Source organism: Capra hircus, chromosome 26 (assembly GCF_001704415.2).
Source record: "Capra hircus breed San Clemente chromosome 26, ASM170441v1, whole genome shotgun sequence".
Taxonomy (NCBI): Eukaryota; Metazoa; Chordata; class Mammalia; order Artiodactyla; family Bovidae; genus Capra; species Capra hircus.
In genome coordinates, this window is record NC_030833.1 from 26,843,563 (window position 1) to 26,909,740 (window position 66,178).

The following is a 66,178-nucleotide window of genomic DNA, read 5'->3' on the forward strand; positions in this document are numbered from 1 at the left end:
TGGGAAAGATCCCCTGGGTACGACCATGGCAACCCACTCCAGTATTTTTGCCTGGAGAATCCCATGGACAGAGGAGCCCAGCGGGCTACAGTCCATAGGGTCACAAAGAGTCGGGACAAGACTGAAGCGACTGAGCCTGCACATACATGCCTGGGTATATATTTTTGGAAAAAAGTAGAGCATTTTCATTAGTGCATGTTTTTAATTGTAACAATGGTATTGGACTTTAAGGATCATCCTATTTTGTAGTTTTCACTCAGCAATCTTTTAAAGGTTCTGTCTCTGCTTTGTCGGAGAAGGCAATGGCAGCCCACTCCAGTACTCTTGCCTGGAAAATCCCGTGGATGGAGGAGCCTGGTGGGCTGCAGTCCATGGGGTCGCTAAAAGTCAGACACGACTAGCAACTCTGTTTTGTAGGTGTTGCAATCCCAGTTTATTGCTTCTTATTGTAGCACTGGTTTCTGTGTTGGACATCCTTAGCTTTTATGTTCAGCCCCCCAGTGCTGGATACCAAGGCTGGCTCCACCTCTCCAATATAAACAGTGTAGCGATGATCATCCTTGTCAGTGGTCTTTAATGGACCTATGAACAAACTCCTCTGAAATATATGCCTAGGAGTGAAATTGTTAAAACCAAAGGGGATGCATGAGGCCATCATATTCAACTTGTCCTGCACAGACACATCCAGCCAGCCAGCCAGTGGGGGCTGAAAAACAGACCCCATCCTCTTGCCCATGTCATGTGCTTTGCTTGGGGGAAGATATGTCCTTTCCTTCCCACCAAAGTTTTGTTCCTTAGTCAAGCCACGAACCTACAGGCTGTGATTATCCAGAGGGTATGCCCTCTTCAAATTCATACTGTGGTGGACAGTATTTTCCAATGGCACAAAGGTGCCTAGTAGCCTGGTGGAAGCCCTGGGTACTTGACTTCATGAGTACTGCTAGATGGCACACCAGAACTGCTGCCCTACACCACACTCCAGGGTGCCCCCTACTCCCATCCTTACCAGCATGCAGTGGTTTATTTATTCATAGTCATATAGTGTTTACAAAGGGTCAGATACTATTCTCAGGGCCTTACAAATACTGATTCATCTAATTAGCCAGTTTCCTAATTTGTGTCAGTATCATGGAATTCATGTCAGCACATTGTTTTAATTTGCATTTCTCTATGAGTGAAATTGAGCAGTTCTTGGTACATTTATAAGCCACTTGGGGTCCCCTTCTGTGAATTGTCTATTTATAGCCCTTGCCTATTTTTCTATTGCTCTTTTTGATTTGCAAGAGGTCTTTGTAACATCTAGACATTAATCTACTTTCAAAGACTGGCCATGTTGCTTGTGATATCCTTTGTAGAAGAATAATCTTTAATTTTATAGCTCTTCATCCTCTGTATGCTTTTTAGTATAATTTAATAAATTCTTCTCAATCCCAAGGTTATAAACATATTCTCTATCATCCTCTTCTATTAGCTTACTAATTTTACTTTTACATGTCTAGTTCAATCCATCTGGAGCCTTTCCCTTCTCCAGGGGATTTTCCCAACCCAGGGATCGAACCCAGGTCTCCTACATTGCAGGAGGATTCTTTCCCAGCTGAGGAAAACCCAAGAATACTGGAGTGGGTAGCCTATCCCTTCTCCAGTGGACCTTCCCAGCCCAGGATCAAACCAGGGTCTCCTGCATTGCAGGTGAATTCTTTTACCAGCTGAGCTATCAGGGAAGCCCAATTAGCTTAATAATTTTCCTTTTACACATTTAGTTCTTTAATCCATCCATATATGGTGTGAGATAAGGATCCAGTTTTATTTTTCTCAATGGAGTGAGTCCTTTTTTCAACATCTTCCCCAAATATAGATGAGTCTGTTCTAAACTCTCTGGTTTATTCCTGTGTCGGCACCACAAGGTTTTATTACTATGATTTTGTAGCCAGTCATCATAGTTAAAGGACAGAACACGCCTCGCTGCTCTGTCAAAATTGCATTGCCTATTCATGAATCATATAAGTTTTCAGGATATTTTTCAAGTTCCTCGTGACAAGTGTTAATTGGAACTTCACTGAATTTATGAATTAATTTGAGGGAAATTAACATTTGTACAATGATATCTCATTCATGAACAGAGACTGTGTATCTGGTGGACGCATAGAACAAACTATGGCTGAGCCATAATGTGCAGGGAAATAGAGAAAGAGGTGGCACATGAAGCTAGAGAAGCAGGTTGAACCAAACTTTAAGCCAAGTTAATAGAAACGAGGTGGAGATGGAGAGTAAATATGACTCAGGCTGCTCTGTGTTTACAGAAAACTTGATTACAACACTGGGCCCAGCTCATGGGACCACCATAATCCAGAGAAACTCCATAATAACACTGTTAAAGGTCCACAGCCATAAAGAAAGACCTAGAGGGCCCTGGCCTCCTGTATCTTGTACTGGTGTCACTTGCAGAGCAATGTGTCTTCCCACTGCCTGGGAACTGCCTATGGGACAGTCTCACAAGCAGATGGCCTGCCAAGGTTGCAGCAGTTCAGTGCAGAAAACACTTTGTTTAAGCAACTACTACAGAACAACAGCTCCCAAGGCTGGCCATAGGAGCCACAGCAGGGAGTCAGACAAAGTCACTGCCCTTTGGCTTTGGGGGGAAGGAAGAAAGAAAAATCTACAATTGATTCTAACATGATGTGATGGTGTCATTTGCAACAGACTCTGTCAACAGCAAGCACTGTGAGTGCTCAGGGAATCTAGACACTGATACCTGAGAGTATTATTTATCATGTGGGGACAGAAAGACAGAACACAGACACTCCGGGAACCCCTGGAGGTGGACAGGAACATGACATCTTTAATTCGCAGGAAAGAAATGCAGGAGGACATCAAAAAGGATGGATGAGTGAATGAGAGGATGGGTGGCTTGACAAATCAATTTATGCTGATGAAAAAAAAAATGCTTTGTGTCCCAATTTTCCAGATTATAGTCGAAGACTACTCACTACCAGGCTCCCCTTTGTTGCTGTAATTAAAAGGAGCACTAGGTGGCATCGTACTACCAAAAGTCCTCACCTTCTAGAGCCTTTGGGAGAAACTCTCGCCAAACTGGGTCAAGCCCCTCATTGACACAAGAGTGTTTCGTCAATCTCAGTTCTCATTACACCCACTTAATTTGTTTACTGAGCACCTACTATATCCCTTCACACCATCAAGTCTCCTCTCCCTAAAGGAGCAGAAGGGGAAGCAAAACATGCAGTGCCCCCACCTCCTCCAAAGAAATCAGTCCAAGACACGATGCAGTAAGCACTGAAATGAGGGTGTCAGGACAGAACATCTTGTGTAATCTGGTCCCGTCAGCCGTCTGCTGCCTTCTCCCACCGCTCACTTCTTCCTGCAATGGCTTCCTTTGATTCCCGTATATGTCATGTTCCTCCCTGCTACCAGTATGGAATAATCGCCCTTCCTTCTTCAACCTGGCTGACTGCAGCCCATCCTTCCTTCAGATCTAACTAACCTAAAGGACATTCCTGACCTGCCACACTACCTTTTCAAGTACCTCCTTTTCTGCTTCTTGGACCATCCCATAATGGTAATTAACTATGGATTCATGGACACAGTTGCTTCATATCTGTCCTTGTTGCTGAACCCAAGTTCATGTCCCCAGTGCACAGTGAGGCCAAACAAACTGAAATATCAGAGTCTCCTTATTTAATGGTCAGACCACGCTCAGAAAGCCAGAACTCCCTGATGATCTGGGGCGCAGGGGCAGGCTACGAAGTGTGTGACCTTTTTTTTGATTGGTTGGTGATGAGGTAACAAAGGTGGTATTCCAGGAATCTCTGTCATCAACCTTCAGGTTCCAAACAGCCCTGGATTCCTCCTGTCTGTGTTTAGACAGAAGTTGCCATCCCCCACCCAGGTGGATGCCCAGGAAGAGATCAGTTCAGTTCAGTTCAGTCGCTCAGTCGTGTCCGACTCTTTGCGACCCCATGAATCGCAGCACGCCAGGCCTCCCTGTCCATCACCAACTCCTGGAGTTCACTCAAACTCACGTCCATCGAGTCAGTGATGCCATCCAGCCATCTCATCCTCTGTTGTCCCCTTCTCCTCCTGCCCCCAATCCCTCCGAGCATCAGGGTCTTTTCCAATGAGTCAACTCTTCGCATGAGGTGGCCAAAGTATTGGAGTTTCAGCTTCAGCATCAGTCCTTCCAATGAACATCCAGAACTGATCTGCTTTAGGATGGACTGGTTGGACCTCCTTGCAGTCCAAGGGACTCTCAAGAGGAGATACATTATATTATTTTGTATACCATTTGAGGAGGAACTAGGACCCTGCTTTATGGCTGTGATATTGTTTCTCTTTTGTTTCTGCATTCCCTCCACTCCCCAATTAGTAACTTTGAATCTGCCCTTTGGTACTCAGGGAGGGTCTAGGAGGCGTAAGCCTTTTTCCTACAATTAAGAAAGGAGTGATAGACTTTTGTACCCAGGAGGGTCCTGCTCAGTTTCATCTTTTCTACCAGGCTGTCAAACAACAAGAGAACAAGTATCACTTTCTTTCTTGTTCAGCCTGTCTCTATTGGTGTCATGGGCTAAACATATGAATCCTTAAAATTCATATGTTGAATCCCTAAGCCCCAGTACCTCGGAATGTGACTGTATTTGAGAAATACGGTCTTTGAAGAGGTGAATAAGTTAAAAATGAGGCCATTAGGGTGGGCCCTAATGGCCAAATCTGACTTCTGCTCTTACAAGAAAAGAAAGTCTGGGCACACAAAGAGACACACAGACGAAAGATACAGCAAGAAAGCGACCATCTGCAAGCCAAGCAGAAGGTCATAGGAGAAACCAAACCCTCAGACACCTTGATCTGGGATGTCCCGCCTCTAGAACTGTGAGCAAATGTCTATTGTTTAAGCCACCCAGTCTGTGGTTCTTTATTATGGCAGCCCCAGTAAACTAATACAAATGGCCATCACACCTCTCAATACCTAACTATTAAGTGAATGACTATTGAATGAGTTCTGAAATAAGGAAGACCTGTGAAGGATGGATGGTATTAGTAAGGAAAGGTACATGGTAGATGTGGTTCTTAAACTTGACTGTAAGTGATAAATGGAGACATGGAAAAGAGAAAGAATCCCAAGTGTGGAAAATAGCACCCGGCAGGCACCAAGGTAAAAATGCAAAAATCCTGCTCCAGGAAGGGTGGGGTCCATATCAGGGGCTCATGGACATTAATGTTGATATGAAGGTCTGGGTGAATATGGAGCCTTTGGAAGACTAGCAGAGTCATAGTTATAAACACAAGGACCAGGGACAGCAAAGAATGCACCCATTTGCTCTGCTAAGTAATTTAAATGTATGATCATGATCTGTAATACATAAGCAAAGCTCCTTGTTTAAACCTGGATATCGTTGTTGAGTCACTCAGTTGTGTCCAACTCTTTGTGACCCCATGGACTGCAGCCCTCCAGGCTCTTCTGTCCTCCATCGTCTCCTGGAGTTTGCTCAAATTCCTGTCCATTGAGTTGGTAATACTATCTAACCATCTCATCTTCTGCCACCCCCTTCTCCTTTTGCCTTCAGTCTTTGCCAGTATCAGGGTCTTTTCCAGTGAGTCAGCTCTTCTCATCAAGTGGCCAAAGTATTGGAGCTTCAGCTTCAGCATCAGACCTTCCAATGTATATTTAGGGTTGATTTCCTTTAGGATTGACAGGTTTGATCTCCTTATAGCCCAAGGGATTCTCAAGAGTCTTCTCTAGCACTAAAATTTGAAAGCATCAATTCTTTGGCACTCAGCCTTCTTTATGGTCCAACTCTCACATATGTACATGACTACGGGAAAACATAGCTTTGAAACTTGGATATAGCGCCTCTTGGTTAACTTCCTTAGGACTTGCTATGTGCTGTGACTCAGTAATAAAAGCAGCATTTTCTGTACACAGTGCTCACCTCTTCAACAGCATTCCATGAAGCTATGAAGCGAAACTCCAGAAAAGCAGAGAGAAACATGGTTATGCACCTCCACATGGAAATTCCAGCCTGCAATACAAAATGACTATGTCCTAAAAGAAACCTACTCCTCCAATGGATCAGAGAGCTCCAAGAAGCAATTTGGGGGGAGTCTGTGAAGCCTAGAATTCCCATCCAGAAATGTTCCTCCCACCTCCCCGCTCCACCTCTGGCCATAGCTGAAAGGGTCAGGAGTGGACCCTTTAACCCACGTGACCCATTATCTTTCCTGGGAATTTATAATTAGGACCAAAAGTTGCAAGTCGCTCATTATGGAGCCTGGAACTGAGTACATGCCACCCAAAAGAGGCAGAGAAGGCAGGCTGCAAAGAGGGAAGAATAAATGAACAAGAAGGGGATTCCACAGGCTCAAGAGAGGAAGGAAGAATCGGGGGAGGGGCTCCCTTGGTTGTTGATGCCGTTTCAGATGCTGGGTGCAGTCCCTGAGGGGGCCCAGCACACCTGCTCTCTTGGTTTCTGCCAGATATTTTGCATCCTCCTAACAAATTCATCTTATTTGTTTAAGCAGCAAGTTTCCACTATTTATCTCCCCACACCAACCCCACCAAAAGAAAAAGACAAAATAGGACCAACACAGGTCCTATTTGCACAGGCATTGTGATGTCGCTGGATTTAATGTCCATGAAATCTAAAACTGCATTTGGGGCTGCAAACAACACGGGAAAAACTGCTCCAGTCATCAGAGCTAACACTTTTCCTCCAGGCTTTTGGGAAGATTAAAAGCCCAAGTGTTACAGAAAATTGTCATCATTTATCAGATGACCCCATGCTCACCTTAAATGACAAAACAGAGTCTCAGCTGGCTAGTACTCTCCGAAACTGTTTAGGCCATTTTTTATTCCTTTAATCTGCTTCTTTTCCACACTGCTACAGACCTAACTTAACAGAACATTTGCTGAGCATTTGACATCGATTCCCAAAGGGTCTTCATACAAATGCCTCTCTTGATACCCTAGGAGGCAGCAAAGCTCAGGCAGATTTATTAGGAAGCTTGAAAGGTCGGGCACAAGGTGGAAGCAGTGTGCAATCTCCACTGCCTGGGATCATTTTTACAAGGAGACTGTGTCACAACCCAGTCATCTTAACTGCCCCTCTCCCACTGGGTCAAATTCCTTCTGGATGTGACTGGATAGGTAAGCTAGCTCACTCAGGGGGTGCTCCTTGCCCAAGAGGCCAGGCCAAGGTTGCAGTTTGATGTCCTACCTAAAACTAGTGACGATTTACACAGACCAACCAGCTAACCTAACCAACTTGCTGAAAAAGACTGAATCGATCCACACAACCTGTGCCCACTACAAATAAACAAATACACTAAATGAATGAAGAAGTAAAAAGTAAACAGAATTTTAAAAATCACCTTAAGAGAGAAAACTGTAAGCAAAGAAAAAAAAAAATCAAGGCACAAATCCCTTTGATGATGGGCCAGTGCTCTTGTTTTCTACTATCCCCTGAAAACATCGTATTTTCAAATACATCAAGTCTTAACGTGTGCTGATGCCTCGTCTAGAATATCCTATGTCTCCTTTGTCTAGCGAGTTTTTTCAAGAGTCAGTTCTGTGCCACCTCCCCGAGGAAGTCTTCCGCTGTTTGGCACACCTTCTCTGTATTACTAGAAAATCTGAGCATCCCTCTATTAATGCACTGTATTGTAATCATGTGTTTATATCTATGTCTGGAAAGACAGTCTTTTCTTTAATACATCTATGGTGCTGACCCATAAGGGACATTCAAAACAGAAAGTTTGTTAAAGGAAGGAAAAATGGGAAGGATGGAAGGGAGGGAGGGAGAGAGGAAGGAAGAAAGGAAAAATAGAATCAGCTTATGCACTCAGGCACACAGCAATCTCTCTTGGGAGTGATTGCTGCTACTGCTAAGTCACTTCAGTCATGTCCGACTCTGTGCGACCCCATAGACAGCAGCCCACCAGGCTCCCCCGTCCCTGGGATTCTCCAGGCAAGAACACTGGAGTGGGTTGCCATTTCCTTCTCCAGTGCATGGAAGTGAAAAGTGAAAGAGAAGTCGCTCAGTCGTGTCCGACTCTTGGCAACCCCATGGACTGCAGCCTACCAGGCTCCTCCATCCATGGGATTTTCCAGGCAAGAGTACTGGAGTGGGGTGCCATTGCCTTCTCCGTGATTAGTGACTAGCTAAAAGCTATTGGAACATAAACATTTAAGATTCTAAGGTAATTAAATAAAATCATCTCCAAGTATACACTAGGCCTTCAAATAGAAATATTAAGTATCTCATTTCTCTTCCCATCTTTGATGCAAGTGTCAAAGAACCAAGGCTTTTCTTTTTATCCACAGGGTTCGATGCACAGTAGGCACTCAACAAAAGTTACAATTTGCTTCTCTTAGAGAAGATAAGCATCTGTAAAGTGAAACTCTTTGCTATCTTAAAGGAATAAGTTCTTTCCACCCTGTAGATAGGTTGCTTTATTTCCAATATCTGCTGCCAAATCTACCTAACAGTTTCACTAACGAAAAATGCCTGCTGAGCATCTACCATGAGCAGGTGTTCTCTGAGGCAGTGCAAGGGAGGCAAAAAACCTCCACACCTCCCCCTCCAATGCTACCAAAGGAACTTGAAACACAGCATAAGCTAAATAGGACAATGCAAATATCCAGGATGGTAGAGACCAGCCTAGACACCATTGTGTTCTAGAATCTAGCACCATAATCTGCCAACTAGTTCTGTAAAGAACCAGATTAAGAAATATTTTGGCCTTCACCAGGCCACACATTTTCTGTAGCAGCTATTTTCACTCTGCCATAAGCACAGAAGCAGCCACAGACAATATATCAATGAATGGGCTTGGTTGTGATCCAAGAAAACCTTATTTACAGAAACAGGTGGCACTCTGGAGTTGGCCTGACAGCCAGAGTTTGCCACTCCTGATTTAGCACAACGCCTGGCATATAGTAGGTGCCCACATATTGAATGAACGAATGAATGAGGAAATGAAGATTTTTCTAAGGAGAGCAATGAATACCTCCTGACCAGAAATATGCTTGATGGAAATTATCTGACAGTCTTTCCCACTCCAAGTGGTGTGTGTGGATGGGAACTTAACAAGTAGAACCACTAACAGCTTTAGAGATGTGAACCAGAAGATCAGTTTAAAGAGGTATTTTTTCCAAACCATGGATCATGACTCTTGAGTAATTTGTAGCCTGCGTTTGTTTGTTTTTTTTTTTTTTTTCAAAAAAGGATAAGGGATGTAGGGAGAAAAAGACAAGGGAATACACCAGAGTCTATTACATGTAGTAAGCATAAGGATTGTTTCTAAGGTAACTGTCTTTCACTTGTAAAGTACTTGTATCTGAGAGTATTCACATTCTGGGGTAGAATGTATTTTCAAAAAAGATTGGGAAAATGTTCTATTATAATCTCATTCTATTATAATCCCATTCTTGGGGAAATTCAGTGTATTTGTACATTTGAAGGGGACTTATTTCTTCATAGCAAAGTAGTTGAAAGCAAGATTCTGGAGCAAATTTCCTGGTTCAAATCCTGACTCTCACTTGTTAGCTGTGTGATCTTGGATAAGTTAATTAGCTTCTCTGGGCCTCAGTTTCTTTACCTGTGAAATGGGAATGCAAATGATACCTATTGTTGTTGTTTAGTTGCTAAGTCATATCTGACTCTTTTGTGACACTATGGGCTATAGCCCAACCAGGCTTCTCTGTCCTTGGGATTTCCCAGGCAAGGATACTGGAGTGGGTTGCCATTTCCTTCTCCATGGGATCTTCTCAACCCAGGGATCAAACCTGAGTCCCCTGTGTTGCAGGTAGATTCTTTACCGCTGAACCACAAAGGCTTTCCAACAATACGTATTACGGTTATTATGAGAATTAAACAAGTTATCATATGTGAAGTATTTAGAGCAACATCTAACACAGAGTATAAATTTTAGCTATTATTATGCGGCCTTCCCAGGTGGCCCTAGTGGTCAATAACCTGCCTGCCAATGCAGGAGACATAAGAGACGCGGGTTCGATCACTGGGTTGGGAAGATCCCCTGGAGGAGGAAAATGGCAACCTCCTGGAGAATCCCATGGACTGAAGCGCCTGGAGGGCTACAGTGCATAGCGTCGCAAAGAGTCGGACACAACTGAAGCGACTTATCACGTATACACGCATGCTGTCACTAACCAATAATGTGACCTTGAGTACGTGACCTGAATTCTCTTGGTTTCATTTTTGTTGGTAAAAAGATCTCCAAAGGCCTTGCTGGCAGCAACATTCCAAGAAGGGATGGGAAGTGGTTTTCCAACACAAACCTTGAGGAAAGCAAATGTAAGTCATCTGTCCTGTACAACGACACCTTTGAGGTCTCAGCAAAGCAGCCTGTTTCAAAGAAAAAACCCTATAAGCCAATTTGTTATTATCTCTCAAAACTGCATGCACAGGTGAATTCAGGATGGTGAGAGACTGACCAAATCAAGGGAAAACTCTTCTTTCCATCCATCAGACCCTGCATGACTAGCATTGGCTTCCTGTCTCTTCCACTGTCAAGTATTTTATTCCATACACTGGGATAACCACAGCTGGGGGTGAACAGGAAATCTGTCCCCATGTTTGTTTGGTTTTTTTGTTTCCGACATTCCTGACTGTCAAGTATAGTGTGAGGCTGCCCTGCAGTTGTTCTGGGGTTGATCACAAGTCACCTTTCACTGTGGAATTTGAAGCCCCATTTAGCACCAAAGATCATAAAAAAAAAAAAAAAATCCATTTACTTTCACACACACAAAAGAAGTCAACAGAAAAACAGGTGAAGTTATTACTGATTACTCACAAACAAAATGGTCAGTAATAATGTTCTGTTTAGCCCCATCTATAATTAAAGAAATGCACAGCAAGACATTGAGATATTTTTTACCTATAAAAGAGGCAAACATCAAAAAACAGTCAATGCAGAAAAAGATGCAGGGACACAAACATTCTCACACTTTTATGAGAGTCTAAATTGGTGAAACTTCTTTGGAGGACAATTTTGCAATAAATAGCAAAACAGTAAATATTCATAACCTTCGACCAGCCCCGAAACTAGGAAGGTATTGAACAAAAGCAGCCTATATACAGACTTCTCCTTTGAGAAAAATAAAGCCCAATTTGTTTAATTTCTTGTCTTAGACACACATAAAATTAGAGTCAGGTAATCTATTCCTTGTAACCTAACACATCCCTAATTGACAAATCTAAAAAAGTGCAGGGGGGTGGTGAGAGGACATTCTCATCTTGTGCTAATTTTAACATTTCCCATTAAGCATAACATTGGCTTTGGAGAAGAATTTCACTCTCTGCTTTTATCATACCACAGAAATGTTTATCTGCATTTGGATGATGATTTTTTTCTAATGGCTTTTCAGATCTTAGTGATGGTCTTTCAGTTTTTCATTTTTGATCTATTTGTGATATAATATTCTTTTGATGTGCTATGGAATTCTGTGTTAATATTTTATTTAGAATTTATAAAACAGTATACACAAGTAAAATTAGTATGTTACTTTTCTTTATTTTCCCCTTTTAAATGAGTTATTTTCATTGGATTTTTGCTGGATATATTACCATTGACTTAAGAAAAAAAAAATTCTGTCCACTGAGGGTTTTTAAAATGTAAATGACTTAAATTTATTTCTAAATATTATATTTTTACTTTTTCAAATCTGCCCTATTTTTTCATAGTGGTATGTTCTATTCTTCTGTCTTTGTAATTATGTTGAACATAACTATTTTAGTCTTTTTCAAGTTGTTCTACTGCCTCAAGTTCTTAAGGAGCTAATTCTCCTGTTTATCACCGATCCAGTCCCTCATGTGGTTCATTTCCTAGTTGAGTTTATAATTTCTTATTATAAACTCATCTCCAATGGGAGTTTTTCATCTGTCAGAGATCAAGAAAAAACTAACTGTGTTTTGCATTTGCTTCTGACAGGATTGGGGGGATTCATCGCTTTGGAATCAGCTTCTATATTCTTTCTGGACTCCAGGGTTCTCTCAACACATGGGTAATATTGGGACCTCACAACTAATCATGGCAAAGGCAGGCTAGTGGTTTCAGTCTCTATCGCACATATTTTAAAATTTATCCAGAGGCCCCAGACAAACCACAAACTTCTTTGGCGTGGTCCTGGATCAGTGGGAGACATTTTTCTCCTAAGATCCTTCCCAGGCTGTCAGCTCTAGGCAGGAGTCTCAAGTCCAGATCTCTGATTTTCTAGAACCCAAGGTTTGTGTGGGTACCAACCCCAGTCCTTAGCCATTTGTGCTTATATTCATGTCAAATAACCCTATTTGCCTTTGAGTTCCTTCTTCCTGTCTCACACCTAGTAATCCCCCTTTCTTTTTTTCAATTATTGATTTTTGACCCAGCATTTCTGTATTCAGCAGAGGTTCCCTGAATTCTCAGCCCCTCACATTCCCAGAAGATGAATCTTTGCACATTCCTGTCTTTTTAAAATATGTATTTTTAAAACTTTACTTACTTGGCTGTGCCAGGTCTTAGTTGCAGCATGCAGGAATCTTCATTGCGACATGCAGGATCTTTTTTTTTTTTCACCTGTAGGATCTTTTTTTTTTAACTTGGGCTTTTCTGGTAGCTCAGTGGTAAAGAATCTGCCAGCCAATGCAGGAGACATGGGTTTGATCCTTGGGGTTGGGAAGATCTCCTGGGGAAGGAAATGGCAACCCACCCCATTCTTGCCTGGGAAATCCCTTGGACTGAGGGGCCTAGCAGCAGTCCATGGGGGTAGCAAAAGAGTTGGACCAATTTAGCAGCTAAACAACAACTCAGGATCTTTAGCCGTGGCATGCAAACTATTAGCTGTGGCATGTGGGATCTAGTTCCCTGAGGAGGGATCCAACCAGGGCCCCCTGCACCAGGAGCTTGGAGTCTTAGCCACTGGACCACCAGGGAAATCCCTGTACTTTCCTGATTTTAAAAAACCTTTCTAGAATAAGCACAAGGTGCTATGGAAACTACATGGGGAGAGTGTCTAACCCAGGCTTGGGGGTTCAAGGAAGACTTCCTAGAGAAGAAATCACCTATTCAGAGACCTTAAGACTAAGCACACATTCAGTTCAGTTCAGTCGCACAGCTGTGTCCGACTCTTCGCGACCCCATGAATCGCAGCACGCCAGGCCTCCCTGTCCATCACCAACTCCCGGACATTAGCCATGCAAAAAAAAAAAAAAAATGTGTGTGTACATCGGGGATGATAGGTTGGAGGAAAAGGTGGCAGGCGTGAAGGTTGCAGACAGAAGATAAGAGTCCATGTGAACATCCAAGGGGGGAAAACAAACCTCAGATCACATTCAGAGAAGCACAAGCTCCAAGAACTACAAGAATTTTGGTGTGGACAATGGAATGAGATATGTGCTTGGTAAGATAAGTATTAAGAGAGGCCAGTTCATGAACGACTCATGTGCATAGATAGGAAAGTGGACTTAACGCTGAGAACAGAGTGGTGCTGAAGGTGACCATGAGGTCTCGGAGAGTGAAATCAACAGGCCTGAAAGAAAAACAAATGTAATAGATTTGTTGCCCCTATCAGTAAATAGCAACCACCATTAGAAAACGCTGAAACAACTTTGCATATAGCACAATCCCAGAGGGCATTCAAGCACTGTTCTTGGCATTCTACCGTACATAATATAACCCTGATTTCTACCCCAAGGATTACAAGGCAGGGTAGTGCTGCTCAGTCCAGGGTCCCCACCTCCCAGGAATTTCCCCCCCTACTTGGGGGATGGGTGGGTGAATACCTCACCCATCCAACTGGCAGACATTTTCAAAATCACCACCCTTTCAGGAAGGTTTCCACAGATCATCCCATTCCTCACCTCTTCCCAACAGCCCTCCAAAACTCTACTATAACTGTCTCTGATATAAGGAAAGAACTGTGAACAGCAGCAGAAGCTTGAAAACAAGAGTAACCTGGGCCAAGGGCCAGGGGGTCTATTTTTAGAACTTGTTCTCATTGCCTGTTTATCTTTCAGACTCAGCCTAATGTCTTCCAGGCGACTGTGAAAGTTATTTGGCTGGCTTGCGGAGGAGAGGAAGAAGGTGATCTAAAACCAAACAGCAGTGGCGATGGTGATAATCATTCAGACAGTGTGTTCTCATAATTTCCCCCAATGTACCCTCAGTGGCCTTTAATTCCTGCAAAGCCACTTACCTAGGATTTATTCAAGCCCTTCCCAGCCACTTCTAATAGCTGTGGAATTTGGGCAAGTCACAAAGTGAAGACAGTTATGGATTTCATAACCCATCAAGTCTGACCAGGGTACTTACAGTCCGTCCTGGCCTCAGTTCCTCCTAAAATAGTGGTCTAACATCCCATCTGTAAACACGCTTTGGACACTAAAGCGCCCTCTACAGATGAAAGTATTTAGTAATGAAGCTCCTTTGTGCCTAGTTACTCAGGAAAAGGCAAAAATGCATTCAATTATCACAGAATTTGGTGAGCTATTTTAATCCACTTAGAAGTCGAAAAGAAGGACCAGCGTTGTGCTCGACTCATATTTCCTTCCAAAGGACAAAATAAGTGGCCCCTGGAATTCCACCGCTTGTAAAACGCGCCGCGGAAAACCCTGTGTAGGCGTGCAGGGACTTAACTCCTTCCTTTCCGCCCGCCCAGAAGGACTTTTAAGGGCGTCTTCTCTTGACTCCCTGTCCATTCGCTCCAGTTTAAATCCAGCAGCCAGATTCCGTCTTGCGCGATCACCCTCCAGTTCTGCTGGCCCCTATGGAGTTTCTGGGGTGGTCGATGGGCAGATTTCCGCGGCGGACCGTGGGTCAGCCGCCCCCTAACCCTCACGGTCCACCTTAAGGAGCCTCCGCGGCAGGGAGGAGAGGCGGGTGTTTTGTTCTTATAAGGAGGAAAAGTTTCTTTGACATCTAGGAAATGAGTAACTCTGCAATCCTCTAGAGCCCGGCGGATGGGGGCCAGAAGGCGGGATCCGGCCGAGGTATCGCCGCCCCCGTCCCTCTAATTGTCGGGCGGGAAGCTCAGCCGCAGCGGCGGCCAGCCAACGGATTCCGGGGCCCCCGAGACCCGCGAGCGCAGCCGGGACTCGCGCGATCCCTCCCGCCTCCGGGAGCGGGAACCGAAGCCGAAGGTAAGTACTGGGCCCGCGGCCGCGAGGCTCTGCGTCCTCCCGGAGCATCTCGTGGCCTGGAAGGGAAAAGAGGGACCAGGCGGAGCTGCGCCGGAGATGGAGGCGGATTGGAGGGGCGCGCCCGCTCTGCCCCCCGGGTTGGGACTGACTTGAGGGACTGGGATACGGCGCCCGAGCACAGGCGCGGGTTGGGGGGAGGCTGTCCTCTCCCTCTTCGCGCCGTGCGGGGTCCTGCATCCCAGCCTCTCCTCTCTGGCTTCTCCCCGGCCGCGGAGACCCCAGTGAGCGCTGCCCGTTGCAGCCCCGCGCGGCGGCAGCGCCTCCTCCCGGCCCACCGAACCGCGATGCCGGAAGCGGGACCACGTTGTTGTTTCTACCGCCCCGAAGATCCGTTACTTTGGACCGTGTGAGCAGAGCTCTGGAGCTGAAAGAGTAGTCGAGTCGCCCTGCTTCTTAGCCAGCTCCCTTCCATCCTTCCTTCCCCCTCCTGGAAGGAGAAAGTAGGTATGAAGTCTTTGTTGTCTAGTTTAACGTAGTGAAGCCATGAGGTTGCTGGAGGCAGGATGAAGCCCCCGCCGCTTCCTCTTTCTGGGCTATTAGTGGAGGAGACCCCACGCCGTGCAGAACTTTCTCTTGGGGCTGCTGCTAGTCTCCATCTGCCCTCTAGTAGCATCCCAGACCCTTTTCCAGAGTTTCCAACTTCCTGGCTGCGATTTGGAGGAACTCGGATGCCCCAGGACTGGGCTTCCCATCCAAAACGCTCTTTTTCTTTAAAAACAAAAGTGCTGTGTCCCAGGAAGGGCAAGTATTTTACTGAACCCCTCAGGGACCGCACTTTGCCTTTTGCTCCTCTGAAAGCTGTGAGAACCATCCCTCCTTACACTCCCCCTCCTCCCCAAAACTAGAAGAGTACCAAGTACTGGTGGATCCTGGACCCTGTCCTTTTGAATCTAAATCAGTTCAGAGTCCTAGTTTGGTAGGGAGGAGGGAGTGGGGAGGTTCTTCCTTTGGATTTGACCCAGGGTTCTTCCCTTTCATAAACTAGTTCTACTGCTGAGTGGCTGCCAGGTAAAGCAAACCTGTGCAGGGTGCAGTCCCAGGTCCAAGCCAGCCTTGCAAAAAGGCCTGGGCACAGGTAGAATTGCTGCCATCCACCCCTCCTTTATAGCATATTGGGCTGTGCTTTCGAGTCCTCTCTCCAGCCTACAAGCCTGAAGTGGCTTTCACTGTTTGCTGATTCCCTATGTGCTGCTGCTGCTCCAGGCTGTCCTGCTCTCACATTTTCCACTTGTGGGTAACCATAAAGTGGTTAGGCTGACTCTAATGGAAAGAGTTTTGTGCAAGTGCCATCCTCCAGCTCGGTAATTTTCAAAGATGCAGTTTCAGGCTCCAACTTTCGGGTGGCAAGGATTTGAACTTTTAACCTCATGCCATCAGCCCAGAAGCTGTCACCAAGAACGCCTCCCAGCTCCTGCACCACACATGAGAAGAACAAAGATGAGAGTTTGTGGGTGAACTTTTTATCTGAGGGCAAAAAAATGGAGGAACTTCTGGTAGAGGCTTCTAGCAAAATTGCCCACCTGAGAAGGTATTGTCTGGGAGGAACCTGGTCTTGTGTTTTTTTCTTCCTTGGACCCCCTTGGGATCAATAAAGGGAAGAAGATGGAGGATTGTCTGGAGGAGAAGTATCTCTGGGTGGAGGGCTGGAGTGCACAGCCCTGTTCTCACCTGTCCACAGGGGAGAGGTGGAATGCCTGAGAGTTGGGAGGGTGTTTCTTGTCGGGGAGAAGGGAATGACTGGCAGTATTTCCTCCAGAGATGAGAAACCTAGGGGAAGGTGGGTCTGGCCTTCAGGAGTTTCCAACTTTGTCACCCGAGAGAAGGAGGAGACTTGCTCTGTCTGGCCTCAGAGATTCACAGGGTGGGAGAAGCAGGAGATGGATTTTACTGACTCAGAAATCAGGAGGAACTTGCTGACAACTGGGGCACCTCAGTAGTTAAGGCGCTGCCGTCACTGTCAGGAGACAGGTGGCCATCGACAATAATGAAGGAGAGTGTCCCTCCAGAGTCCAAGACTCTGTGGCTCCATGTTTGGGGTGCAGAGTCCCCTCAATTGGAGGGCAGCCCTGGGGGGCCCTTGGGGAAAGCTTTACCCCACGAGCCTGCTAAGGGAGGGGTAAGTGCTCCAGATGTGCTGGACAGCTGAGGAGCAGGACCTTACTTGTGGCTGGGACTAATCTTGTCTTGCTAGGGAAAGGGATGTAGCCAGGAGAGTGCCAAGAGCTGACAATAGTAACCTCCAAGACTGCTGCTAGCCTGTTCCATCATCTGCATGAATTAGAATAAGGTGCTTCCTCTTAACAAGAAGATGGCACCTTGGTATCATTTAAAAACAGAGACCTCATCTGGGTGGACAGAGCCAAGGCACATAGCTGTGCAAGCTGGCATGTGAGCTTGATTCATCCTTTCCACTCTCCCAGCCAGGTGTTCTTGAGCAGTATACCACCCATACAACCGTACACAGCAGCCTGATAACCAATTATTGAGGGCTTAACATTTGCCAGGCTTTTTTTTTTTTTTCCCACCAAAATCACTTGGCCTGTATTAACTCATTTAATCTTCTCAGTAGCCCGGTGACATAGGTATTGGTATCCCCACTCTATAGCTGAGGAAACTCAGTCACAGAGAAGTATAGTGTTCAGAAGCCTGAAAGTCACTGAGCATTCACAGAACAAGAAGCAGGTGAAGTTTCAAAAGCTAGTTTGGTTGAGGCCCCTCGTGAGAAAGAGATAAGAGCGATTGCTCTTTATCAGAGGAAGGAAACCCACTGTCAGCTCAGATGGAGGAAGATGGAAAACTTACCTGGCAGCTGAAGGAAAGGAAAGAGAGGCAGGGCTGGCCCAAGCTTCCGATGTCTTTCCTTTTTAATCACTGGGCAGTGTGACATTGCACATCCAGTCTGGGGCCTGTCCTGAGGATGATGAGTAAGTGCTGCCTGGGTGTGGTGCAGAGGAAAGGGGCCATGCAGGGTCCCTGACCTGGGCAGAGAATGCCTGAGGGAATGGAGGATGGAAGAAGTATCTGAACACGCTGTCCTGACACTTGCAAGCTCTACAGCCCCTATCCCTGGCCAGTGCTGCTCGTCTGCCCTTCCCAAGCTCATCCAGAAAGACTTTCCAAAACTGCATTTCACAGCGCTGTGTGTATGATCACTTCTTTTTCACCCTAAGCATTATTACAGCACTTAATTAGCTGGAAAGGAGCATTTTACTATCTACTGTCTATGGTGCTGCTGCTGCTGCTAAGTCGCTTCAGTCGTGTCCAACTCTGTGCAACCCCATAGATGCCCATGAGGCTCCCCCGTCCCTGGGATTCTCCAGGCAAGAACACTGGAGTGGGTTGCCATTTCCTTCTCCAATGCATGAAAGTGAAAAGTGAAAGGGAAGTCGCTCAGTCGTGTCCAACTTTTAGCGACCCCATGGACTGCAGCCTACCAGGCTCCTCTATCCATGGGATTTTCCAGGCAAGAGTACTGGAGTGAGGTGCCATTGCCTTCTCTCTCCATCTACTGTCTATAGACAGTATTTTAAACAATATAGACTTCTCAGCTAATGGGAAATTCATCATGGCCTTGGAAAGGGTTGACTGGTGCCTAGCCGATTTCCCATGTCACGTGACCTTTCCCAGATTCTGGCTCTTAGCTGCACACATTCAGAAACCCTGTCTCCACAATTTTCAGAACAGTCTGGACTTGAGCTACTGAGTCATCTACAGAGAGCTCTTGTACACTACAAAGTATACAAATAAAATTGCTAGCGTATTTGCAAGAAGACTTTGTAACTGTTGTAGAGCCAGTGATACTGGCTTCTTGAGTCCTGGGCAAGCCACATGGGAAACTAAAAACCAGAAGGCAGCTTGTGCTTGGCAAAGCTGGATTCAGGTCAGGGGAGGCAGAGGGCAGGGGCAGCAGTGGTCCAATAGCGTGGACTCTGTTCACTTTTGTGGCCCCATCACCAGTTGAGAGATGCCTGCCAGGTAGACCAGCAGTCCTATATGTTATGTGTATCTCCTTAGCCAGTCCCTCAAGGGCAGTGTTTGCCAGTAGGATGTCCCCCTGTCCTCTTTCATAATTTAGCATTTTTTATTTTATTTACTTATTTCATTTAGTGCTTTCTAAGCAGTAGCTCCCAGCTACATTAAGTTGTATTTGCATAAGTTGAATAACTACTATAAAATTTCAGGGTTGTAAGTTCAGGCCACAGGGGTAAATGCAAACCAAGGAGATGGTCAGGTGGCCTGGATGGGTCGACAAGAAGTCAAGTATAGAGCAAAGAAACATGGTCCTTAGTCAACACAGATACTCAACGAACTGGAAGGGCCAGGACTGACCACTTACTGCAGCCCCGGTGTGAACATGAGGGTGATACAGTCCTAAGTCCTTGCTTCGGCTGTCTGAACCACCTGGCCTGCCCAGCTGGCCTCTGGATTTAAAGGGTTCTCCCTGGTCTCTGTCCAGGCTCCCTCATGGCTCTTCTTTAGAAAGCCACAAGCCTCCAGGTGCCCCAGAGCCAAGGAGGTATGACTCACATCGACCTTGACTTAGGGCAGGCTTGGGTTGAGTCCTGGCTCCAGAGCTCAGGAGTTGGGCAAGTGCTTTGACTGTTCCAAGCCTCGGCTCTGTCATTAGTAAAATGTGGACAACCCCTCACAGGGCCTGCTTATAAGCCACTGTGATGGTGCCTGGTGCAGACCAGTCTCTGGCTGGTATGAGCATTGAAAGACAGTGGAGGTCAATGGAGGATCAGCATTCTCTGCTAGATTGGGACCTCACTTCCCCACTGCTTCCTCCTCTTAGCTCTGGGCAAAGGGCAAGGCCATAGGGACCCAGACTCTCCCAGATGGTGAAAAGGAGATTGGTACCCTGGTGTGGGGTTCATTCAGAGCTGAGGGTAAAGCTACCCATCCAGACCTTTCCACCAACACTAGGAGAGGGAAAGCTGGGTTTGAGGCATGGCCTGAACAGGCACCCAGAGGGGAGAGAGGGTGAGGTTTTTCTGGGACAGGAAGAGGATTGTTTGGTTGTGCCCACGAGGTGTATAGGGTCCACCTGGGCAGTTTGGAACCTAGGATGTCTTCCTGTAGGAAGCTCAAGCCCCTTCATCCACGTGGCCCACCCCGTGACATCAGCAGAATGGAAGCACCTCACCAGTGACATCACTGTTGCCCAAGGCAACAGACACCTTCACCTTAAGTTATACTGGGAGGAACAAGAACCACCCAACTGTAACACACAAGTTGAAGGGAAGGAGCGCTGCAAGTGCTTCATCCACAGGTGTGTTCCTCGGGATGGGCTAGGGGAAGAGGGCAAGGCTGCAAGTCCGAGGTCTGGGCTATGAGCCTTTTGGTGGAGGGTCTTTGGGCCTTGGGTTTGCTCCAGGCCCGAAGTACTGACAGCTGCCTTCTTGTCTGGGTCTCTGAGCTGCAACTCAGACCAAGAAGGATGCCTCCTGAGGGGCTTCTTGTGGCTTCCATGGCTCTGAGCCTCCCTCGTACAACCTGAATCAGTCCGCAAAGGGAGTATGGTGAGAGAAGACAGGAGTAGCGATGGGGAGGTCAGAAAAGGGGCTTTCCCTTCTTCTTCACCTCCTCCCACTAAAGGAAAATAAGAAACATGGCCTCCTTCCTGGGGAGGCTGACCTAAGAGAGAACCTTCATTCATCGATGGAACAAGTATGCTCTTACTGTGCACCTACAAAGTGCCCGACACTGTGCTGGGGCTTCAGTAGCCTCACGGGGCCTTGTGATCAGATGCACACAGAGGAAGATTGTGCAGAATCCACTGCCCCAGGGGTGGCTACCAACTGGAAATAGAAACAAGGTCTCTGAGGCTGCCTCTCACCCAGCTCTGGCATGCCCCATGGAATTCTAAGTGGGTTACATGAGACCTGTGGAATCCTTTCCTCCCCAGCAGTTTATGTAGGAATCTGAGGGTGTCTGAGATATACTGGAGATTTGGTGAGTGGTGTTAGCGAGGACAGCCGTGGGTGTCCATGGTGTCCTGCCTAAGGACAGAATCTGACAAAGTCTGAGCGTCAATGGTGAGAGGACAACAGGCAGACCACCAACCCCAGATCCTCTCTTGCTCTGTGATATTGCCACATAGGACTCAGTTTCTCTGTCTGTTTAATGGGGACAGTAACAACCAGAAGCAGATAATATTCAGTGCACTTGAAATCCTCTGATGGAACTCCTAAGAAAAAAATTCAAAGCCCACAGTGTTTAACAGACTCACTGCCAGGTGAATAGCACAGCAGGACCCTTGCTGTGCCCAGGAGGAGGGGCTCCCCTTTGTAGCTCTCTTGGGCTTCCTCCCTCCAGGTCACTTCCCTGCACTGCGGATGCAGGAGGGTCTCCTACTCCTGCCTCAAACCTCAGGGAGGGCGTTGTCCTCATAATTGCCCAGCTGGTTGATGCAAAACCACGTGCTCATAACAAACAGTTCTCCTGGGAGCTTGTTTCAATAGCCTTCTTAGTAGCAGTCTGGGGACCCGCCTGGAGTTCCTGAAAAGGTCCTTTGTTTGCTGACTTTGTTTCAGAGTCACTGAGGAGGTAGGCATGCCTGGGCCGGAGGGGAAGAGAAGAGAGCGGGGATGCCTGGGCTCCACCCTTGTGTGCCTCCTCTGAATGCCCCCATGCATCCATTCCTCTTCCTCCTAATGCCTCACCCCTAAACACACTGCCCAGGGTCTCAAGAGACCTCACTCCTCTTTCCCCATGCACTGCAGAGGAGGCTTCCCCATCCTTTGAACTGAACAGCCATCTCAGATATCCAGGGTCACACACCCAGAATCTCTGGATGGAAGGAGCATCATAGCTTCATTAAGTCTGACTCCTTGCATCATGCCCACATTTCACCTAAATTGTCACCTGTTTTTCCAGAAGAGCCTGGTGGGCTACAGTCCATGGGGTCGCAAAGAGTTAGACACGACGGAGCACATTGAGCAAGAGAGTTTCCCTAGATGGCACAGGGAAGGAAAGCCCATAGGCGCGTGTCTGATGTTTCACAGGTCGCTGAGCAGCACAGTATGACGGAAGGACCAGGGGCTTGAAAGCTGGGCAGTCCTGGGTTCAAATCCCCGCTCCGCGATGTTGGTGTGGGTGGCCGCCCCTCTCTGTGCCTCCTTTTGAGGTTTGTTGTGAGGATGATATAGCAAAGTAAAGTGTTTTGCATCATGCTTGAATCTCAATAAGTGGAGCTCATCAGTCGCTGTGTACTAAGCCCTCCCCTGGGTGTCAGGGCCCTGCAGCTTGTCTGGTGTCCTCCAGGAAGACCAAGCTGCTTTTCACTCTACCAAGGATTGCTCTTCTGCTTCTTCCCTTGCCTGATTCGCATCTCACCCTGTCATCCTCCATTTGTCTTCCTTTTCTCCAAGGCTCTCCAGCGAGGAGGTGGGTGTCAAGGAGAGAGATAGCTGAGGGTCAGATAACTTGTGTCGGAGTTCATTCCTGGGACGTCATTGTGGTCGGTGGTGGTGGTTAGCCAGCCTGCAGTTAGCAGAAGGCTGTACAGACCTAAGTGGCTGTGGTCTGTCCCTAGGGGTGTGCTCACATTTCCCAAGGCACTGACCACTGTTAGGGCTTTACTTTGCTTTTCAGATGGCAGGGTGCCTCGCAGAGGGGAAAAAAAAAATTTAGAATTTACTTTATCCAGGATGCCCTGCTCCACTCCCATTTCAAATTCCTCCTCCAGGGCATACAGGCAGTGACGTTCTTTTCCTAGTCCTGACTTCATTCATTCATTCAGCAAGCATCCATGCAGCACCTTTAATCAGAGACCAGCATTGGTTTCTCCTAGGTGCTCAGAAATGGTGGAGGAGCTCTCATTGTTGCTGCCAGATGGGCAGGCAGGGAGCTGTGAATTTCCCAGGGGCCAAACTTCCTGCTCTCCCTTGGTGGCAGCCCCTGGGGCCTTTACAAGAAAGCAGGAGGTAGAGGTGACAACTTTCCCCTGACCCCGGGCTTCTGGGGATGCTGCAGGAACGTAGGCCATCTTACCTCTGCCCAGAGGAGTCCCTAAGATGCAGCCAGCAGGATTTAACAAATCAAAACGGAGACCTGGCCTCCTCACCAGTACCGATGCCAGAAACAATGTCCTTTACGGAGCACGACGTGTGGCTGCCATGCCATGAAGTAGGTGCAGTTGTTATAGCAAGTGGGAGAGCCAGGATTCAAATCCAGGCCTCTGATTCCAGAGTCTGGCCCTTCTCCAAGAAGCCTCTACAAAATATTAAGCCCTTCTGAGCTGAAGAGCTTTGGGCTGTTTCTTTCTGGGTGGCCTTGGGGTGGCAGGATGTCCGGTGAGCTTGGCAGTGGCAGTGGCAGTTGGCAGCGCAGCCCAGCCAGACCCGTGTGTATCTGAATTGGTTCTGGGACACCTACTGTGTGCCAGGTGTAGCCTGGGGTAGAAGCTAGGACAGAGCGTGGGCATCCTCACAACAATGTCATCGTTCCAACCCTGTGGCTGGAAAACTTTGTGGTTGTAGATGGTGGTTTTATGTAACTCACAGGGAGGGTGACTGTGTTCCTGGGTGATTCTGCGGGTCGTTCTTCTCACAGTTCCTAGGTCCCCCTGGAGGAGTAGGACTGGTCTGCTCTGACTGGTGTGGCCCTGGTGAGGGAGGTCCCTGCAGTGGAGAGCCCAGCCAAGAGGGCCAACCGCAGCTCTTATGTTTTTTACAGCTGGGTAGGCCTCCTTCTTGCCTTTGAGTCTCTTGCTGTTCCCCTTTATTAAGATGAAAGGGGTCTTTAGATCTTTGCAGTCACGAAGCAGCGTGACTCTGTGTGTGTGTGTGTGTGTGTATGATGTGTGTGTGTGTGTATGATGTGTGTGTGTGTGTATGATGTGTGTGTGTGTGTCTGTGTGTGTGGCCCAGAGCGCTTCCTTTCCTCCCCACCTCTCTCCCCCTCTCTCAGACCAGCTGGGGCCCAGACATTGTGTCAGGTACTCCCAAGCCTCAGGGGACCAGGGTGGGAACACAGCCTGGGCTTTCACTGTGGTGGGGGCCAGTACCCTCTTAAGCCTGAATGGAGTAAGAGGCAGTGGGGAGGGTGGGGAGAAGGAAGAGGCGGGGAGAGGGGGATCTGGCTGTTCTGTGGCCGCAGAAAAGCCCCTGGGGCCCATCTCTTGTGCCCAGAGAGGCCGCGGGTGTCTCCCTGAGCTGGGCTCTTTGTTCCAACCCAGGAAAGGCGGCTGCTGGGCACCGACAGTCTACTTAATCCCTCCATCCCCTGCTCAGCTCTGAGAGGGGCCTGTGGGTGCGGGGGAGGGGCTTCCCTTCCCTTCCCTTTGTTGTCCTTTGTATTTACACTCAGCTTCCTGCTCCACCCCCTTGAGTCCCTCCCCTAAGCCTGTGTGTTTGCTGTGGTCTGGAGCCTGCTTCCCACTGCCTACTGCAGACCACCCTCGGTGTCCCAAAAGCGGGGTCTGCCCTGAGCATTTGCTGCTGTGCTTGGAGGCCTGGGGTGTAGAAACCACAGGATGCAGGGAGAGAGCGGACAGTCTGGGGAGCCCTGGTGTGGCCACCCTACAGTGAGTGTTCATGTTCCCTCCGGGTAGCTGCTCTTGGGAGTGAGATGGGGCCCAGGGGCAGAGGAGACTTCCCAGAAACAGCAGTTTAAGCCAAGCCAATGTCTGACAGTCAGAAGGACTGCTTCGCTGTGGGACACGGTTAGTACTGCACTTCTGTTGTTACAACGCACCCTGTAACTTCAAGTTTAGAAACCTGGTGTGGGAATTGGGTTTCAAGGGAAGCCCTTGGGTACACACCCGCTGTAGGAAATGCATGGATGGTGTTTATAGACGCCTCTGGAAAGCTAATGTCTCCGTGTGCAGGGTGTAAGCCAGTGGGTCCCCAGGGTCACCATGTCCTTGGCACAGTGAGCAGGCGGCCCTGCATATGGTCTCTGCCAGGAGCTCTGCAGAATGTCAAGGCACACAGGCCCACCTTGACCCCAGAGGAACCCAACCACGGAGGGCGGTGGGATACGACCAGAGCTCAGGCCAGCAGCCCCTTGTGATGAAGCAGCAGCCTGGGTCCCCTGGGGAGACAGCAGGGTCCAGAACCGCAGGCCTGGCACAGGCCTCTGGCTCCTCTGCTCTCTTCCTATTGTGTGACCTTGAGCAATTGGTCAACCTCTCGTTGCCTTGGACTCCTGCCTGGGAAATGGGGCTGCTGCACAGGCAGATGAGCCAAGAGCAAAGCCTTGAGGAGCAGGGCTCTGTTGGGTCCCTACTTGGGTCACATTTCTGGAGACACCGTCTACACTAGTGCCAGATGCCCGCCTGCACTTGAGAGGTTTAGTAAATAGGCTGTCTGTTCCCCTAGTTCGTCCATCCCCTTCAAGAAAAGGATGTGTCTCGAGTTGGGGGAAGAGATGATCCAGAAGACTTTGGGAAGTAGTTTCTGGAATGGGCTGACTGTGAGGACCGGACGATGGCGTTAGGTGTGGACGTTGTAGGAAATGGTGGGAAAGTAATTCTAGGAGGTGTTCAGAGAACAGTAGATAATTTGAAGTGGCCCTCGCGGGAGGGAAGGGAACAAAGGGCGTCCCCTGACTGAACTAGAGCTCAGATCTGTGTCTCATGGACTCAGGATCTCCCTTAAGTGGGGCAGGGAGACCTCCAGGGCCTGGGCTACCTGAGGTGGCTGGAATTAGGGGAGAGCTCAGAGGAGCTGATTCCAAAGGACCACACCTGGCCAGGAGGGAGAGCCCTATAGCGTGGCGTCCTCTGCTTGGAATCCCAGGCAATGGCTGGTTTGCTGCTGGTGACCAGCAGAAATGGGAAGCTGGGTGGCCAAGCTGGGATGTGCTGTGAGACTGCACTGGCCACCTAAGGGCTGTTGTAACTGAAGATCACAAATGTGGTGGCTTGAAACAACAGAATTCTGCTCTCTCTTAGCTGTGGAGGCCAAAAGTCTGAAATCAAGGTACTCTGAGGACCACACTCCCTCCAAATGCTCTAAGGAAGAATCCTCTCTTGCCTCTTCCAGCTTCCCATGGCTCCAGACCTTTGTGGGCTATGGTGCATCACTCCAACCTCTGCCTCCATCTTCCATCACCTTCTCCTCCTTGTCTGTTTTCTCCTTTTCTGTCTCTTTAGAAGGACAGTTGTCTTTGCATTCAGGGTGATCGGGAAGTGTCTCGCCTCAAGATGCTTAATTAAATTACACGTGTAAAGACCCTTTGTGCAAATACAGCCCCATTCATAGGGTCTGGGTATGAGCACATGGACTTGTCCTGTTGAGGTGTGCCATTCAACAGCAGTAACTTATATTCCCGGAGCCTTGGGAAGGATGAATGAGAGAGGAGGGTGTAGGCCCCAACTCAGGACTGCCAGGGGAGCCCTTCCTTGTCTCTGTGACTGCAGTCTCCTTGTTATCCCTTAGCCTCTGAGACCCCAGGCCTTAGTCTGTCTGTCTGTCTCTCCATCCCAAGAATTTTACTGTGATTTTCCATGATGCCCTGTGGTTCAGGGCCTTGGTGGCGGGGAATTCAGGCAGCACGGCTGGACAGAAGGAGGCCCTGTCCTTCTTGGGAGACTGATGCCTTCCCTGCCTTGTCCATCGCTTGCCGCTGAGGGACGTGCATGGGATGCGGTGGAGGAGCAGGAACAGGAGGGATGTGGGCTGTCCCATCCATCTGGGCAGAGTCCAGGCCACTGTCCTTGCTGCACCCGGGCTGGCCAGCTGCTTGACCCCAGTCCAGAGGATGGGGTTGGCATCCTGGTGGCATTGTGGAAGCGCCTCCCTCTTCTGAGAGTGGGCCTGGTGGAAACTCCACACTCTGGCAGACGTGAGCGGGCTCCCTCAAGGAGTCTGGCCAGTGTGGCCACGTGTGGCCACAGCAGAGCTCCCATCAGTGGAAAGGCTGCTCCCCACAAGTGTACAGTTCCCATGGGCCCATCGGAGGTAGTCCACCTCCCTGGGTCAGGGGGGTGGGGGCTCTGCTCTCTCCTTGTTCTGCCCTGCTTTCCCACCCCTACCAGGGCCAGGGCCAGTCTTAACCCTGGTGTTTCCCTGGGGTAGGAAGGGGTGGTGAGGGTGCAGCTCTCAGTCCTGGGAACCACAGGCCTTGGACTGTAATCTGAGTGCTGCTCAGTGCCCGCACAACAGGCCACACGATCACTCTCTTTCCTTCTCATCCCTGGAGAGGCTGTGGGGAAGGCGCATGCAAGCCCCAGGCACCGGCTGGTTAGGATTAACTGAGAGTGGCTGCTGAGGCCGACTGGAAAACACTGGAATGGGGTCAGCACTGGATCAGGAGTGAAAAGTTGAGCGGGAGTGAGCGGTGGCGGGAGGTATTTCAGGGAGTCCCAGATGCAAAGGCGCTAGCTAGCAGGTGGCGGTGTGGCTGAGGGGGAAAGAGTGAGGAGAGTCCTGGGGTCACAGGCAGCCTTGAGTGGAATGCTGGGTGGGGAGTAGGGGGCAGCTGTGGGCAGGGAGAGGAGGCATGTGAGGGGTGACAGACTCAGGGTGGCCCGCTGATACAGTTTATTTGGCTCACATGGATTTCAAAGAATTTTTGAAAGAGTGGACAGCAGAGTAAAATTGAGATGTTGGTCAAAAGCAGATTTCTGGCTTCTCTGGGAGGAAACAGCAAAGATCATGCCATTTTGGGTGCATAGAACATGCAGTGTGGTGGCTTCCCCAGAGAAGGCCTGAGTGGCCCAGTTGTCCAGCACCTGCCCTGAGCCAGTTACGTAGGGAAGTGTCCCCTCCCCACTCCATCCCTACATCAACACCACTCCTGCACCCAGGAAGGCGAAAAAGAGGTAAAGGAAGGAGCCCAGTGGCCACAAAAGTGGCAAATCTGAGGAAGTGCCAGGCTGAGGCCAAGAAGGAGGTCCTCCCGCCAGTGGGAGGGGCTAAAGGTGATGCAGTGGAAGGTGGCGGTGCTGCAAAGACACTGAAAAGAGGAAGCCCTGGCGGCCCAAAACTGCACCCTTTCTACCCACTTTCTCAACTAATTTTGGTCCTCTTCCTTCCTCTTTCCCCCGCCCCTCCCTCTCTGCCCAGGCCTCAAGCTGGCCAGCACCCAGTTCCCACCCCTAGAGTTCACCCTCTCCCTGAAGTTCCCCTCCCCCGTCCGCTTGCAGGGTGCAGGTGAAGAGACCCCAGCCTGAAATGCACTGGTGGAGGCTGTCTGCCTTGCCCGGGCGGGACCTCTCTCCTCTCCAGCAGAGGAGTCCCGTCCTGAGAGGCGGCAGCCAGTGCCTGCAGTGCTGCCCTTTGTGGCACCATCTGTGCTGGGTCTGTCTGTCCCCTGGCCCAGAGTGAGGCGGCGAGGAAGGGATGTGTGGAGACCCATCACTCACAAGGCGGGCCATCCCTCCCAAGTAGGTGATAAGCCAACTCCCACTGACATGTTGGGCGCCTGCAGTCCAGCCCTGAGTGTGGTGCCTGGAGGAGGTAGGGGTGGGGATGGAGACGATGTTCAGCTTCGAGCCCTTGCTGGCACTGCAGGTAGAAAGGCAGGGACAAAGCATAAACCCACACAGTAAAGAGCAGGGATGTGGCCTGACCCACGGGGTTTGGAAAAGGGCAGGCTCCCCGGAGGTGGGACCCCTGAGCCGGCCCTGAATGGTGGGTGCTATTGAACAGCAGGGAAGCTGGTCAGACACCAGCATGGGATGTGGCCTCTGCCAAGAGAGAAGAGTGGAATCGGGCATGAGACAGACAGACCATACGTCACCAGGACTCAGACAGCCTGCTCCAGGGGCCCAAACTGCAAACGAAGACTCAGGGTCAAACTTGCACTCTGCATTCCACCTCTCTTGGCTTATAGTCCTGTTTCTCCAAGGCCTAGGAAGCTTGGGGTCAGCCAACCTGATGATTTTGGTGGTCGCCACTGGCAGGGAAAGCAGGGAGGTGTCACCAGGCGGGGGAGGTTTCCTATCAGCCCCTGGGGGGATGGAAGGAGTAAAGCAGAGAGAAGACAGGCTTCATCACAGACTGCAGTCCAGGAAATCTTAGAGGCCACCCAGTGAAGCTGGAGAAGGAAATGGCAACCCACTCCAGTGTTCTTGCCTGGAGAATCCCAGGGACGGGGGAGCCTGGTGGGCTGCCATCTGTGGGGTTGCACAGAGTCGGACACGACTGAAGTGACTTAGTAGTAGAAGCAGTGAAGCTCCCTGACCACCAGTCTCTTCACAAGATAGGGATGCCACAACCACCTATCTGGTGTTCTGGAAATTAAATGACAAAACACACACAGAGTAATTAGCTTCCTGTTAGCTGTTGGTGAAAACATCACCTTTCACTAATCCTCTTCTGCTTGTGAGGGGCCACAGTCTGCCTGGACCACTTCCACCTTCACCCACTCTCCCAGTCAGGTGTGTCTCCTCATTATGCCTCAATTTCCCCATCTGTAAAATGGGGCTTAGATGAGTTGCACTCTAAATTCTGACTTTCTTAAATTTGTGGATTTATTTCCCCCTAACAACATGTATCTCCTTGGCCAGGACTGTGAAACTCCAGCACAAGGCCAGGGACACAGGAGGGGTTCAGCCCAGACTTTGGACAGTTTGGGTCTCCTTTAGCCACTTCTTTCTTGGGAGGCCCAGAATCTAAGCAACAGGAAAGGGACTCCAGTAACCCCACAGGACCTGGGCTGTCAGTCGTCCCCCTGCCATCAGCCCACCTCCCTATTCCATTCTGTAAGGACACACAGGTTCTCCTTTCAGCTCTGAAGATGACGCCAGGGCCTGAGCTACATCTGCCGTGGTAATTAGCAGAGCTAATTGCATCTGAGAGGCTAGGCGTGAGGCAAACCCTTGGCGAGTGCCAGGATCTGGGCTGCAGGGACACTGTGGAGTCCCACCCTCCTCCTCCCTAGAAGCCTGCCTGGCTTGGGAAGGGGTGGGTCTCAGACTGGAGTCAGCATTAGAACTACCTAGAGGTGCTGGCCCCACCCCTGGAATTTCTGATCAGCAGGTCTGGAGCTGCACCTGAAAATTTGCTTTTCTAATACATCTCCAAGTGATGTTAGGGATGCTGAGCCACAACCACATTGGAACCACTGTCCTAGGGAGGTGGAGGGCCTGGCTGCTGGGCTGCTAAGAAAGGCACCCCCACTGCTGAGGCCACAGTCAGCCAGCCCCAGGTGAGGGCAGGTGGGTGACAGAGCCAGGCAGGTGTTGATGAACACATTTTTAGGGCTCGACACAGGCTCCTGCTGTTCTCGATTTGTTGTTGGAATTCTGCCTCGAAGGAAAGGGCCGTGGTGGATATGGAACCAGGTCGATGGGCGCGGAGAAGATATACAGATAAAGAAGTTCCCACAAAGAACAGCAGTGAAACTCCCTCTGAATGTTGTAGCCTAGTGTTCATTCTGTCTGCCTCTTGTGTGGATTGTAGTGTTTTCACTACTGAGGATCATGCCATCCTCATCTTTGTGGGCCCTGTAGCACCCAACATATTCCTTGCACACTATTAAGTTTGGGAAGATCCCCTGGAGGAGGGCACGGCACCATACTCCAGTATTCCTGCCTGGAGAATTCCAGCACTTTCACTTCACTAGGATGTGCTGAGCACTGCTCACAGCAACCCCTGTAACCTTCTAAGTGGTGGGTGTCACCCCTGTTTCACGGGTGGGTTAACCAAAGCCCAGGATGAGAAGTAATTTTCTAGCCACACAACTAGAAAAGGCACAGCTAGGCTGAGAAAGCCTGCTCTGACTGCTTCCACCAAAGCCCAAGTTACTTCCACTGTGTTATGTTTGTGCGTAAGCGCTAAGTTGCTTCAGTAGTGTCTGACTCTTTGCGCCCCAATGGACTGCAGCCCTCCAGGCTCCTCAGTCCATTGAATTCTCCAGGCAAGAATACTGGAGACGTTACCATGCCCTCCTCCAGGGGATCTTCCTGACCCAGGGATCGAACCCGGGTCTCCTGCATTTCAGGCAGATTCTTTACCATCTGAGCCACCAGGGAAGCCCCACATCCTAGTGAGGGCTTGATAAAATGAAGTGTATCACTATTTTTTTTGGCCGTGTGGCATGCAGAATCTTAGTTCCCTGACCAGGGATGGAGCTTATGCCCCTGCATTGAGAGTGCAGAGTCTGAACCACTAGATCGCTAGGGAAGTCCCACTATTAACCAACTCTTAGTGGCATTTATTGGATTAAGCTGTGGTGGGGGTGCCTCGGGGGCCTGGAGGATGTGGAAGTGAGGGACCCACAGAAGGAAGGGGAGGTCTTAGATTTCTCCCCCAGGGTCTGGGGCTTCCAGCCAGGCTCAGAGTAAGGGTTTGAGTAAACCATTGGTCTGGGCTGACCACACGCAGCGCTCCGCCCCAGCCCCGGTGACCCTGGACGTTTGCCAGGCTAAGTTTAGCCGTGACCTGCATGGGCTGCCACGCTCTGTGGGCAGGGGCGGGGGTGGAGAGGAACTCAGCAGGTTTCCTGCCTGCTTCCTGGCAAGCAGACCCACAAAAGCCCTCCAAGTGACCCAGGTTTATAGTCAAAACTGAACCCAGCTGGATGTCTCAGACTACATGTATGGGGCAGCCTTGCAGAGGTAAGAGATTTGGGCCAAGGCAGAGGTGGAATACTTAAGTCTGGGGGAAAGGGACCCTTTGGTGAGGAGTGTGTGTGTGTGTGTGTGTGTGTGTGTGTGTGTGTGCACTCGTGTGTGCATGCATATATCCACAGTTTTGTGAGAGGCTCTAGCTGCTTTCCTGCCCCTGCGGTCTCCAGAAGTCCCAACATCCAGATTCTCTCCCTCATTCTTCTTACCCCCAAGGACCCTGGGGCAGAGTTCTTCGGACTTGGCTTGGGGAGGGGAAGTAATGGAGGCTTCTAACCCAGCCCCACTTCGTGCAGACTCAGCATCTCCACCCTGTTCCCCATCATTTAGGCGCCGAGGGCAAAGCCAGCCTGCACAAAGGGTATCAGGAGCCAGACAACAACTGGGATCCCATCCCATCCCCAGGAGGGCGGAGGTGGTTTAAACTAGAAGTGAGTCAGAGGGAACTCCACCTCCAGGAGGATCCAAGGCTTCGCTGCCCCACCCCACCCCACCCCACCCCACCCCCCACCCTGTTACTGGGGGGAAGAGTGGATGGAGTGGTTTACTGAGGAACAGCAGGCTTAGGGGAGCATTTTGTGCTTTCAGAGCACTTTTGAGCGTGTGTTCCTCCACACCCCTGGGACTTGGGTAGGGTTGGTGTGCTTGACTGGTGAGATAATGAGCCCCTAGAGGCCAAGGAGGAAGGAGCTGGTGTTGTAATGTGCTTACCCCATGCTGGGCACTGTGCTCAGCACCTGAGTTGGATGGTCTTGCTTAACTTCCCCTCTCTATGAAGGAGGGCCTGCTGTTAGCTCCATCTCACAGGTAAAGCAGTGGAGCCCTAGAGAAGCCAAGTGACTCACCCACGACCCCTCGGCAAGGGACAGAGTCACGGTTCAAACCTGGGCCTGTTTCTACAGCCCAGGGTCCTTTGTGATTCCTGCTCCTTTTGCGTCTTGTTCATAACCTTACTATTGCTAGTGATCTGTGGCTGCCTGCATCCCCTGTAGGGGCATTTGTTTGGCCCACTGTATCTGCAGACCCCTGCAGGCAGGTTCATCTATTATTCCCATCCCATCACAGCTAACCTTTTATATGAAAACTTGCTCAGGGGCAAGCATTTTGGACTTTCCTAGTAGCTCAGATGTTAAACATCCACCTGCAATGCAGGAGACCTGGGGTCGATCCCTGGGTTGGGAAGATCCCTTGGAGAAGGAAATGGTAACCCACTCCTATATCCTTGCCTGGAAAATTCCATGGACAGAGAAGAGCCTGGCAGGCTGTAGCCCATGGGGTCGCAAAGAGTTGGACACAACTGAGTGACTAACACACAAGCATTTTGCTGAGTGCTTTCTGTGCATTATTTCCTTTACAACAGCAGGTATTATTATTCCCATTTTACAGATGAAAAGACAGAGATTCTGAAAAGTTGAATGGTTTGTCCAAGGTCACATATCTAGTAGTGCACATGCTGGGGCTAACCCAGTCTGTCCCCTCCAGAGTCCATCCTCTTAGCCTCTCATCACAGTGCTGATTGATCTAGTTGATTTGGAGTTTTGAAACTTGCCTGCAGCAGGCATGAGGACATACACAGGGGGCCCTGTGGAAGCTGTTGGAGAGAGAAGAGGAGGACTTCCCAGTTATAGGACTTAGCGATGGCACCCCACTGCCAGGCTGGTGGCATCCTACCCTGGAAACCGACCTCAAGAATCAGGTGTTGCCAAGACTTGGGCTGTGACTTGTCAGGGCCTGCTTGTGCCCAAGTGTGGCAGTCTGTAGTACAGGCCCTTTAGGGCCTCAAAACGCCCAAATTACCTCCTGACTGACTGCTGCCTGGCATTCTACCATTATGTATGTTGTATGTGTTAGTCGCCTGGTCGTGTCTCACTCTTTGCAACCCCATGGACTGTAGCCGGCCAAGCTACAGTGGGTTGTAGTGGGTTGTCATTTCTATTACTAGTACTGCTGCTGCTGCTGCTAAGTCACTTCAGTCGTGTCCGACTCTGTGCGACCCCATAGACGGCAGCCCACCAGGCTCCCCCGTCCCTGGGATTCTCCAGGCAAGAACACTGCCATTTCCTTCTCCAATGCATGAAAGTGAAAAGCGAAAGTGAAGTCACTGAGTCATGTCCAACTCTCAGCGACCCCGTGGACTACAGCCCACCAGGCTCCTCCATCCATGGGATTTTCCAGGCAAGAGTACTGGAGTGGGGTGCCACACCCCTTTATCCTAAAGTTCTGATCCATGTTTATCAGCCAGCCTTACAGTTTTATCCCGGACCACCCTGGTCAAATTTTCCACCGATGCTTCTCTAATGTGGAAACCAGAGCTGGCCTGTTCATGCAATTATCCTGCACGCTGCTCCTTGTCTTCGGGCAGAGAAACTGGCTGGCTGCCCCCTGCACTTTTTCCTCACCCTACCTCCCTCCCAGCCCAACTTCCTCCACTTTCTCCTGTCCTCCATTGACTTCTCAAGTGGAAATGCGGAAGCGTCTCAGTTCACCTCTTAGGCCTGAACGTAACTACACTGAATTCTGCTGCCGCTGGACCTCCCCACCCCCAACACTTTTGGTTCCTGCTAATGAAGAGGGGTCACCTGAGCAGCAGGTTTTGCCCAAGTATGAAAACTCAGGCTATCTACATCCTGGCACTGCCAGGTAGAACTTGCAGAGGTGTTGTTGTTCAGTCACACAGTCGTGTCCAACTCTTTAAAACCCCATGGACTGTAGTATGGCAGCCCTCCCTGTTCCTCATCATCTCCTGGAGTTTGCCCAAGTTCATATTCATTGCACTGTTGATGCCATCCAGAGGTGTCCTTAACCTGCTGATAGATACCTGCTTCTTGGTACCATTAGGGTAAGAACCAGAACATGTGACTTTCAGGGTGCAAATTCAAGGTCAGGGAATGGGGCTCCTATCAGGTCTGTTGGCATGCATTGGGGCAGAGGTGGGGGCTCTTAGTTCTCCAGCAATGACCTCCTTTGTCCGTTTGCTTTCCTAGCTGAGGTCCCCAACAGGAAGTGGGTGGGGCAAATGCCAAAAAGGCCAATTGTTACTTCCCAAGATTCCAGCCAGGGGAAAGAGAGGGCATAATATAAGGGTTACTATGTGAGATAGTCCTTCGAAGACTTTAATGTGGATGGTATTAAAATGCAGATTCTGGTTCCGTGGATCTGGGGTGGGGCCAAGATTCTGCATTTCTAACAAACTCCCAGGGGATGTTGCAGCTGCACAGTCTGAATAACAAGTATTGTAAGGGGTTAGTCCTTATCCCAAAGTCACTTGAGATCTAAAAATCCTGGAGGAATGTCACGTCTCCTTTCACAATTAAGAAGCCAGGTTAGAAGTTCAGATGACTAGTGAGAGGAAAGTCAATGACTTAGTCACTCTGGTTGTTCCCTAGATCATCCGGGAAAAGATTCAGGATCAGCCAGGAGAACAGTGTCTGAATTTGGGGTGGGGTCTTCCAATCAGAAGGAGAGGTTTTCATTGGGGGTATATAAGGGCTCAAGACTGTTTCAGCTGCTGCTCAGTAAACATGCTGTGCACCGTGCTGTGTAGGTAGTTTGCATGAACAGTGAATTCATTAATATGATGACCTCCTGGGTGCTCTGGCTCTCCTTTTGTACAGTAAGGAAAGTGAGGCTCAGAGGGGTGAGTTAACATACCCAAGGTCACACAGCTAATTCAGTGAGTGACAGGACTGGCTTTGGAACACAGCCCTTCTGTTCTTAACCACTGCTGCTGCTGCTAAGTCACTTCAGTCGTGTCCGACTCTGTGCAACCCCATAGACGGCAGCCCACCAAGCTCCCCCGTCCCTGGGATTCTCCAGGCAAGAACACTGGAGTGGGTTTCAATTCCCTTCTCCAATTCATGAAAGTGAAAAGTGAAAGTGAAGTCGTTCAGTCGTGTCCAACCCTCAGCAACCCCATGGACTGCAGCCTACCAGGCTCCTCCGTCCATGGGATTTTCCAGGCAAGAGTACTGGAGTGGGGTGCCATTGCCTTCTCTGCCTAACCACTAGGCTATACTATACCGAGGAATCAGCCATTCACTGAGGGGGAAGAAAGGATGTCTTATACACTATTATTTTGATTCAAGTGTTAGAAAAGAAACTGACTTAAACAAAAAGAGAGTATATTGAGAATTCCCTGGTTGCCTAGTGGTAAGGATTCTGGGCTTTCCCTGCCAGGCCCAGTTTCAATTCCTATTGATCTCAGGGAACTGAGATCCTGCAAGCTATGCGGTGCAGCCAAAATAGGAATGTATTGATTTATATGACTACAAAGTCCAGAGGTAATGGCTTCAGGCACTGCTGGGTCCATGTTGGCACCTCTCTCTGGCAGATCTCCCTTTGAGGTTGCTAGAGAGCCAATACCAGGTGTAACCCCTCAGGGTTGCCTGAGCAACCTTAGCCAACAGGGTAAGCCTTTCTCCCCATTGGTCCCAACAAATCCTACCTCTGTCTCCCATTGGCCAGAGCAGGTCATAAACTCATCCAGAATCAACCACTGCCAGGGTGAGGAGGAGTATGAAGTTGTCAGGCGGGGTTATATCCTCACCCCTTGACTGGGGGTGGGTTCATCCCCTCATCCCCTCGCAAATCATGAGGACTAGGAGTAGAAAAGATTTGGTTCCCAGGGGAAGTGGGTGCTGCTACCAGAAAGAGGACTGTTTGGGCAGACAGAAACAGGTCCACCACTGTGGTGGTTTAGCCAGGATGCTGGTGTGGGACTTCAGGGTTCTTGTTCCCAACAAGGCTGGGCTGTGGGTTGGGTGGGGCGGAGGTCAGTGGGAGGGAACGACAAGGGAGTGAGCGGTGTTGAGGAAAGCTAGGTGTGACCAGTCCTGTCTCTCTCTCTCTGTTCCCAGGAAAGCTACCGCCATGGCCCTGGGGCTTTTCCGGGTGTGCCTAGTTGTGGTGACGGCCATCATCAACCACCCGCTGCTGTTCCCGCGAGAGAACGCCACGGTCCCTGAGAACGAGGAGGAGATCATCCGTCAGATGCAGGCGCACCAGGAGAAGATGCAGCTGGAGCAGCTGCGCCTAGAGGAGGAGATGGCGCGGCTGGCGGCTGACAAGGAGGCCGAGGAGGCGGCACTGGAGCAGGTGGCAGAGGAGGGCCAGCAGCAGAATGAGAGCCGCACCGCCTGGGACCTGTGGAGTACTCTCTGCATGATCCTCTTCCTGGTGATCGAGGTGTGGCGGCAAGACCACCAGGACGCGCCCTCGCCCGAGTGCCTGGGTTCGGATGAGGACGAGCTGCCCGACCTGGAGGGCGCCCCGCTCCGGGGCCTCACCCTGCCCAACAGGGCCACGCTCGACCACTTCTACGAGCGCTGCATCCGGGGAGCCACAGCTGACGCCGCCCGCACCCGGGAGTTTGTGGAAGGCTTCGTGGATGACTTGCTGGAAGCCCTGAGGAGCCTGTGCAGCCGGGACTCGGACATGGAGGTGGAGGACTTCATCGGCGTGGACAGCATGTACGAGAACTGGCAGGTGAACAAGCCTCTGCTGTGCGACCTCTTCGTACCCTTCATGCCCCCGGAGCCCTACCACTTTCACCCAGAGCTCTGGTGCTCTAGCCGCTCTGTGCCTTTGGATCGCCAGGGCTATGGCCAGATCAAGGTGGTCCGGGCCGACGAGGACACGCTGGGCTGTATCTGCGGCAAGACCAAGCTTGGAGAAGACATGCTGTGTCTCCTCCACGGCAGGAACAACGTGGTGCACCACGGCAGCAAGGCGGCAGACCCGCTATGCGCCCCCAACTCCCCGTACCTGGACACCATGCGCGTCATGAAGTGGTTCCAGACCGCCCTAACCAGAGCCTGGCACCGCATCGAGCACAAGTATGAGTTCGACCTGGCCTTTGGCCAGCTGGACACCCCGGGGTCCCTCAAGATCAAGTTCCGCTCGGGGAAGTTCATGCCCTTCAACCTGATTCCCGTGATCCAGTGTGACGACTCCGATCTGTACTTCGTCTCCCACCTTGCCCGGGAGCCTGGCGGGGGTACCCGGGCATCCAGCACCGATTGGCTTCTCTCCTTCGCTGTCTATGAGCGCCACTTCCTCAGGGTAACCTCGAAGGCGCTGCCCGAGGGCGCCTGCCACCTCAGCTGCTTGCAGATCGCCTCCTTCCTGCTCTCCAAGCAGAACCGCCTGACCGGCCCCAGCGGGTTGGGCAACTACCACCTGAAGACCGCCCTTCTGCACCTCTTGCTCGCCCGGCGGCCTGCCGACTGGAAAGCCGAGCAGCTCGACGCTCGTCTCCACGAATTGCTCTGCTTCTTGGAGAAGAGCCTGCTGGAGAAGAAGCTCCAGCACTTTTTCATCGGCAACCGCAAGGTGCCAGAGGCGATGGGGCTCCCTGAGGCGGTGCGCAGGGCGGAGCCTCTTAACCTCTTCCGGCCCTTCGTCCTACAGCGAAGTCTCTACCGGAAGACAGTGGACTCCTTCTATGAGATGCTCAAGAACGCCCCAGCGCTCATTAGCGAGTACTCCCTCCATATTCCCTCAGACCATGCCAGCCTGCCCCCGAAAACTGTCATCTTGTAGAGCATCCACAACCCAGAGGGCCAGGACACAGGGCATCCTTTGCATTCACACCCCTGGGGGCATCTGCAGGCCCTGTCCTGGGAAGACGGCAGGCTTTATGGGGTGCCATGGCTCAGCCCGCCGGGAAAGCCAGACCCTATAGCACAGAGGAAATGGAATTCCAAGCCAAAGCTGGTTTGCGTTCATGCCGTTGGGACTTGCCAGTTGAAGCTATTGTCTGGGTTTAGGGGCTGATCCTTTGCAGCTGACTTTTGGATCACTACCAATGACAAAGATTATGATAGAATTCCATGGATTCTGAGTTACGGGACAATGCAAACAGCGATTTGGGTGTGATTCTTTTTATATCCCAGGTCCAGTCTTTACTTGAATATCAACAAAGGATCTATAGGAATGTCAACAGGAACCCAGTTAAGACCCTGCACCCTGATTTTCCGGTAACCCTTGGCCGCAGGCATCTGCAGCCAAACAGTGGGCATCAGTATGGGTATTTGCAGCATTCAATCCATAGCCTGCACTATAGGGATCCCCACTGTGGCTGCCATTTTTATACTGTTTGGAGAAAAGACTTAGATTCGCAGCCCAAGTGGCTAACGTCTCTGTTGTACAGAAGTGGGTACCTGGCAGAGAGAAGTTGAAGTTGGCCGTTGTTTCAGCTCCACGTCTCACTCAGGACTCAGGGTGCACCCATTTCTCTCTGCCCCTTCCCCTTGGATGCTGCGTTTTGAACCCTGTAGGGGCCAAGCTCAGTGGCTCTTCACCCTCATTTATCTCCACAGCTGGTCTCTCCAGCCACCAGTATGTTGGGAGGTGGAGGCACTGAAGGTGGAAGATGAGAGAGAAAGAAGGGCACTCACAGAGTGACTGGGACGAAGGACAGAGCCTGGTACCTGGGGTGCTGGGGTCTGGCCTTCAGAGAAGATGCCCAGTTCAGAGAAGATCATAGAGATGAAGGATGCCATCATCCTGGGTTTCTCTCAGGGTTCCATTCTTAGGGCAAAGGGTGCCTGGAAGCAAGATCTGTTGTGGACTCCCAGCTCCCCGTGCAGACCCCCACATTCCCTTGGTTGTTCATTCCAGTGGGGTTCTCTCACTGCACAGAACCCCCCTTTCTGGATGGGTTTTGCTGCCCACACAGATGACCAGCACCCGCAGAGCCTGACAGAGGCTTGGCTGATGGACACACGAAAACAGACTAGAGGTGCAGCCCACAGACCTCAGAGAGGGCGCCTTGGCCCTACTGGGCCGCGGCCCCCGGGCAGGCACAGCCTGCGGTCGGCGCTGGCCTCCGCCTCCAGGCCTGGCTCAGGGGGCTCGAAGCCGCTCCCTCCTCCGTTTGTGGCTTCGCTAGCCCTCTGGGAGCTCCTGTCTTGGCATCGCTTCAGTCACCCTGCAGAGGGCCAGGCAGGAAGCAAGGATGAGTGCTCCTTCCCCAGCACTCTCCCTCCAGTGCTGAAGCTGCCCATACCTCCCAGACTCATGCCTGATGCCTTAGGGGTGTCGGGCTTACCATGAACGAAGAAAAGATCCTGTCTCTGCCCCAGGAGTGCTCTCAGCTAGCCTTGGAAATTTCCAGAAGATGGACAGTTTGCCTGACAGGGTTAATTCACAGTGGTTGGCTCAGCTGTGATGAAGCATTACAGACTGTAGGAAGCTGTAGGAAGCTTTCCATGTGAGCTGGGGTTAGAGTGAGCAGCGCCTGGGCTTGCCCCTCCCCAGGCCCACATGGTCTCCAGCAATAACCCTAAGCACCCATTCTGTGGGGATTCATTTCCAGAGTTGGGGTGAATTTCCTTATTTATTGTCACCCATGCCTTTTCTTTCTGATCTTCATCCTCATCTGATGTACTTTGAAGAGACCCCAGTGACCAAGAACCAGTCTCCTTAAGCCAAGATCAAGCCTCAGTCTCCCCCAGCTTCCCCTTTGCTTCCAGAAGAAAATTCACCGAAAAATTACCTTCTGGCCTCTTGTTTATACAGAGACAACAACTCAGTGGGGAAATGGGGATCTTTTATGTACCAAAGCTGCTTCTGAAGCAGGAAGCAGCGGGACTCTTGGTGTTTCATGCTGCCTTATTTATATTAAAGGAAGAATTAAATTCTTGCAAGGAGTAGAAACTGGTCACAGTATTTGTTTTCAACTTCAGGAAATCTGTGAGCTTCCCAGGGCAGAGCTGGGGAGAGGGTGGATTTCCTATTGACAAGAGGAAGCTTTCACTCCCTTTTTTATTCTTATGCTTTTGGAAAACTTTTAAAAATTGCAAAATAGAGTATTTCTGGCCCATCTCTGAGGCAGCCTGCAGAGTTTCAGAAAGGGCCTTTGAAAGCCAGCTATAGGGTGGATTTCAACACAAAACCCTGTTTCACACAGTTGATTGTGTGCAGAGTGTTGGGGCCTGGGAGTAACATGAAGCTTTTGGCTTGAAGAAAACAGATTGCCTTATAAACGGAAGAGTCCTAGGCCTGTAGGGCACTTAGGCCTTTTCACTAAGGCCAACTTTCTCCAAGGAATCTCTTTTCTTCCCAAGGATGCTAGACTTTACCCAGTGTCTGCTCACTTGCTATGCCAAATGCCTAGGACTTTTTCTGTGCATCTTGGCAAGTGAAATGAGTAGGGCTGGCCTGAAGCCACAAAGTTGGTTAGGTTGAAGGAGGACCCCCTCCTCCCTCCTCAAAACCCCAACCCCTCTCTCTACCTTGTAAAAGCACAGCTTAAGTTGAGAACCTGCTTTGTAATCAAACCAGCACTGGTTTGTAATCAAGGCTGTCATCAGAATAACATGAAGAGCTAGGTCAAATGCCCAGACACCAACTAGAACCTACAGGGCACCCAGGTAAGGCTCCTAAAGCACCCTCAAGTGACTGATGATACCCCCTAGTTGATTGAGCATGGCTTTTCACTTCCTTTTCAAAACTTAGAACACAGACCTGGTAGGAGCCAAGGAGCCTGCTTGGGATCTGTGGTCCAAGGGGAATCTGGCACCCCACAGGCTTCTGAGAATACACTAGTATGAGAAGCAGAGGATGCGGAAGGCAAAGCTGGTGAGCACTCCTTTCTGGCAGGTCAGGTTTGGGTATCACGGGTGTGCGGCTTTCTGGGCCACACAGCAGACTTCAGTGGAGTCTCTTAAGAGTTCAGTGCAGGAATCTGCCTTCTGCCAAGTTCCCCAGGTGATGCTGGAAGACCAAGAAGGCTGATAACTGGAGGATTAGGGAAGGCCTCACGGTCAGGCACTGCCAGAGACTGTTTCTCAAAGCTGGGCAGGAGTGACCAGGAAAAGCATTTCAGCCAGAACCATGGAATGAGAGCAGGAAAGCACCAATTTTGTGTGTGTGTGTGCGTGTGCGTGTGCGTGTGCATGCGTGCGTGCGTGTGTGTGTGTTGCACCATTTGTGCGTGTGTGTTGCACCGTGTGTGTGTGTGCGTGTGCGTGTGCATGCGTGTGCGTGTGTGTTGCACCATGTGTGCGTGTGTGTTGCACCGTGTGTGTGTGTGTGCATGTGCATGTGTGTGCGTATGTGTTGCACCATTTGTGTGTGTGTGTGTGTGTGTGTGTGCATGTGTGTTGCTCAGTCATATCCAACTCTGCCTGCCAGGCTCGTCTGTCCATGGAATTCACCAAGCAAGAATACTGGAGTGGGTTGTCATTTCCTCCTCTCGGGGATATTGCTGACCCAGGGATTGAACCCGGGTCTCCTGCATTGCAGGCACTTTCTTTACTTTGTGAGCCACCAACCAGGAAAGCTCTCAGGAAAGCACCATGGACATAGGCAACATTTAAGCTGCCCCTGCTGTGCACCAAGCACCCTTCCAGAGTGGGTTTGGTGGCAGCAGTCAGCAAATGTCCCGGAAGTTCTAACTGAAGTCATTCTGCAGGCTGTGATTCAGAGCGTTCTCATGCCCTGTCTGGTCTCTGCCCATGGGATAGAGCGGGAAGATTGTTTGGTTTGGCCAGTGGATGACAAGCAGAGAGAGCCAAGAACCAGTGACAGAGTTTGGGCCTTCAGTTCACCTCCCCCACCCCCTCCCCTGCCTCGCTGCCTCACCCCCTCCCACTACCCTGGAGGGACATCTTTCAGAGTTAACATTTTTCCTTGCCATCCAAAGATAGCTTGTTTTTCTAACTCATGGTTGGGTTTTTTTTTTTTAAACAAAAACAATGTAGTCATGATTTAAAAATCCAGCCACTGACAGAAAAATGAAGTAACAGATAAAAGCCCCTACTCTTGACTTCTCAACCCATTTCCCCCAGTGTTAATGAATAGGAAGCGACTTGTGTATCCTTCCAACATCTTTCTGTGTGGGTGCATGCGTGTCAAGTCACTTCAGTCATGTCTGACTCTTTGTGACCCTTTTGACTATAGCCGCCCCCAGACTCCCCCATCCATGGGATTCTCCAGGCAAGAATGCTGGAGTGGGTTGCTATGCCCTCCTCCAGGGGAGCTTCCCCACCCAGGGATCGAGCTTCTCTTGCATCTCCTGCACTGGTGGGCGGATTCTGTGCCACTTGGGAAGCACATTTTCCTGTCACATGTATGGATGTGTATGTATATGTCACCTGTGTGGATGCAACCCTTTTGTTCTTTTTTTTTTTTTTTTTGGCCACGCTCTTCTGCATACAGCATCCCAGCTCCCCAACCAGGGATCACATCCGTGACCCCTGCATTCAGAGTGTGAAATCTTAACCACCGGACCACAGGGGAAGTATGCCTCTTGTTCTTTTTCACGTAAATTGCACCACAGCATCTTAACTTTTCTTGGACATCTTTGTTGACTGTTTGATCTACCTTAGTCTTTAAAATAGCTGTTTGCTGTCTCCCTGTGTGATACATGTACCCTAATTTACCCACCCTCCCCTGAGGAACACTTAAGTATCCTCACTTTTTTTTTTTTTTTCGCTGTTTAAACAACACTGCACTGAACATCTCTGTATTAAACCTGCCTTGAGGTGAACCTCTGCTAATAATTGCTATGATCTGTACTCACCAACTTGTTGCATATGGATTTACCACCAAGCATCTTAACTTAAGAATAATCCCTTTATTCTGGGATTTATTTAATCATCATGACTCTGGAGTGAGGAAAGGGCTTTTTTTTTTTAACCAAGGACTGAGTAACAGCTTGTGTTCCACCCTAGGTCAGATGATCTGTGGGGAACAGAAATATAAAACAAGGGGAGGGCTCTTTACCCAAGGAACTGGGTCTTTTAGGAAGGTAAGAACACTGTCCACAAAGTAAGCCAGAGAAAAATGAAGACTGGTAAGTAATTGGAAGTGAAACAGTACGGCTCTGAGGCCTGTTCAGGAAGACAGGAATATGAGAGCTACTGGATCAGCTTAGGGTTTAAGCTGTTAAGACAAACACACATCTCTTCATCGTTCATCCAGTTACATGTTCATGTATTTGCCCCCTCACAAAACACTTGAGTGCCTATCACTGTTATATGCCAGGCACTGTGCCAGCTGCTAGGAAAACGAAGTGCAAGTGAGACCCTTTGTCCTTTTACACAGGAAAATGCGAAGAGCCTCCGCAAAGAAAATCAAATCCGTACAATTGTCGTTCCAGCACCAAATGCCTGTGCTAAATTCATCTGAGCCCTGGGGCTGGTTCGTTTTCTCCTGCGCAATGAGGAACCCTTGCTTTAGAGATGACAGTGGTGTTTTCTGTCCCTTTGGTGTTTCTCAACAGCCCCACAAAGAAACCAGAAGATAAAACTGTCAACAACAAATTCTCTCCCACCAAGATGGAACCACATAAATCTCAGTGATGTTCAAAGATATTTCTTTTTTCCTAGATCAGAACAGGTAGGTCTTAGAAGTTGCAAGGTGAGATTTTCAGGCCAGGGATGGGGGTGGGGATAGGGAGTCAGGAAGAATTCAGTCTCATCTGTCTCTTTAAAACCCACTAATCAGTAATATTTAAGGTTTCTCTTAGGGTCAGTTTATTTGAAATAGAAAGCAGAGACCCACTTCCTGCCACTTCTTACAAGCTTCCCTTGGGCCTGTCTTCCCGGAGATGACTCACACAGCCCCCAAGCCTCATTTATCACCTATTGCTGGAGGCGACTGAGCTATGTTAGACCAAAGGTCTTTTGGGACATTGGTTGGACCTCCAAAAGCTGAAAATGGCCTTGGATCTCTCCCAAAAGGCATGGCTAGTGCTGAATCAGCCCCCAGGAGTTGAACCTCAGGTCCAAGAGCTCCCTGTCAGAGACAAGGAATTAACCCATACATGCCCCCAATTCCTGATACCCCCAGAATCAGGGCCAGCAGAGGTGACAGCAAAAACCTTTAGTGGAACCAGGTTCAAGGCCAGAGAGGTGGGTGGCATCCAGCCCCCTTGACGACACAACTCCCACCGGAAGGATTCCTGAGACGCTCTCTCCACATATCTGTCTCCTCGCAGTATTCTGTAATCCTTCCGACAGGGAAACTACTGAAGCCGCACCCCTCCAGGACGGAACAAGACCTCAAGCAGTAAGATTGCTTAGCTGAGTGTTCAAGCAACCAGAGAGACAGGAAGGAGGTCCCCGTGCCCCCTTTCCATGTGTCTGCTCACACGAGGACCATTGTGAGGTTCTGCCCCTGGGAGACCTGGATGTCTGTGACAAAGCCATGCGAGAACCAATAAGACTGAGATTCCAGACAGCGCAGATGGCACAGGGGCTGAGCTTGGGCTCTGCGGTCAAGTCCCAGCAGTGCCACGTCCTGCTCAGCAAGTCAACTAATTTCTACGAGCCATGGTTTTGCCTCCATCTCTTCTGCAAATTGGGAATAATGCTGCCCATCTCGTGGAGTCATTGAGAAGGCTGAGTGAACAGGGCACATGGGAGGCACTTAGCTTAGGGCTTGAAGAGTAATAACAAAAACAGCAGCAGTTATTACCCTCGCCCTTAGGAGGGCTCCTTACAGCCAAATTCCTACTTCGTGTTTCCCCCACTGATGATGAGGCTGTCCCTAAGTACCCACTCTCCCCACTTGAGTCTGTCTTCCCTGGGTTTGCTCAGCACACACCGTGGGACCTGTAGGACCTGCACTTTGACCATAGTGTCTGGGGCACTTTGCTTGGCTTCTCTGCCTCCTCTGCTTTCTTAGTCCCTTTGCAGAACAACCAGAGCTTAGACCAGCAGTTGCATAGAAACAGTAGAGCCAGAGAGAGGGTACCAGGCAGAGCATCCCTGTTTCTCGGGAGAGCAGGTGCTCTTCTGGACAGCAAAGAGGGGAGTCAGCTATGACAGCCCCCTGGAAGCAGCTCCTGGAAGCAGGTGCAGGTTTCTGTGTCATCCATACACCCCTGCATTCTGTCATCCATCCAATCACGTCTGCCCTTTTACAAAACACTGAGTGGCTATCACTACTATATGCCAGGCACTGTGCTAGCTGCTAGGAAGTCAAAATTGAAGTGAGACACTATTCCTACCTTCAGAGAGCTCCCAGTCTAGAGAGGTAAGCAGAAGGAGAAGTCAGAGGAGGGCAGGAGGCAAGTGGGTATGGGTGAAGGGGGAGCAGAGGAGTGCAGAGGTTAAGATCACGGCATCTGGAGTCCACTTCTTGCATTCAAACCTGGACTTCACCCATTATTGGCCATGTGACATCTGGACATGTGACTTCCTCTGAAAGCCTCAGTTTACCCATCTGCAAAATGGGGGTAATTAGCAGTTACCTCAAAGACTGTGAGGTATCACTAGGATATGTACAGTGCCTGACATATGGCAGGCAAGCACTCAGTAAATGGAAGATTTTCTGTTGTCTGGCTCTACCCTGAGTTCCCTCCTCCACACACCCAAAGCCAGTCTTAGATGAGAGCTCCCTCCAGCGCTTCGTCTGCAGAGCCTCAGAGGTAACGCTTCCCCTGGCTCCAGGCTCAGCAGTGACCGTCGCTGCACCTGGGAAGACTATGTGCGCCCCACCCCCGCTGCCAACAGATTACCAGGGCAATGTCCCAGATAAAGACCCCAAGGGGCCTTTCTATTTAGCACATGAATGGCCAATGCTTATTTCAGGACGGAATCTCTTAACTATCTCCTGCTCTGATCATTTATAAGTCTTCTCAGTATTCATCCTGCTACTTTCCTCCTTTGACAGAAATACCCAGATAGACACACACACACACACACACACACACACACACACACACACACACACACACACACTTTGAGAGGTTTTCCTAAACCCGTGAAGTGTAAATGAAATATTCCACAGCCTTGGAAGTATAAACCCAGATTTAGCAAAGTCTGGGGGCTTCCCAGTGGCACGAGTGGTAAAGAATTCACTTGCCAATGCAAGAGATTCAGGAGACATGGGTTCGATCCGCAGGTTGAGAAGATTCCCTTGGGGAGGACATAGCAATGCACTCCAGTATTCTTGCCTGGAGAATCCCATGGATGGGGGAGCCTTGCAGACTGCAGTCCACAGGGGTCGCAAAAGAGTTGTACCCAACCAAGTGACTTAGCACACACACCCCTGCTAGCAGACATCCACCCTCCTTGCTTCTCAGCCCTCAGTCCTGTGCTGCTGGGGGAGGGGTGCCGCACTCAGCCTCCCCAGGGCAGGCAGCACGGAGCCTGCCTCCGTTGCTTGTCCTGTGTGGCCGACGGATGGGCCTGTGAATGGCTCTTTCCCGCTGGCTCCAAGCCAGGGAGCTGACTGCTGCTCTCCAACCACACCCTTTGAGGAGGCTGTCTGCTACTAACAAAGTGAGCTGGGGTCTCTTGCTGTCTGCGAAGGCATTCTTGGTTGTGGTGGATCCTTGGGAGGAAATGACTGGGCAGAGTAGCCCACAGTTGTTGTCTGGAGCACGTGGTAATCATCCTTTCCATTAACAACACGGTCCCAGGTGCTTTTGTGTTCCACGCAACACCCAAGCTGTCTGGTAGCTGGGCAGGCCTTGCAAACCCCTAACACTGTCACCTGTGTAAGGTGGTAACATGCTCCAAGAGGGTAGAGAAGCAGGATTCTGAGTACTCCTCCATAACATGGGAGAGAATATTTATTTTACCATCATCAGCAACATGGTAAGGTTCCAAGATGCACGATATTAAAACTGGGCTTTGGATGTACTGAATGGGAATGGGGGAAGGGAGCATTTGAGATTAAACCTACACACCCAAGTGAAAGTGAAAGTCACTCAGTCTTGTCCAACTCTTTGCAACCCCATGGACTGTATAGTCCATGGAATTCTCCAGGCCAGAATACTGGAGTGGGTAGCCTTTCCCTTCTCCAGGGGATCTTCCCAACTCAGGGATTGAACCTAGGTCTCCCACATTGCAGGTGGATTCTTTACCAGCTGAGCCACAAGACAAGCCCAAGGATACTTGAGTGGGTAGCCTATCCCTTCTCCAGTGGATCTTCTCAACCCAGGAATCGAACCAGGGTCTGCTGCATTGCAGGTGGATTCTTTACCAACTGAGCTCTGAGGGAAGCCCCAAAGCCACCCGAAAACAACTCTAAACCATGGATCAAGCTGTGTGCAATCCTGTTTGGCGAAGTGTTGGGAGAATGAACTTAGAGTTCACATTTGACCATCTGCAGAAGCCTCATTCGCCATGGTATTAGGGTTGTTGTCCATTCACTGAGCATTTCCCTGGCAGATGCTAAGTCCTGACATGGATGATTCCATCATTATTCAACAGCCCTATGGAACAGGTCCTTAGTGGTCCCGTGTTACAGATAAGAAACTAAAGCTCAGAACGCTGGAGCAACTTGCCCATGGAATTTAATGAGTGGCAGAGTGAGAATTTGAACCCATTCATCTGACCACACAGGCCTCTTCTTATCCTCTATGGTATACCACCTGTTTGCCCAAAGAAGAATTCTTATCTGAACTTTGCAAGAGAAAATCTAGTTGCAGAAAAGCACCAGGAGGCTGCTCTGAGGAAGATTAGAGAATGGAGGAAGCAATATTTGCAAAGGCTCTAGAGGTCTGACAAGGCAGAGGCAAGCAAAATGTTGGTAAAGACCAGATGCTCAGCTTTCCAGGGACTCACAGATGTGAACGAAAGGGAAATAGGGGGCGGGGAGGCTCCTGGGTGGGCCCAGTGTTCATTGTGTGTGTGAGGGGAAGAAGGGGCTGAAGGCTAATCAGTGAGAAGCCCCTCGGGCTGGATGGTTGACTGTTTGTATAACTTTTGATAACAAACAGAACCAAGCGGACATAAACCACAGAGGAGCCTAAGGCAGAGTGGTGATGTCCCCTTCCATCAAGACCATTGACTCCGACAGAGGAGGTGTGGACCAGGTGGTACACAAGGTGAGAACTTAAGGGGGAGAAACACCCCACCCCAACCACCAAAGCTCCAACATGGAGAAATGTGGAGGCACCTGAGAGGGGTCCCTGTGACAGTGAACATGCTCCACCTTGGACTTGACCATTTAGATTTAATCCACTCTAACCCAGCTACTCTGCTTGCTGTCTGCCATCAGAAAGGTTTAGAGCTAGAAGGAATCCCAAGTAACCCTTACTCACCATCCCCACCACCCACCCACCACCATAACCACAGCCAGCTATCCTGACCACTCCCCCAGCACTGTGTCAGGATGTAACTGGACTCAGCCCAGATGGGCTTCTGTCCAAAATCGTGAAGAAAAGAAGTCCACGTGACTCCTCTGATCATCAGCTCTGATATTAACATCATCTATGACAATGAGGCTCTTTCGGTGTGGTGGTTTAAACTATTTTTTTCTAATTTGCTGGACATAGAGAACAGATTTCACCTTAAATCCACAGTTCAACATGCTTTTATAAGATATTCTCCAATTATCAAAAGTGGTTCTCTCTGGGAGGTGGGATGATGCACAACCTCCTGTTTCTCTTTCACTGAAATTTTTTTAATCCTGATGTATTATTTCTCCCTCTCCTACCCCACCAATAAAATAAGTGGTTATTTTGAAAGCTCCTCATAGAGGCTTATTTTAATTGTCTCTTTTCTCCAGGCTAAATGAGCCTAGTTTCATCCAGAGGTCCATAATTCAGATCCGTCTGTGGCTCAGACAGATGACATAAAGCAATGAGAAGGAAGTCGTCGAAGGCCCAGCCTGCGCACTTCCCCATGGGTACTCTCCTCCATCCTTTATTTCCTGGTTCTCCAAGCTTTCTAAATTAGCACTTGGAGCCTCAGAAGAGAACATCTTTGGTTTTAGCCATCCAGCGACAGGCCTTTGTTGTCTCAACAGCAGTCTCGGTCCCGTGCCAAATGCTGGCCAGCACACAGGATTTACACCCGCAAAGATGACCAGTCCCTGAGTCCCAGGAGAGCCACGGAAGCCGAGCAAGCATCCCAAGGAAATGTGACTCGCAGACCTCACTCTGCGTTGGCTCAGGCACCATGGCAACAGAGCACCCCATCCTGAGCAGATGGCACAGCAGACTGCCCGGTCACATGGTGCCTGCTCTGGCAGACTGGCTACCTCCCTGAGCTGGCTCGCTCTGTCCAGCTGGCACGGAGTCACACTGGTAACTATTTACATGAGTCAAAATCCACCCAGTGGCAGCAGATGGCCAGGTCAGGATGAGACATGGGGAGTAATGGGCGGGTTCGGGCTGAGTCAGAGGAGAAGTAGCAGACAGCTCCTCCGTGGGCACTGACAAGTCTGAACATCGCTCCACACCACTCCTGCCACTGCCTGGTCTCAGCGTGGCTAGAGGCTGGGAAAAGATCCCACGTGAACAAAGCAAATGATCACAGGCTGATCCTGAGACCCTGAGATAAAATGGTGCTGGCCAGGCCTGTCCCACTCCTAAGGTACCTGTCGTCACACCTGGCCATCCTCTGGGGCTCCTTATCATCTTTGGAGGAGGGCACATCTGGACAGAGCCCGCCGAGGTGCCATGCCTGGCCAGTGGAAGCATTCCAATATCTTGGTGTGGCTGCCCTGGAGAACAAGTGAAAATTCCTTTAAAAGCTAAAAACAGAGTTACCATATGATCCAGCAATCCCACTCCTGGGCATATGTCTGGGAAAAATGAAAACTCTACTTCGAAAAGACACATGCACCCCAATATTCATAGCAGCACTATTCACAATAGCCAAGACACAGAAGCCACTGAATCATGGACACTGGCACGCTGCAATTCACGGGGTCTCAGAGCCGGACATGACTGAGCGACTGAACTGAACTGAGATATATATATATATATATACCACATGTCGTTTAGTTGCTCAGTGGTGTCTGACTCTTTGCAATGCCATGACTGTCAGGCTCCTCTATCCATGGGATTTCCAAGGTAAGAATACAGGAATGGGTTGCCATTTCCTTCTCCATGGGATCTTCCTGACCCAGGGATCGAACTCACGTCTCCAGCATCGGTAGATGGAATTTTTTTTTTACCACTGAGCCACCGAGGAAGAGTAATGAGTAATATTCAGTTCAGTTCAGTTCAATTTAGTCGCTCAGTCGTGTCTGACTCTTTGTGACTCCATGAATCGCAGCACGCCAGGCCTCCCTGTCCATCACCAACTCCCAGAGTTCACTCAAACTCACGTCCATTGAGTCCGTGATGCCATCCAGCCATCTCATCCTCGGTCGTCCCCTTCTCCTCCTGCCCCCAATCCCTCCCAGCATCAGAGTCTTTTCCAATGAGTCAACTCTTCGCATGAGGTGGCCAAAGTACTGGAGTTTCAGCTTCAGGATCATTCCCTCCAAAGAAATCCCAGGGTTGATCTCCTTCAGAATGGATTGGTTGGATCTCCTTGCAGTCCAAGGGACTCTCAAGAGTCTTCTCCAATACCACAGTTCAAAAGCATCAATTCTTCGGCGCTCAGCCTTCTTCACAGTCCAACTCTCACATCCATACACGACCACTGGAAAAACCATAGCCTTGACTGGATGGACCTTTGATGGCAAAGTAATGTCTCTGCTTTTCAATATGCTATCTAGGTTGGTCGTAGCTTTTCTTCTAAGGAGTAAGCGTCTTTTAATTTCATGGCTGCAGTCACCATCTGCAGTGATTTTGGAGCCCAGAAAAATTAAGTCTGACACTATTTCCACTGTTTTCCCATCTATTTCCCATGAAGTGATGGGACCAGATGCCATGATCTTCGTTTTCTGAATGTTGAGCTTTAAGCCAACTTTTTCACTCTCCTCTTTCACTTTCATCAAGAGTCTATTACTCAGCCGTAAAAAGAATAAAATATTGCCATTTGCAGCACCATGAATGGACCTAGAGATTATCATACTAAGTGAAGTAAGTCAGACAGAGAAAGACAAATACTATAGATCACTTGTGTAAGGAATTAAAAATGCAATACAAATGAACTTAGTTACAAAACAGAAACAGACTCAGAGACACAGAAAACAAGCATGGTTACCAAGGGGGAAATGGGGGAGGGATAAATTAGGAGTATGGGCTTAGCAGATACATGCTGCTAAACATAAAATAGATAAACCATAAGGACTACTATATAATACAGGGAACTGTGTTCAGTATCTTGTAATAATCTATAATGGAAAAGAATCTGAAAAAGAATATGTATATATAACTGAATCACTTTGTTGTATACCTGAAATGAACACAACATTGTAAACCAACTATACTCCAGTTTAAACAATCTTTTTTAAAAAGAGAAGCCTTCCCACTACAAGGCAAGCAGCTCCAAAGCTCTAGGTTTAAAATCTCAACCAGGAAAAGTGAAGAGATCAGGAGCTCTGGTGTTTTTGTCATCCTTATCACTCACGCGGCCCAGGCTTGGTACACAACAGGCAATCAGGGGCATGTGTTGGGGTAAATTGAAAGCATCTGTGACGCAAATCCAACAGAATGACCTTTGCCTGAGACCGGGTTTAGGGTATGTGTAATTTTTCAAGGCAGGATGTCAACTCTAGAACATTTTGTGAGCCATTCTGAGCGCCAAGAGCACCGGTGATATTCTGACGTCATTAGTCCAGGGTGATACTGGGTGTTTCATTTCCTGCTTTGGAATTCTTTCCGTCACAAGACCTCGGTGTCTCCCAGGCCCACAGCCAAAAAGCTGGAGCCAGAGAGAGACTCATGCACGCCCACAAGGACTGCAGCTCTCATCTGCCAAACAGAGAGTATGTGGACCTGAAGTGCTTTCTTCCTTCTCATCTCTCTCACCAGGAAGATATGCAGGGTACCAATCTGTAGTGACAGCATCAGTGATGGGGCAGCGGCCTTGAACCTCAGCATCAGCATCAGCACCAATAACCTGGAGGTCAAACTGGGGCAAAGGTCATCAAGCTGGGAGGCACACGGTCTCCCTAAACATCTCTGGACATTAACACTGAGATTTCTAGAGAAGCACTAGATGCTACAGGCTAGAGGAGTCATAAAATGATTATCAGAAATGATTCTGTCTCCACGTTTATTTGGAACCTGAAAGAAAATGAAGAGAGACTGACTGCCCCACCAAAAGAAGTGCAGAATCAAGACAGGCTTGGGAATTCTGGGTGGTGAAGGGGTGGACTGCAAGGCTCAGCAACTTAGCCCGTAGTCAAAGGCACCGGGGTTGTTCTGAAAATAGAGATTCAAGAAGCCCAGGAAGGTGTTCTTATCTGTGAGAAGAGAACAGACTGTGGGATCCTGCTTCATGGCTGCAATCCAGAGCCGGAGCGCAGGGGTGTGGTTCACACAGCTGCAGGACAGGAGAGAAGCGTTAGCCGGTCTGCAGGTGAAGGGGATGCAAGTCACTTTTTAGACTACAAGCTACAAGAGATGAGTTTATTGGGGCAACAGAGCTATCTTAGTTACCTTCCTATCAACTGAGCACAGTCACTTACTGGAGGAAAATCTGACTTGAAATGGCTGTGTGTCTTTAGAATCATCAAAGTTGTTGTTTTTAACCCTGCAGCTAAAATATTTGTGGACTGAGTGCTCTGGGGAAATAAGGTATCTGTTTTTCACTGTTTACCAACAAAAAGACACATTCTTCAGTCATTCTCAGATTGTACTTTTGGGGAATTGAAAAAAAAAAAGTTTGCAAGAACACATTTTTAAAGAAATGAGTAAAACAATTATGAAACCTTGAAATAACGGAGCTGACTGGGCCCTTTCAGGGACTGATCAGGACGTGTGGGTCTCAGATCTGTAGCGACCTGCCCAGACAGTAAACTTGTTAATGGAAAATCCAGGAGGAGAGGGTTCCTAATGTGTGGTTCAAGCTCTGTCCCCAGAGGAGACAGGTTTTGGCGAGGTTTATGTTCTGACATGGTTTAAAACATCCAAGTCTGTGACATCTGACCTGCCCCAAGTGAGGAGCTCATAAGATGAATCCTGGGTAAACTCAAGCGTGTGCATTATAAAATCCAGACGCAGTTCCACCTCGGTAGGACTGCATTCCCCAACACCAGAATGGTCCAGCACCAACCATGTGACCGGCTGGTGTGAGAGCAGGGCCAGCACAAGTTCAAGTTCTCCCGTGAGTGTCGTGGGAACAAAGCACGTGTCTGTGCGGGGCCCCTGTGTGGTCTCCCTGGCCTCCAGGGCAATTTCTTCTACTTGAAGCATCCCTACACCCGTGTGGTGTGTGGCCGGCCATTTTGTTTCTCTGGTATCAAGCATATATGACTTCAAAAATCATTTGTTTTTTAAGGGTATGCCTATCTGGGGAAAGATTCCTCCAGTAACTAAGGTGCCCTATAAGGGATGTGAGGTCCACAGGGTGACACTCCTGGGCCAGGTAGAGGGCCACCGACGGAGCTGCAGACAAGCCACCAAAACACTGTGACTGAGGCCGTCCACCTGCTTCTGCACTCACCACCGGCTATGCTGGATGCTGGGCAGGACAGCCGGCGGCTCTGAAACACTAGGGAGGCTTTTGGGTGCAGTCTTAGCAGCAGCAACATGGATGAAGTGTGTGTCCGCAGTCAGTGCCACAAGAGCACAGGTGCATTTTGAGCAAGGAGGCACACAGTTTAAAGCTCTACATTCTACATTCACGAGAAGCATGTCCAGAGGAGGACAGATGGCACAGAGATCATCTGAAGCACTGCTACCCAGTGTGACCCTAGGAATCTATGACCATACAGCTTAATGTCTTACTCGGCTATTCCATATACATCCAGCCGCTCAAACCAGGGCCAAAAGAGGTAATCAATCATGGATATACAATCTCCGCCAAAGAAGACGGTGTTCTGGTAGCCAAGAATCTGGAAGTTTAAACAGAGCAAAAGCAAGTTAATTAACCCATCTGCTAATGTATTTATAGGCACTAAATACAAATAATCAAATTAATTCCCAAAGAAGGAGACCCAAGGCTTGGCGTCGTCTTCCATTTGGTTAGGTGAATGCTTCTTCCCTTTTTCTGAGGTTTCTTCCATCTCCTTTAGGGTCTGTTCTCCAGGCCACACTTACCCCTGCCCTCCTTTCAACACTGGAGTACCCCACCGACTCGTCTGATGGGAGGATTTGGAAGAACAGCCCTGCCTCTCTCAGCCTAGAACAGGCTACTCCCTGTTCTAAGCTTTCTAGGGCTCAGCCCCTAGAGAGGGGTCCCTGCCTCTGACCAGCACTGCGCATTACTGGGAGGGAGGGGCCACATAAGGAACCTCACTTTTTGTGGTCGTGCCCCCCATTCTCCAGGATCCAGTTTATCTGTAATAAAGGGGATACCATAGTCTCCACATGTCTTCCTCTTTAGCCTTATTTTTCAGCCAATTCAAAACCAAGGCAAGGAAGAGCAGGGCTATCTGATGGGCTCTCTCACATCCCAATACTATCTTTCTATCATGTTTTCCTTTTTTATTTGAGCTTTTTGAACTTCATATGTGTTGGTCACTCAACATTATCAAATTTTTACATTAAAACAAAAGTTCTCATTCCCAAACGGGACAAATCAACACAGATAGATGAACCATCAAGAAAACAAACTCTTGACAGAGAGCTAACCAAAGACAGTGGTAGCAGGGGAGTGGGGGATGGGGAGGTACTTGAAAATTTAAAAAGCAATAGTATTTAGCAGAGGTTATTGTTGGGCCAGTTCTTCCCATTGAGAAAAGTATGATGCCAATTATCTAGTTAAGTCAAACAAAAGACTCTCTTTGACTGACATAACTCAAATCAATTAAATACTTCCCTATAGCAAAAGATCTAGACCCCTATACCTTTTATCTAGATCCCTATATCCTTTATCTAGATTCCTATATCCTTTATCTAGATTCCTATATCCTTTATCTGGACTTCCCAGGTGGTGCTAGTGGTAAAGAATCCACCTGCCAATGCAGGAGACGAAAGAGACGTGATTTCGATCCCTGAGTCAGGAATATCCCCTGGAGTAGGGAATGGCAACCCACTTCACTATTCCTGCCTGGAAAACTCTATGGACAGAGGAGCCTGGAGTGCTGCAGTCCATGGGCCACTAAGAGTTGGACACGACTGAGCAACTGAGCACACGTCCTTTACCTAGATTTCAAACTTCCTGTCTCTCAGGCTTGATTCTTCATCCTTCAGGCCAGCTTGTTGCTTCTATAAGGAGGTCTAGGGGTGGAGTTAAGAATGAACTCTGGGGCTGGCAGATCTGGTCCTCTCCTGGGTTCTGCCTCTCATTCAACATGAAACCCAGACAATTTACTCACCTTCTCCTCCAAGCCTCATGCTCTCATTTGGTATAACGGTGGTAATGTTACTGCCCACCTTACAGTAAGGAATGATGGAATCATGTACCAATAAATGTGAGCTCTCTTGATGAAAAATCAGAGAGACCTCCAGAGGTTACATCTACAGAAAGTAAATCCTCGGCCACCACCCTTCTCAGAAGGGAAAGCAAATCTTGGTACCCTAAAGTCTACGTCTTCATTATCTCCCAGCATGGCATAGGGGAGTTCCCCTGACTAATCTGAAATAATATTAGGTGGCATCATTTTGTTTGAAGACGACGGTACTAAAATGGCAGAGCCTGGGCAATGAAAATTTAAAAGAGGCTATTTTCGATCGCATGTAGTAAGACCTGATTTACAAGGAAAAGGAACCATCCAGCCATCTTTGGGGTCGCACAGAGTCGGACACGACTGAAGTGACTTAACAGCAGCAGCAGCAGTTTTCACGAATTCCTACTTGCTTTATGTTCAGGATCAGATAATAGTTACCCAAACATTTATCACTGGCTTTGAAACATATATGTCTAGCTTATTATGGGCCTTCAGGGCACAAATCAGAACTGAATCTCAACCCACTGACTCTGGAACTTTTGTATAACTCTTCTGCTTTACAGAGCAGAGATGCTCTTGAGAAAGTCCTTACCAAAACAGACCATATATGGGCATTTATTAGAACCCATGATAAGTCTTTTGTTAAGGTGATGAGATATTTTGAAAATGAATAACTGCTTAGTAATTGATGTTTATTTAGTACATTTTAAAACCTCTCATTTACTCAAAGTAAGAGTATGTCTTTGAATACATATCATCATATAGATGCAATTAATTTTTAACAGAATGGTACGCTTATTCATTCGGACATTAGGAACCATCGAAACTGTCTCACTTCTATTTATCACGGAAGTCTGTCCTCTGTTTTTTAGGAATATCTTTGTAAAACTACCCTCAGCCGTGTAAACACTCATAGGGACTTCACTGGCTGTCCAGTGGTTAGATTCTACGCTTCCACTGTAAGGGGCATGGGTTCAATCCCTGGTCAGGGAGCTTAAGATCCTGCATGCCCATGCAGTGTAGTAAAAAAAAAAAAAAAAAAAGTGAGTCTTAAAGAAAGAAACCATTCATAATGTAATTCAACCTTTATCAAGGTATTCATTACAATAAAAAGTCAAGATAAGTATAAGGATGAAACTGATGTCTTCCACCAGCCTCTCCCCTGCCCCTGTGATACATTTACACATTCCCTCAGACTTTCTTAAATCCAAGCGTGACATCAAAATTCCTTGGAGTTATTGATACAGCTGCAGATTCTTGAGCCCTGCCTCAAACAGGCATTTCTCCACCAGATTTCATACAAAGCAAGTCTAAACATCCCAGTAGAAAAGCACTCTTCCTATAAACCAAAGTGCCAGCTTCTCTACAGACACATCACAGTGACCCAGGGGCACATCCTGGTCAGGCCTCTTTGGAAGCTCATTATCATCTTTAGGACCTTCAGTAGGAGAGCTCCCTTCTCCGCAAACCTGAGACATTCCAGACATGTAAAATGACTTACTCCCCGAGAATCACAAAACTTCAGTACTGGAAGGGTCCCTGGATTCATCTAGTATAACTACCCCTTTCATTTTTCCATTTATTTATACCATGCTCACTAGACAAAGGATTGGAGGTTCAGTGTACAAAAATGTGTACACTAAAATATTAAATATGAAAAATCACAACATGCTAAGAAAGGGAAAAATAAAAGTCAGAACATAAGGTCAAAATAAGGAAGGAAAATGGTCTCAAGATATCAAGCCAAGGCTCCTGCAGAGTTCCTTAATAAATAAAGCTTTGAATTTGACTCGAGTTTCCTGGCAGTTCAAGCAGAGAGGAAAGCATGCTAGGGAGCTGATTCTTGTCTCCTGTGTGGAAGACACCCTTGCTTAGAGAGAAGGAAATTCTGTCCCAGGGAAGTAAGAGGGCTCTCTGGTCAGTGCCAGAGCTAAGACAAAGACACCATTCTCCTAAGTCCCAGACTAGTGTCAACCCTGTGTCAACTTCAAATATGTATGTGTGAGGACTGTACTCACAGAGGCTTTCCCAAGTCTCTTGTGAATTCTTTGTCTGTTCCTTAAGTATCAGCAATAAGCTCAGAATCAGCAAACTCTGAAACCCTCTTTCCTTCTGCCAAGGACTGGCCCAGCTTTGAGAGTCCCTCTGTGAAGACTCCCCCGACCCCCACCTCGCAATCTTCCTCTCTCTTATTCTCTCTCAGTCAGGCAACTAACTGATGGAGAGGTGAGATACAATCACGGCTTTTCAAAATTCTCTCCTTCCTCTCTCATTCCATGGATAAGACAGTCTTCAAGAAACTTGACTTAAAATAGTTCTTCTGTATTCTCAGTTTAAACTAAGTCCCTTTTGTTGTTGTTCAGTCCCTCAGTCGTGTCCAGCTGTTTGCGACTCCATGGACTACAGCACGCCAGGCTTCCCTGTCCTTCACTATCTCCTGAAGCTTGCTCAAACTAATGCCTGCTGAGTCGATGATGCCACCCAACTATCTCATCCTCTCGCCACCTGCTCCTCTTGCCCTCAATCTTTCCCAGCATCAGAGTCTTTTCCAATGAGTCGGCTCTTTGCATCAGGTGGCCAAAGTATTGGAGCTTCAGCTTCAGCATCAGTCCTTCCAATGGGTATTCAGGGCTGATTTCCCTTAGGATTAACTGGTTTTATGTCCTGGGACTCTCAAGAGTCTTCAGCACCACAGTTCTAAAGCATCAATTCTTTGGCACTCAGTCTTCTTTATGGTCCAACTCCCACATCTTGACAAATTTAGGACAGTCAGAAGTAAAATAATATGACAGTCTTAATTTCCTATGTCTTATCTTTCCTAAATGTTCTGTCATCAGAACAGGAAGCTGCAGCTTTGCCTCCACCCACTGAGCAGTGGCTATGTTAATAGCCAACATCTTAAAAAAACAACAACAACAACCGTCTGTTTTGCAGTATTTCTGTCACCCACCTGTCACATATAGTGATACTGGTCATTCTTAATGTTGAATAACTTTTCTCACAATGGACTCTCTCATTCTCAGAAATACTGCCCTTCAAGATGGCAGTATCTCATGTTTGGGAACACATGTAAGAATTAAAGATTTTAAAATTTAAAAAAAAAAAAAAAGATGGCAGTATCTTCTTAGAGAAGATACTTTCCACCAAGGTCCTAGGCATTCCCAGAAGGCCACACATAGCCTGGGGAAGAAACTGAACCTCCAGCTTCAAGCCCTGGGATTTTCTTAATGTATTAACACATCTTGCATTCAGATTAAGACGTGAGCTATTTAAGGAAAAAGCCATTTGACGTTCTGGAATAGTAGAAAACGCTATTTTTAAAAATTCTCTGTTCTTCAGTTCACTGAAAAATGACTACAGATCCTTCTCTTGCTTCTGGATGTGACTCAGAAAAAAGAATGAGCATGCAAATGAAGAGGGAGAGACTGGTTGATAACACGTGAGTACGCTGTTTACACCCCTGAACTTGAACCCTGGAAGGGCCGCTTATCTGCCTCAAAGGCCTCTTGGGCTCCCCCAGGCGGACAAAAAGAGGTTCCCGCTAGCGCGCACGTAGAAGGAAGAAGCGCGCTGGGCTCCCCCTCGTGGCTATCGTGGTGAAGCGCACTGGCCAAGGCTCTCCACCTAGGAGGTTCACCAAGGAGGAAAAGAAATCTGCAAAATTTTTTGTGAAGGACAAGATTATAAAGAGAAGCCCAGACTTCCTCCAACCAGACATCCTAAGACTCTTCAGTCTACAGTCTCGGGCGCTCAAGTGCAGCGTCAATAACTGCACTTGGTTAAGACCACCTGCCCTGCACACAGAGAAGTCTCCTGGCTCTAACCAGGACATGCTGGCTCTGGCCTGGCTGGAGGAGGAAGGAAGTGATTTTTCTCAAAGGAAACAGTTCTTATGATGCAGAACCAGTCCCCTCCTATAAAATACACAAAGCCACCTGCTGTTACATCAGCAATGCAGACCCTAACCAGAAGCAGAAATACTCAATCCACTCCAGGGCAGATATCTTTTGAGTTCATACAAGATAAGGGAAGATTCTCAAGATTTCAAATTTCAGGTGTCTGCTCCACTGACATTCAATAACTGAGGCTGAGCTAATGAAGATTAACGGATTCCCTTTAAAACAAACCAAGGATACAGAACAAACTTAGAGTATACATAAAATCCACTTCTCTGGAAAGAAGCCTGAGAAGCAGGGTCTGTGCCAAACACGCCCCTCCTGCTGGTCACCACTTACAACCAGGAGTTTCCTGTGAAGATTCAGAATGCAACCTGTCAACATTTGGCAGGTAATCAAAGGACCACCCTGAAAATTCTATCCTGGAATCCCTTTCATAGGTTTAATTCTTTTTGTTGAAATATATACTGTAAGATAATAGTGGGGGAAAGCTAGTGGGACAAGGCTTGACAAGTCAAATATCTTTAAAGTGATGGGTGGTAGGTGAAAATATAAAAGCATATTATCAAATTTCTGAAGGGGGAAAGGATTTCCTATGCACAAAAGCAGTGGAAGAAATCACAGCAGGAAAGATCACACAATGTTTTTAATGTTAAATTTCTATATGTACAGAAAGGACAAAAAGTCAAAACAAAACAATGTATCTTAAAAACAGGCCAATATCCTTTACATATAAAGAACTCTTAAAAAAATTAACAAGGAAAATCAGGAAGATCTTGACAAACAGATGGGTAGTAGACCATTTTCACAAATAAAACACAAAGAAATGGAATACTTTGGGGAAAATATACCACCTCACTATCAATCAAAGAAATATACATTAAAGCAACTATGAGAAACTACCATTTCTCAATACAGGCAAGTATCTTTTTAAATGAAATCTCTCAACAGTGAAAAGGGATTGGTTCAAAGGGCATTTTCGACACTCTCGGAGGGTAGGGGGTATACAGCACAAGTCTTGGGGGAAGCAATTTAGCAACATTCCACTCTAGCTTCTAAAATGGTATACCCTTTGATCCTGTAATTCTGTTCCTGGAAGTCTGGCCTAAGGACATATTTTAAAACAGAGAAAGGGCTTTTTATGCAAAAGAGCTGCTGTTTCTGGGAGGCATCATTAATAATGATAAGCAACTGAAATCATCTAAATAACCCTAATGAGTGTGCTGGACACATAACTCTGGCTTATGCATATGGCAAATTATGCAGAATGAAAAGTGATTTTTTCCATCTTTAATAATTACACATTAATAGAGAAAAAATTCTCATTATTAAACAAAAATTCAAACATAGAAAGCAGTATAGAAGGCAAAGGCTCTCCCTTCCTATCCTTGCTCATTTTTTTTTTCCTATCCTTGCTCTTAACCACTTTTCTTTCCCACCCCCAGGCTAATCCCCTTCCAGTAGTAGGCACCAGCAGGGGTCTGATTTGAGTCTCTCCAGACATTTTTCTAGGCATTTATTTACATGTGTGCATATCACAATAAACTGTGGAAAATTCTGAGAGAGATGGGAATACCAGACCACCTGACCTGCCTCTTGAGAAATCTGTATGCAGGTCAGGAAGCAACAGTTAGAACTGGACACGGAACAACAGACTGGTTCCAAATAGGAAAAGGAGTACGTCAAGGCTGTATATTGTCACCCTGCTTATTTAACTTCTACGCAGAGTACATCATGAGAAACGCTGGACTGGAAGAAACACAAGCTGGAATCAAGATTGCCGGGAGAAATATCAATAACCTCAGATATGCAGATGACACCACCCTTATGGCAGAAAGTGAAGAGGAGCTAAAAAGCCTCTTGATGAAAGCGAAAGAGGAGAGCGAAAAAGTTGGCCTAAAGCTCAACATTCAGAAAATGAAGATCATGGCATCCGGTCCCATCACTTCATGGGAAATGGATGGGGAAACAGTGGAAACAGTGTCAGACTTTATTTTTGGGGGCTCCAAAATCACTGCAGATGGTGATTGCAACCATGAAATTAAAAGACGCTTACTCCTTGGAAGAAAAGTTATGACCAACCTAGATAGCATTTTCAAAAGCAGAGACATTACTTTGCCGACTAAGGTCCGTCTAGTCAAGGCTATGGTTTTTCCAGTGGTCATGTATGCATGTGAGAGTTGGACTGTGAAGAAGGCTGAGCACCAAAGAATTGATGCTTTTGAACTGTGGTGTTGGAGAAGACTCTTGAGAATCCCTTGGACTGCAAGGAGATCCAACCAGTCCATTCTGAAGGAGATCAACCCTGGGATTTCTTTGGAAGGACTGACGCTAAAGCTGAAACTCCAGTACTTTGGCCACCTCATGTGAAGAGTTGACTCATTGGAAAAGACTCTGATGCTGGGAGGGATTGGGGGCAGGAGGAGAAGGGGACGACCAAGGATGAGATGGCTGGATGGCATCACGGACCTGATGGACGTGAGTCTGAGTGAAGTCCGGGAGTTGGTGATGGACAGGGAGGCCTGGTGTGCTGCTATTCATGGGGTCGCAAAGAGTCGGACACGACTGAGCGACTGAACTGAACTGAACTGATATAACCTCAGATATGCAGATGATAACAGCACCATAATGGCAGAAAGTGAAGAGGAACTAAAGAGCCTCTTGATAAAAGTGCAAAAAGAGAGTAGAAAAGCTGGTTTAAAATTCAGCATTCAAAACACTAAGATCATGGCATCCAGTCCCATAACTTCATGGCAAATAGATGGGGGAAAAATGGAAACAGTGACAGACTTTATTTTCTTGGGCCCGAAATCACTGTGGACAGTGACTGCAGCCATGAACTTAAAAGATGTTTGCTCCTTGGAAGAAACGCTATGACGAACCTAGATAGCATATTAAAAAGCAGAGACATCACTTTGGTGACAAAGGTCCATATAGTCAAAGCTATGGTTTTTCCAGTAGTCATGTACGGATGTGAGTTGGAACATAAAGAAGGCTGAGAACTGAAGAATTGATGCTTTAGAACTGTGGTGCTGGAGAAGACTCTTGAAAGTTCCTTGGACAGCAAGGAAATAAAACCAGTCAATCTTAAAAGAAATCAACCCTGAATATTCATTCATTGGAAGGATGGTGCCAAAGCTCCAATACTTTGGCCACCTGATGCGAAGAGCCAACTCATTGGAAAAGACCCTGATACTGGGAAAGATTGAAGGCAGGAAGAGAAGAGGGTGACAGAGAATGAGATGGTTGGATGGCATCACTGACTTAATGGACATGAGTTGGAGCAAACTCAGGGAGATAGTGAAGGACAGCTTCTACAGCCCATGGGGTCACAAAGAGTCGGACATGACTAAGCAACTGAACAACAAAAAAATGTATCTCAAAGAAGTATAAACATAACATGGAAAAATGAGGTTATATAACAAGCACAAATAAACCTTCAATTTTGATGATACTTGCTTGAACGAAAAATATAAAAGTCAAACGGCATTTATTTAAAAAGAAGAAAACGTTAGAGTATAAGGTTGCCAACTTAAACTGACCTGTTTGCTTGCAGATAACATGGACTATTATACACTGGTCTCTTGAGTTGCTTATCACTCAAGACAATCCATAGATATTTAAGATATTTTCAACTCACAGAAAATCCTGATTGTACAAAACCATGGAGAAAAAATTGTACACATCAACTCTATTAATAGAGAGAAAACATTTCTATTAGAATTATTCTGACAAGTTTCAATTTCACTAGAATCTCCTAGAGTCAATATACTGGTATCAAGAGGAATGTATCAAATAATTCAAGCTCAGCGGGCATCTTTCAGATTCTGATATTACCTATGTTGTACTTATAATTCCTACTAACATTCTATGGGACAAAAAAACAACTCAAATCTGGAACAATACTGCATACTCAGTGATCCTTAATTAGCCTGCCTAGAGTCGGACACGACTAAAGCGACTTAGCAGTAGCAGCAGCAGCAGCCCTTAACTAGCCAGAATTTCACTGATGCTACTTATTACATCTGAGAGGGTCATTGGCAAGATTAGATAAGAGGAGTATGCAAAGCAACTTTAGCATCATGCCCAGCACAAAAATACAGGTTCACTTCCCTGCAAGAACCCAAACTAAGGAACTGCGCCTCCATTGTAATATTATACATTTACTTAGCAATCTGTAATTTTCAAAGTTCATCCATCATTCAATTGCAGAGTAGGAAGGAGATAGGTCAACATATGTTTTCAATTATCTTTGAATTTAAAAGATTTTGTTTCAGGGCTCCTTTCCCTGGCCCAGCATTTAACTTGTAAGAAGGTAACCAGACATGATAAAATCAGTTCAGCTAATCTTTGAAAATAAAGACCATAAAAATTCTCTATGGGCAAGAGCTATCAAACTTCTTTTTGAAAGCAAGGTCCCCCTCCCTTTTCAAATTCAAGCTTATTAGATGTTTTGTTAAACACAGTGTTGAAAGCGGGGCTGGTCTGGCTGAAGCAGGCGCTAAAAACACCAGCGGACCTCCTTTCACTGGGCCGTCCCTCTGCAAAACTTGTGAATACACCTTTTAAAATACCCTTTCGTTCTATGAATGTGGAAACGAAGGCACAGAGAGGTCCAGAACCTTGATGAAGGTTCTGGAATCCTATAAAGTCAAGCCTAGGAGCCAAGACTCTTTCTACCTCATCCTACTTGCCTCCTCAAACTTAAGACCGCAGTCTGAGTTCTCAGGACCAAAGGCTGACATTTCTTACACATAATGCTGAATCCATAAATGCTGAAACTATATAAATCCGAGACAGGCAGCTGTAACTGTAAATAAATTTAACAGCTTCCACTTCACAAAGGTCAGATGGAAGAATATTAGTAATCAGCCTTCTTTTAAGGAGATAAAAATAGCGTTCCCTGGCTGCCAAAGAATTACAGCCCACCCATAGGGGAATTTATCAGTTTCTAGAACAAAGACAAAGGACATCAAAGGACCACCTTCCAGACTATAAGAGAGGTGCAGGGTAAGTGGCCCTATTACTGCTAGATACTTGGAGGATCTGATAACAAAGATTGCTCCTTGATCACCCATAGACACTTCTCCCTTCTTTTTTTTTTAACATTTATTTCTTTGGCTGCTCAGGTCTTGGTTGTGGCATGTGAGATATTTTTAGCTGTGGCATGTGGGATCTAGTTCCCTGACCAAGGATAGAACCTGAACCCTCTGTATTGGGAAGATGGAATTTTAGCCCCTGGACTACCAGGGAAGATTTTCCCCCTTCTTTCTTAATTACAGAACTCTGATTTTATGCAAAGTGGTCCCAGCTAAGAGATTAACTTTCCCAACTTCCCCTGCAGATACTTATAACTTGATGACTAAGTTCTAGTCAATGAAATTTAAGTAATCATTGGACAGAAGTTCTAAGAAAGCCTTTAGAGTATGGCTTTTTGCCAGTTTTTCCCTTTCTGTTGTCCTTTCTGTAACCTGGAACTTGGATGTGATAGCTGAAGTTCCAGCAGCTATTTTGTTATTTTGAGAATGTAAGCCTCACACTGAAAAATGACAGAACAGGAAGAGAAAAAAAAAACCTCAGTCCCTGGTAACTTCATAAAGAAGCCATCAAAACGGCCCTATACTACTGTACCTCTAGGTTTATGTGTATGTGTGTGAAAGAATAAATCCTTATAATTTTTTAAATCAATACTAGAAGCCAAACACAATCCCTAACCAATATTGACCTTGGACTCAGAAGCAGAAGCTACAGAATCCGTGCAGAGACAGGTCAGGAATGTGGTGATTCTGGGAAAGGAACAAGTTCATCACATGCCCTCCCTTACCCCTAGGCAGATCTTCAAGAAAAATTCCAGAGGAGATTGCTGCTGCTGCTGCTGCTAAGTCGCTTCAGTCGTGTCCGACTCTGTGCGACCCCATAGACGGCAGCCCACCAGGCTCCCCCGTCCCTGGGATTCTCCAGGCATGAATACTGGAGTGGGTTGCCATTTCCTTCTCCAATGCATGAAAGTGAAAAGTCAAAGTAAAGTCGCTCAGTCATGTCCGACTCTTAGCAACCCCATGAACTGCAGCCTACCGGGCTCCTCCATCCATGGGATTTTCCAGGCAAGAGTACTGGAGTGGGGTGCCACTGCCTTCTCCGCCAGAGGAGGTTAGTGAAGCGCAAGTATCCACAAGTCAGATGACCAGTAGTTGAACTTATCAAAGTCTGACAGGAAAAGCATATAAGCCTGTGAAAGTGGAGGGCATCGGGGTGACCAGGGTGTGGACCTGCATCACTTTATCCTCCACATCTGGCCAGGAGAGGGCCCCATTTTTACCTCTTCCAGGTTGCAGAACTCCTGACGCAGGGCCAGCTTCAGATCAGCGCAGTCTCTCCCGCATCTCAACGCCACCAGACACTCCTTGGTCAAA

At 48.2% G+C, this 66,178-nt stretch overlaps 2 protein-coding genes across 4 annotated transcripts in view; one reads left to right on the forward strand and one right to left on the reverse strand.

Moving 5' to 3' along the window:
- Positions 14,903–40,382, forward strand: ITPRIP (inositol 1,4,5-trisphosphate receptor interacting protein). Of its 3 annotated transcripts, XM_018041588.1 has the most exons (3): positions 14,903–15,146; positions 15,448–15,650; positions 36,585–40,382. In XM_018041588.1, the coding sequence occupies exon 3, from the start codon at positions 36,598–36,600 to the stop codon at positions 38,266–38,268; it is 1,671 nt and encodes a 556-aa protein (XP_017897077.1). In that variant the 5' UTR covers positions 14,903–15,146; positions 15,448–15,650; positions 36,585–36,597; the 3' UTR covers positions 38,269–40,382. The 3 variants fall into 3 exon arrangements, with proteins under 3 accessions (XP_017897077.1, XP_017897076.1, XP_005698504.1); XM_018041587.1 differs by lacking the exon at positions 15,448–15,650; XM_005698447.3 differs by lacking the exons at positions 14,903–15,146; positions 15,448–15,650 and adding an exon at positions 31,474–31,719.
- The window catches only part of GSTO2 (glutathione S-transferase omega 2), a 24,006-nt gene continuing 9,303 nt past the window's right edge, over positions 51,476–66,178 (reverse strand). Inside the window, exons 5-7 of the mRNA XM_005698444.3 lie at positions 66,085–66,178; positions 54,266–54,372; positions 51,476–52,859 (exon numbers count right to left, since the gene is read on the reverse strand). The exon at positions 66,085–66,178 is cut by the window's right edge and continues 8 nt beyond it. Of these exons, the coding sequence (XP_005698501.1) occupies positions 52,700–52,859; positions 54,266–54,372; positions 66,085–66,178 (361 nt within the window). The 3' untranslated portion in view covers positions 51,476–52,699. The remainder of the gene's footprint in view (positions 52,860–54,265; positions 54,373–66,084) is intronic.

What these genes read in the sequence shown, in the direction of transcription:
- ITPRIP (XM_005698447.3), top strand. Translation starts at nt 31,697, where the DNA reads ATGTATGGGGCAGCCTTGCAGAG. An exon ending in TATGGGGCAGCCTTGCAGAG is followed by an intron (nt 31,720 to 36,584) that starts GTAAGAGATTTG and finishes CTCTGTTCCCAG; the next exon opens with GAAAGCTACCGCCATGGCCC.